The sequence below is a fragment of the Argopecten irradians genome, chromosome 1 (assembly GCF_041381155.1).
Source record: "Argopecten irradians isolate NY chromosome 1, Ai_NY, whole genome shotgun sequence".
NCBI classification, from domain to species: Eukaryota; Metazoa; Mollusca; class Bivalvia; order Pectinida; family Pectinidae; genus Argopecten; species Argopecten irradians.
The window spans coordinates 72,483,606-72,536,390 of record NC_091134.1 but is presented as its reverse complement, the minus strand read 5'-3'; the positions used below and the strand labels follow the sequence as shown (position 1 = coordinate 72,536,390).

The 52,785-nt window shown below is 36.8% G+C and overlaps 3 protein-coding genes across 3 annotated transcripts; 1 reads left to right on the top strand and 2 right to left on the bottom strand.

Moving 5' to 3' along the window:
• Nucleotides 1–5,070: 5,070 nt before the first annotated feature.
• On the bottom strand, nt 5,071–8,383 carry LOC138314125 (uncharacterized). The gene is made up of 4 exons (XM_069254306.1): nt 8,048–8,383; nt 6,813–7,904; nt 5,447–6,557; nt 5,071–5,357 (listed from the first exon to the last, which is right to left on the bottom strand). The coding sequence occupies exons 1-4, from the start codon at nt 8,381–8,383 to the stop codon at nt 5,071–5,073; spliced, it is 2,826 nt and encodes a 941-aa protein (XP_069110407.1).
• A 4,324-nt stretch (nt 8,384–12,707) lies between these two features.
• Nucleotides 12,708–14,276, bottom strand: LOC138311127 (nucleolin-like). The gene has a single exon (XM_069252580.1). The coding sequence runs from the start codon at nt 14,255–14,257 to the stop codon at nt 13,361–13,363; it is 897 nt and encodes a 298-aa protein (XP_069108681.1). The 5' UTR covers nt 14,258–14,276; the 3' UTR covers nt 12,708–13,360.
• Nucleotides 14,277–22,411: 8,135 nt separating this feature from the next.
• On the top strand, nt 22,412–37,071 carry LOC138314115 (cysteine and histidine-rich domain-containing protein 1-like). The gene is made up of 9 exons (XM_069254297.1): nt 22,412–22,796; nt 24,311–24,417; nt 25,072–25,143; nt 31,080–31,245; nt 31,547–31,611; nt 31,814–31,884; nt 32,180–32,282; nt 33,502–34,105; nt 36,971–37,071. The coding sequence occupies exons 1-9, from the start codon at nt 22,721–22,723 to the stop codon at nt 37,069–37,071; spliced, it is 1,365 nt and encodes a 454-aa protein (XP_069110398.1). The 5' UTR covers nt 22,412–22,720.
• Nucleotides 37,072–52,785: the final 15,714 nt, after the last annotated feature.

The window sequence follows — 52,785 nt, the reverse complement described above, 5'->3', positions numbered from 1 at the left end:
TCTTACTTAATAAGTTAAAATCTCCCATCAATAGGTAGTGTGAAAACTTTATCTTACTTAATAAGTTAAAATCTCCCATCAATAGGTAGTGTGAAAACTTTATCTTACTTAATAAGTTAAAATCTCCCATCAATAGGTAGTGTGAACACTTTATATTACTTAATAAGTTAATATCCCATCAATAGGTAGTGTGAAAACTTCATATTACTTAATAAGTTAATCTTTAATGAGGTTGCATAGATTTCCATTATTTATGTCTGATCCGCTGTCTACAGGTGCCTTGTATATGAGCCCGATCAGCAGTTCCTCCTTTCCATTTACTTATACCTTCACAAAGATGTATTCCTGTGTTTGGTGTTTGTGTGCACTCATGTTATTAAAGAGGGACTTGTGGACATAAAGTATCATACCTCTGCCTGTGTCATTAACCAGATTGTTTGTAAACATATTGCAGTTTGAACCGTTACCAATATCAAACTCAGCTTGATTCATTTTGTTTCTGGTGTTATTTTTCTTGACTTCTGTTATTCCAATAAAATCTGGTTCTATATATCCCTAGTACGGACTTCAAGCTCTTCCATTTTGTTTTTAAACTGCTAACATGGGCCTTGGGTTCTTCCTTCCATCAGCATGTGACTGTTCTTGTTTATCGTACCGTCCTCACGACTTTCAGAACTTTTTCGTCAGCTTGATTGGTCTTGCATACTACGAGAAATTCTTTAATGAACTGCTGGCTATGATCTTGACGATCAACTCTGCTTTCTGAATTCCTCTACTTGAAACACAACTAAGTTATTTTCACTTTTTTTTCTTTATTGATTTCTGTAATAATGGTGGTAACTGTTTTTGGGATATCCTGAGATTTTTTTCTAAACTGTCACTGGTTGTATTTACCTGACTGGTCTTTGCTTCACTATTTCCCCTACTTTGGTTTTACTTTGGTTTCACTGTAATCCTTTCTCGTACCCCTGCCTGATATCGTGACACCTGTTTTCAATCTTCATATCGGTGATTATGTTCCTTTCCACTAATTTTCTATATGGCATATAAAATCACATCGAGTCAGACTTATATACACACTGTAGCATGTTAAAATAATCAAAATAAAAGAAAAGTTATGTATACGTAAATCAACGAGCGATTTCAGCCAATCAGATCAACTCGTCAGTAATAACTGCCCAAGTTACAGATTGTCTAGCAGACAGCATACATCGGAAAATAAGATCGGCTATCTACAATAATCATTGAACCAAATTTAACAGTTTTGAATTATGCACTATCTGTAATTTCGACCATTTAACATCATGTGAACCTCTGTTGTCCTTACTTAGGATGCAGGAATAGTTTGGGTTTTTTTTCTTGTTTTTGTTTTTTGTATAATTGAGGGAATAAAACCGGTACGATTCACACATCTTGGAGTTTGTGTATTTCTTCAATGTTACCCTTGCATCGTTGACATTCCAGAAGTTTGTCGTTTGGGTCAGTGAAATTTACATAACATGTTGTGCATATCCATGCATCATTTTCCTCCCCACTGTTTGATAGTGCCGAGACGTTGGCTTCGTAGGGTGACTGGGCCCTAGCTGGAGCTACTTCTGGACGCTATAGTAGGCCTACAATGTAGAGTATGATATTTAGCGATGTATTTATTTTTTAATCTAAATGTACACCCCTAAAACGTCTAAAACTGATCTATGGCCAGGACACTCTGGTTGGGTTCATATTATATACCCCTGTAGAAAGTATATATATATTAGTCTGCTAAACTTATATGTGACACATCATAAAACCCGCAGAACGATTTTTGTTATTTTGTTGAAGAAGAGATTTGTTACTCTATATCAGTGTGAAAGTGAATAGTCGGGCAAAGGAAACCAGTCTAAATACATTCATTAGCCTTCTAAAAGTCCTCACATATCAAAACGACGGTCAACTTCTGCTTACTTTGCCCAGTTCTGACCATTAAAATAATGGAAAAGTTCTAAAAATAAATTCGCCTAACCCTTTGAAAGCGAGGCTGCGTTAAAATGTTACAACGGACATAGCTAGCCGGGAGGACGCTTTAGGATCCATATTTAAATTAATTTCTTTGCATGCAGAGCGATTTTGACGGGAGAATTTATTTTTCTGTTTCATAAGAAATTATACTGGATACATTCACATCATTTTTACCGACTTAAGCCTTTCTTTGCCCGCTTGTTCACTTTGATTTTATTTTCCATTACTATTAGTACCAATTAGTTACAAGCTGTAATAAGCCTAGCTGAAGCATTCCGGATAAACACACTTGAAACATCTTCTTCGCAGGATGCGCAACATGTATTCAGACACAAAATACAAATGATAGATGGAGAAGATCATTTAGACACTCTGAAAGATTTATCCATGTTACACAATAGGTCCGTAAACAATATGAAGATACGTGTAGGAATATGTGAATAGACTTCAGCGTAGTCTTCACTTATTAACGAGCTACGCTCAGATTACAAAACTTTGCCTTAATTCATATTATTTTATGCTTAAATATAACATATTATTAGTTATATAGTCAGTTACTGACCACCTATAAAGGCATAGAGGGTCAGTAAGATTTATAGGGGGCGAGGGCGTATAACGAATTTATCGCATCGAGGAACATTTATTTGTTTTATTAATTCTTGTTTCCTATTTGCTTGGTGAAGAATCTGAAATCAAACTTAAATCATACTGGCGCGAATGATAACAAACAATCGCCACTTTTAAAATAATTGGCCTAGGCTACATATTTATCTGTGTATTTCTTTCAAGAATTTGCAAATATACTGTATAAGGAACCTGCAGAATGATAATGAATAATTCATTAATCAACAATAATTTCGACATTCCTATGTACACAGTAGGCCTACCTCAATACGACACCAGACCGTCTGTATATTGAAAGCATCACAAACAAGAATGACACAAACATCCATCTAACATTTTAAGCACAATCTCCTGTCATCTGTGCATTCTCGCTGAGATAATCACTTAAAAGTTATGCCGATAAATTGATTGTAGAGTGAAGATTGATCTGTAGGTACGAACACCTCCATTTGTTTATAATCACAGTATAGAAAACGCTTGAATTGTTACGTTTGACTTTCGCCGCGTCATCAACTTTCAGACTGGCGCACAGGTGTCTGGGGTTAGGAATTAATTATTATGCAATAGTATTATATAATGGGCCGAATTATATCTGTGTGTAATTCGGCCCATTATATAATACTATTGCATAATAATTAATTCCTAACCCCAGACACCTGTGGACTGGCGTAGAGGAAGCAACTCGTATTTAAAAAAATGCATTTCATGTAATTTGAAGTATTAAAACGATTAAAGTTATTTTTACACAAAAATTAACAATTAATATATAGTTTTACGGTAATGAAGTGGTATAGGCCTAATTAAGATAATGTGTTTAAATTTTGAAGCGAGGGCGAAAGCCGCCATATTGCACAATAATAAAATTTACTGACCCCCTATTATTAGTTATATTAGTCAGTTACTGACCCCCTATAAAGGCATAGAGGGTCAGTAAGATTTATAGGGGGCGGGGGCGTAGCCCGAGCCTCCTATACTTCTTACTGACCCTCTCTGCCTTTATAGGGGGTCAGTAACTGACTATATAACGAATTTATCGCATCGAGGACCATTTATTTAATTCATTAATTCTTTTTTTTCTATTCGTTTGGTCAAGAATCTGAAATCAAACTTAAATCATACTGGCGCGAATGATAACAAACAATCGCCACTTTTAAAATAATTGGCATAGGCTACATATTTATCTGTGTATTTCTTTCAAGAATTTTCAAATATACTGTATAATTCATAAATCAACAATAATTTCGACATTCCTACAGTAGGCCTACCTCAATACGACACCAGACCGTCTGTATATTGAAAGCATCGCCAGTATAAAAGATGACATACGCCAGACAATCTTCGGTAAAAAACTTTATCCAAAAGCACATGGTTAGGTAGCAGTGTACAGTAAGACCGAATGGCCATGGGTGAGATTTTTATTAAGCAGAAAGCCCCTGTTTTATTATATGCATAAAAAAATAAAAAATGTATATATCCTAAAATTGGTGAATTCATTCTAGAGAATTATATGCAGGCTTCACATTTGCATAAATAAATTCCCCAAAATGGGTTCGAGATTAATGGTTTAGAGGGTATCCGAATGTGCGTCTAAGATGGAAAAACTCAATACTGTAGCAGCAGAAATTGATAGCTGGGGTACGAGGTAAGATTGCTCAAAAGTTTAATGATATACCTATGTCGAAATAGGCTCAGTTCCGCTATCACGGCAGTGATGCTTGGTTTTAAACTGTGTTCAAGAAAAAAAAATCTCCTAGAGGGGGTGTAATTTTGGGTTGAAAATCCCAATTTTTTGCATTTTTTCAAAAAAACAAATTTGGTTACCATGGTTTTTACAGGCTCACAAAACCACAAAAAGCGGACCTGTCCAAACTTGAACTCTGCATAACTATTGCAAATGTTGTGTAGATTAAAAATATATATACTTTTATATAGATGTTATTTAAGGTTAAAAAGCTGTGTGTACATAATTAAAGCCTGCACTTTATTTTGCTGAATTTTTCAAATCTACTGTACACTGCCAGCTTAATATACAACGAGAGCGAGACTTCCGCCAAGGGCGATAACTCTACTTGTACTAAATTAACTAAGGTCACACACCGCCACTATTATACAATAATGCTACTAACACTACAACTATATGTCATGTGATATAATATAGTGGCGTGGCTTCTTCCTTCTCCTTGAAGACATAACTCTTAAGAACATCATTAAACTTCGAAACGTTAACTTGCTAGGAACACTGCATTGGACATTAGATTTAGACATTTAAATTTTCCAACCTTCAGTAACGCTAAATTTGAAACAGTTCTAGTTACTCTGTAATCTCAAAGTCAAACTGTCTTGTGCAACACTTTTGCATCCTAAACGAAACTTTCTAATTGACACTAAATCAATGGCTATTAGTACAGGAAAAAAACGCAAATAACTAATTATAAACTCCAGCTGTTTTTACGAAAGATCATAATCGTTCAGATATTTTGGTGGTCGGGAATGTCGTCGTGGCCGTGTTGTAGGTTCGGGTAGAGTGAGAGGGGGTACATCATTATCGGATTTGACACAAGTACTCTCGTCAGACGGAGTGTTAACGACAGGTGGAATGTCTTCACATGTACTACTGTCCGATTCACCGACAAGAATAGGGATGTCTGGAGAGTCACGAGTTGGTGGCACAGTCGTTGCAGGGGTTGACAAAAGAGGTGGTATGTCCACTGGAGTCGGTGGCTTGGATGCAGTACCTGGTGTGTCATCATATTCCTCCTCGTACTCCGGACTATGTTTATTGTAGACCGGCTCAGGAATGGTATATAGAACACCAAACACTCACTGAGTTTAACTTTGTACGATGAAGAGCGTAGTTGGTTACCAGTAAATTTCTTTATGAAACACCACTCCGATCCTTCTGGGATGGACACAACTAGGTAACGATTACGAGCTTTAGTTTTGTCCCTATCTGTATACAGATACACTAAGTCACCAACTTTAATTTCGGCCATGTATGGTGTCTGACTATCGCGATGTTTGGGATATTTAGATTTTTCGCTAGACCGGTGGTTGGTCTCGCGGCGCTTGTTCTGTTCGATGATGTTGTCTCTGTCCGAAATTGGTAATTGGTCGTGTGTAAATTGACTCCGTTGTGTCCAACACTCGCGTGCAGATAGACCGGATCCGCGAATACGAGAATTTAACCGAGCAACTGCGGTTGCCAGAGCAAGCTCAGTAACAGGTCCCCCACCAGGTTCTTGGCGTAGAAGTTCATCTTCTAGTTCGGCGATTGCCCTTTCAGCAACTGGGTTTTTGTTGATGTTCTTTATTCGGCCGACTTCAATTTCTATACGAAACCTGTGAAGAATCGTATCGTCCCGTAGAGACATAAAACCTGGAGCAGGGTCTACTCGGATAATGGCGTGAGGACCGTCGAGAGGGTGTAATTCAAGGGCGAGACGCAAGAGTCCGTCACGAAGCGTCTCACGCTTTTCGTCAAGGATCAAGCAGGCTGATGTGTAAGAAGTTGTTGTTTCGCGAAGTAGTAATATCAATTGGCGGTTGCGTCTGAGAACATCTGCAGCAAATGAAACCCCGACAGCATCTGGGGGTTGTTCTGAAGACTGGTGGATTAATGTCCGCGGTAACTTTTTCAGTGAAGCACACATGTGGCATGAGTCACAAGCACGAGCGATAACCGAGTTCATGTCTAGTCCATAGAAGTGTCTTTTCATGACAAGCTGCATTTGATGTCTGCTTGGGTGATCCAGTTTAATATGTAACGCTGTCACCAGACCATCTAGAACTGAGCGTGGAACGACTATGAGCTCTGTGGATGGTTGTAATGGGTCATTCCGTCGAACTACTACGAGGCCATCCTTGGCGATGGATGTGACTGTTAAATAGCGCTTCACGTCCTTAATGTTCGTAAGCTTCTTTGACGGCCGCGTGCCCTGTTTAAGATGGGCATGAGCTCTGCGCAGATCCGGACAGTCAGATTGGATAGCTGTCTATGCAGATCTTGTTGTGAAAGGTAATGAAGATTTGTTGTCGATGATATCTTGAACATTAACTGATCGAACAACGGAATCCTCAGTGATGGCAATAAAGTTGCATATTTGGCAGCTCATTTCCTCGCATGTAGGCGCATTTCGGCTGGCAAAATCAGAAGGTATGTTAGCAGAACCCGACAGGTGTCTAACACTGACCTGATATCTGCTAACGGTTGTGAGGAAGGAGGTTACACGGGGGCTAGCTGAAAACTCTCCACGTGCAAGCTTATTGATAGCTTGGACACACGGCTGGCTATCAGTCAGGACACAGGTTTGATGCTTTGATTGTATGATGTATGGGCTATAATGCTTGACTGCTGCCGCAATACACAGCGCTTCTATCTCGCATGGGAGCCAAGTAACTTGGTGTTTTCTCAGTTTGGCACTGAAAAATCCGGCGAGGCTGAGTTGGTTGGCGCGCATGATATACAATGTGGCCCCGATACCATGTTTACTGACGGAACCATCAGTCACGATCCAAAGGACATCAGATGGAGTAGGTAGGGCGATGGCTTTGTTGGAGGATAACGACTCCTGGGCATAGGAAAAACGTTCTTCTAGCTGGTCAGTCCAATTAATTTTGTCTTTGGATTGTAGTCCTGCAACTGCTTCCTCAAGTGGTGCTAGAATTTGTGAACAGTGAGGTACGACGCGTCCTAACATCTTGTAGGCACCGAGGAACGAACGAAGGCTAAACGCTGTCTCTGGTCGCTTACAGGTTGCTAACACGGCAACCCTGTGGGGACTAGCCGAAATGTGTCCTTGTGACCATATCCATCCCAGTATGGTGGTGGACCGAGGACAAACAACGGTTTTCGAGGAGGATAAGCGAAGGTCACAGCGTTGTAGGCATTCCATGACTTTGGACCAGTTTCCCAGTAGCTGTTCTGGTGTGTCTCCACCGCAGTATAGATCGTCCGCTAATTTTGCTACGATACCATCTTGTAGACAGTCACCGAGAACGCGGCACATCATTTCTTCGAGGGCAGTCTCCGATCCTGGCATTCCCATAGCGCAACGTCTATACACACAAACACCTCGAAATGGTGTCACTACACCGCAATACTTCATGGATGCCTTTGAGAGAGGAATTTGATAAAATGCACTTGTGAGGTCAGTTACGATAATATACTTCCACTGAGCAATAGTGCGTAGTGTAGAGTCCACGTCTGGCATCAATGACGGTTGTGGTTTGCTGTAACGTCCCACGTCCTCAAATGCTGTCACTAGTCGGAATCCACCGTTGGGCTTTTAGACAAGAAAAGAAGGGTTTAGGTATTCTACAGTGACACCAATGTCCTTTGGTTTACTAAACACTCCTTGTTTCTCTAACTCATCAAACTTTTGTTGCAAGGTGACAAGCTTATCGCGCGAGTATTGGGGGATTCTGCCTTTTCTTTGAGGAGGTTGGCAGGGCCCATGTTGATATGTGCCTCAAACTTCCCTGCAGCACCGTTATATCCTCTGAAGTTAGGGTCAAAGAGATTGTCAAAAAGATGAAGCTTGTCGCGGAAGGCTTGTCTAGTATAATCTGGTAAGATATTGTCGGGATCAAGTTGTACGGAGTCTGTGTTGTACGCGCTGGCTACGACTTTGTCGCGATGAACGTCTATAGGAGGATCAGAATTGGTGCTGGTGTGTTTGATCACTGTAGAGCTGACTTGACAGAAATGTTCATGTTTTCGGAGCATTTGTGGTTCTAACGTGTTGTTGGGTATACGAATCATACCGCCGACTGCCTCGACGATAGCAGGGCGTGGCCAATCCCGAGGGGGGGATGGTGTTGTCAGTACGTGGTTCTAAGGCTAATGTACTTTCAGGCGGCAAATCTTCAGGGATGCCAATTTCTAAGTATGACCCTGGCCAAACGACGGTTGAAGCTGTTTCAACTCTCAAAACCTGAGCTCTGACTCGATGATTGGTGCCTTGGGTCTTTTCAACAGGCAGTGGCCCATAACGAACAACGACTGACTCACCTATTGTGATTTCGCGGTGTTTTTATCATGTTAACTTCGGCACCGGTGTCTAAAATGATTTGAATGGAACTATGTTGGTGGAATACTTTCATGTGGGATGACTGCTCAGTACTCACGCGGCGGGCTACTGTTATTGCACGTTGATTATAGGCGAGGCCTGTGTCGCTCTTAGTGCTAATCTCATACTCATTATCCTCATCCTCAACACAGTCACGATCATATTCGTATGTGTCTTCAGCGTACGCTTGACGAGCTCTTGTCATAAAACGGCGATCCTCTTCGGGGAGGAACTTGCACGCACTCAGGAAATGGTTAGTGTTGGCGCGTCCTGCTTGTTTACAAAGAGCGCACACTTTGTTTGGGCGTTTCGGGGGGAATGACGTGGTACGGTGCTCTGTGCTTGGAGGTCTAGGATTTGGTTTGTTTCTAAAAACTGTCCGTAGTAACTTGGATTCTGCTGTTGTATGAATTTCATCTAACAGGCTATCGAGGGCTTGCGATATTTCAGGTTTCAGGGTTGCGAGTGTTTGCGAACGTAAAACTGTGCCATAGCGCTGTTTAACAAGGGCTGGTAGGTCTTTGTGGATTAGTCTGAGCCAGGTGAGAACAATTATGTTTTCTACAGTAGGCGACATTTCTTCATCTGCCTCCGGAATTTCCCCATTATGCCAAATGTTTCCATCAGAACGCAACAGGTTGTCCTCTATAAAACTATTCAATCGTTGAAAAAGGTCCTCTGGTCGCTCGCCAGGCTCAAGGTAGATGATATTGAAGTCCAAAAAGTGTGACCCTGTTGACTGAAACCCATAGTGCATTCGGATAGATTGCCAAATTGTCATCATTGATATGGATTTTGAAACTATAGTGTTTCTTGATATAACCGGGCAAAAATTAGCTATCTGTCCGAGCATAAGCTCAAGGTGAGTTACCTTTTGTGCTGCTGATAGGCGATTTGCTTCAGGGATAGGCTCGGCGTCGTCAACCATACCCCGCAAAGGATTGTCCTTACTTTTCCTTCCCCACGTGACACCGTCAACGAGAAAAGGAGCAAAGCTCCTGTCAAGGGACAATGTGTACTGGAGATTCTGTCTCCATGCTTCAAATGATGTAATTGTTTCCTGTTTTGTGAGGGGCCATTGTTTTGGGGCCCTATTTACGGCCATGACTATGTGAATGGTGTGTTATTCACGCGTATATACAATGTTTATGTTACCGATTACAACAGTTTTAGCACGAACTGTGACTATCTTTGCAGCTTTTAGCGTGGCGAAATTGTCATTTAATACTTTCCTTTGTTCATTAATAATGTCCTTGAGACGTAGGTAGGATAACCGCTGCCACCACGCCAGTATACAAGATGACATACGCCAGACAATCTTCGGTAAACAACTTTATCCAAAAGCACATGGTTAATATACAACGAGAGCGAGACTTCCGCCAAGGGCGATAACTCTACTTGTACTAAATTAACTAAGGTCACACACCGCCACTATTATACAATAATGCTACTAACACTACAACTATATGTCATGTGATATAATATGGTGGCGCATCACAAACAAGAGTGACACAATAATCCATCTAACATTTTAAGCACAATCTCCTTGATCATCTGTGCATTTTCGCTGAGATAATCACTTAAAAGTTATGCCGATAAATTGATTGTAGAGTGAAGATTGATCTGTAGGTACGAACACCTTCATTTGTTTATAATCACAGTCTAGAAAACGCTTGAATTGTTACGTTTGACTTTCGCCGCGTCATCAACTTTCAAACTGGTGTAGGGGAAGCAACTCGTATTTAAAAAATGTATTTCATGTAATTTGAAGTATTCAAACGATTAAAGTTATTTTTACACAAAAATAAACCATTAATATATAGTTTTACGGTAATGAAGTGATATATTTAGTTGAAGATAATGTGTTTAAATTTTGAAGCGAGGGCGAGAGCCGCCATATTGCACCATAATAAAATTTACTGCCCCCCTATAAAGTGATAGGGGTCACCACGTGACGGCTCTCCGCCAATCATTTGGGGACATTTCTGTCCGAGGTGCAATAAATATAGATATAGACGTGTGAGTCTGTTTTCATAAACTGACTGTCCAAATCTACTGTGTATTGCCACCTTAGGGCGATATCTCATTTTCACTAAGCTTCTGTTAGATAAAGATTTTAATCGTTCGTTAATATAATGAACTTCCGTCAAAGCATCATACATATATATAGTCGCATTGGTATCCAGATGTTTCGCCCCGAAGTTGGTTGGCCCCAGACGTTTCGCCCCAACTACCGGGGGTTAGCCCCAAGTGGTGAAATAAAAATCGACGGTTCGCCCTCAACATGAAATTGTTAAAAATAAACTATTTATTTCATATGATTTGTCCAGTTTTATCTTCTGTATATAATGTATGGAGTATCTGAGTATTGTTGCATTTTTTAAAACTGTATCAACAAGGAAGTAAATCCTTGGTATCAATAAGGGTACATGAAAGTTTATTTACCAGTCTGGCGTGACTAAAAAAAGTCGTCGGAGCTACAATTCCGTCACATTGACCGTAGTGTTCCAGCGGTGAAAATGTAACATTTCCTGTGTGCCATGTAATTTTATAATTAAATTCAACTATATCAAACATTTTTAACATAAAATTATTATTTATTTACCCACCTCCATGTCAGAAGATTGCAAAAAATGTTTCGGAACAGGCTCCATACAAAATCTATAAGAAATTAGTCGCAAGCGATGGTTTCGAAAACCATGCAACAGATTTTCCACGGAATGTACGTCAGATACAGAACATCAAGGCGGCAGTGACGGCAAAAGTAGGTTAACAAAGGACTCAATAATGAACCTACATGAAATGGCCTATGAAGACAACGAGTTCATTTGGCATGTCCAGACTTTCCCTGATTTGATTGTTGTACATTTGTATGTGGAATGAAAGTCATGCTGGATATTTTGTCTGAAACTATGTCCTGGAAGAGACCAGAAAACTACTTTCTTATGATGTTGCTGGGTTGGGTTAGGTCCCAGATGGTACAGATGATATATGTGCTTATTGACAAATGACACACTCCATCTTTTAGGTCATGATTCTTTATTCTCTATATATCGTAATCGAAGAAGCGTATAAACGTATAAACGTAGAAGCGTAGAAGCGTAGAGTCTGTAACAGGATAAAATAAGACTCATTAAGTATAAGTTCACATTTCAATAATACATAATAACATAACATTCATATTAATTATACATACATACAAGATCCCTATGTAGCCTACAGTATATCAACATCAGATTCACAATATATATAAATAATATCAGAGTTAATCTATTTATAAACTCCAGAACAACTATTATAAATTAGACTTATAATAAATACAAGGGGAGACAATCTGTTCCCTCTATAATCTAAAATAAGGGGAGACAATCTGTCTCCTCTATGATATCAGGGGGAGACAATTCGCCCCTTTACAACTATACAATAAATTACTCTCGTCTAAGGGGAGATAATCTACCCACTTAGACACTATAACATATAACACTATCAATGCATTACTTACATCATATTCTAATACAAATACAAAGATATACACATTATATAAATACACACCTGGCTATGGGCCGACTCAATTAGGATTCGATCTTTGTTACATTTTGATCTTTCGACCCAGGGTCCTATACATGAATAAAATATATAATATCACAAAAAGGTCTAAACTAATAAAATATCTCCATATAAAACACTAATTTCCCATCTCTATGATGGTTATAATAGAGATCAATATATACATATCACTTTATATCAAATTGTCTATATAAATAGACAATTACTCTTAAATTCAAATACATACTTATGCTTTCACAACTTTCAAGTCAATTCAACTTATTCAAAAAATAGTTTAACACATTCTGATAATTTTACCAAAATAAAGCAAATAAATATAAATAATTTACTTTATGAACATTGCACAGGATATACAATATTAGTAAGAAATAGAAAAAGAAGACTTACAGAAGTAGAAGAATTTCCTCATAGACAAATCCAGATTTCACAAAATGTCTGATCGACCAAAACACAACTGTTCTCATGAAACTCTCTCTGTGAACTGCCCACAGACAAAGAAAGTTCTCCAAAGATAGAATTTTGGAGGGAAAGTTTGACCAATAAAAACACACATTATTATATCTATAAACCAATAAAATCAATAAAAACAATCAGCTGACCAGCCAGGTAAGTCACCTGACTGGTACCTACCCACACCTATAGACAAAGAATGTGCTCATCCATCCATGCACTCTCTCATTCCAGGTAATATACAGGTATACAGGTATACAGGTAAACAAGACAGTGACATATAGACAGTACTGGGACAACACATACATGTAGTGCAGGGGTGCAGCTTAACTTATTACTATACATCAATACACTAATACTAATTACATAAACTAATTAGTTACTTAATTAATTACATAATTAATTACCCTGCCACATTCTCCCCCTGCTTAAGGATGTCGTCCCCGGCATCTGCAACTTTTAAAACAAATAATAAAGAACGATTAATCTGAAATTAATAATACATCTTAATTCTTCTGCATACCTGAAGAGAAATAAATTCAGTTAATAGCAGAAATATGATAATATTATTTCTGGACTTCTCAAATAAAAGACATTTGAAACATTAGGCAATATTTCTATATAATCATAATTAAAACAATGATAAAACAAATTTAATCTGCATCATTATCTGTGATAACCTTCAGAAGTGCTCGAGTGAGGTCACTCTGAGCATTCTGGAATTCTCCAGACCTGGCGAGGCTTCTGATGTAGTTAGCTCTACTGACCCAATCTGGCTGCTGACTTAGGACATACTGCCCACTCTGCATCCACTTTGGTTGCATCCGTGTCCGTCTGGGTCGAGAGGTCGCTTCATCAAGGTCGAGGTCACCTTCTGGTTCCTCCTCTGACGGAGGATGTTGGACTTCTGCGTCCTCATTAGTCTCCTCTTGAACATCACTCTCCTGATCTTGCTCCTCCTCTGTTGGTGGATGCTGACTCTGTCCATCCTCCTCATCCTCCAATAACTGGTCGTCACCAGTACTCGTGGGAGCATCATCATCGTCTTGGTGGTCCTCATACTCCTCCAAGGTCACTTGGGGGTCAACCACACTCTTAGGAGTTACTTCTAATGTGACCTCTTCATCACTGTCGTCCTGATAGGGGTCATTATCCTCCATCACAGTGATGTTGCGGTGTTTTCGCCTCGGTGCAGGTTTCGGCCGTTTGACACTGGTGTCCGGTTCCTTAGTTGGTTGGTTTAATTCCAGTCCTACTGGCAGTAGGAGATTTCTGTGCAGTGTTCTCTTTCTCCCCGTACCATCCTGTCTCTGTACTTCGTACACTGGTACTTCATCATTTGGTTGCCTCAGAACTGTATAGAGTTCTTCCTCCCATCTGTCTGCTATCTTATGCTTTCCATCGAAAGCAACCACCTTAACCAGTACCCCGTCGCCTGGTTGTAGCACCGCACCTCTCGCTTTAAGGTCATAACCAGACTTCTGTTTCCTCTGTGCCTTGTTGACATGTTTCTTGGCAAGGTCGTAAGCCTCCTTCAGGCGGTTCTTCATCTGTTTGATGTAGACTGATGTCGGCTCTGTCCTTCCTGAAGTTTTGGTTAGACCAAAGGCAAGGTCTACTGGCAAAAGTGGTTCTCTCCCAAACATAAGGAAGTAAGGTGAAAATCCAGTACTCTCCTGTTTTGTACAGTTATATGTGTGTACCAATGTCGGAACGTGAGACTTCCAGTCCTGTTTTAATGGGTTTTCCAGAGTTCTTAACATTCCAAGGAGTGTCCTGTTGAATCTTTCGCAGATTCCATTTCCCATGGGGTGATATGGAGTCGTGCGTGACTTGCTCATCCCTGTTAGTTGACATAGCTCCTTGATAAGCTTCCCTTCAAAATTAGGACCTTGATCACTGTGTATCCGCTGTGGGAGGCCGTAGTGAGTCACGAAGTGATTAAAGAAAACTTCGGCCGTGGTTTTGGCGGTGGTGTTCCTCGTTGGTATGGCAACCGCATATCTGGTAAAGTGGTCCACAATGACCAAGATGTTCTGAAATCCTCCTTTAGAAGTTTCCAAGGAGAGAAAGTCCATCGTGACCAGCTCCAGAGGCTGTGAAGTGGTGATGTTGGTCAATGGTGCCCTATCCGTAGTCGTTCTCTTATGGCGACACCTACTACAGAAACTTATCCATGTTTCGGCATCTTTTACCATCCCTGGCCAGAAGAATCTGTTCCTCAGAAGTGAAATGGTACGTTCTCTCCCTTGGTGTCCCATATCATTGTGTAAATATTGCAGAACAGTTTTCTGATGGATTTGTGGCAGGACCAACTGTTTAACCTCTTCAGTCTCCATAAGTACTTTTCGGTACAGTAATCCGTCCTCTATGGTTAGCTTATCATAGTTGTCGAGGAGTTTCTGGTGAGTCCTTATGCAGTTTGGTGGAAGATCCTGTTTCCTTGGTTTCCTGGACTCTCTAACCTTAGGTAGCCACCATCCTATTATTGGATCATTGGCTTGATCTTTACGGAGACTTCTTACAAGATAAGTCTTAGGCTCCGCTCCATTGGCATCTATAAGATTGCTGTCGGTTGTCAAGCATTCAACGTATGGTGGTGTCGCCACATTGCAGCAAACTGCTTGTACAGATTCCATTTCGATGACTTTGTTGCCCTCATCTGTTGTAGTGGTAAGTCCTGGTAGTCTGGACATTCCATCAGCATCAGCGTTGCTGGAACCCGGTCTATATGTGATGGAAAAGTCATATGCTGCTAATGCTGCAACCCAACGCTGAGATGTGGCATCTAGCTTGGCAGAGGTCAAGACGTATGTCAGTGGGTTGTTGTCTGTAAAGACGGAAAACTTGGAAGCAACCAGGTAGTCGTGGAACTTCTCACAGACAGACCACTTAAGGGCAAGGAATTCCTGCTTGTGGGCGGGGTATCGCTTCTCCGTCTTACTAAGTCCGCGACTGGCATAGGCTATAACCCTCTTCTGATTGTCCTGTTGTTGGTAGAGGACTGCCCCTAACCCTAAGATACAGGCATCAGTGTGGAGTATGAAGGGCTTGCTAAAATCTGGATAGCCGAGGATGGGTGGCGACTGTAGTTGCTCCTTCAGGCTTTTATAAGCTTCCTCCTGGGCTCCTTCCCATATCCATCTAGGCTTGTCTTTATCAGCTTTGTTGCCCTTCCCTTTCCTAGGTGCTGGTATAACATCTGTTAAAGGTCTAGCAATCTTGGCGAAGTCCTTTATAAATCGGCGGTAGTATCCGACAAAGCCCAAGAATTGGCGTACCTGCTCTGGTGTTGTAGGGGTCGGCCATGTCCGCACCTTCTCCAGCTTTTCTGGGTCGGGTTCCACACCGTCCTCTGATACAATGTGTCCTACGAACTTGACCTTCTTCATGAACAGGGAGCACTTATCCGGGGAAAGTTTAAGACCCTCATCCTCAAATCTTTTAAAGATGGCATTGAGTCGCTCCATGTGTTCCTCGTACGACTTGGCGAAGATTATGACGTCGTCCATGTAAACGTAGCATATTTTCAGGTTCATATCCCAGAGAATATACTCCATAAGGCGTTGGTAAGTCGCAGGGGAGTTAGCGAGTCCAAAAGGCATCCTAACATACTCGTAGAATCCTAGTGGTCCTACCGTGAATGCTGTCCTTTCCTTATGACTCTCCTCTAATTCCACCTGGTGGTACCCTGCTTTCATGTCGACGGTGCTGTAGTAGCGGTTTCCTCCTAAGGCATCTAGTATCTCCTCTATACGTGGGAGGGCATGGGCATCCTTAATGGTCCGCTGATTCAGTTGCCGGTAATCCACGCACATACGGAGCTTGCCATTCTTCTTTCTGCATAGCACGACATTCGATGCCCAAGGTGAGTGCGACCTTCGTATTACTCCGCTCGCTAATAGTTGCTGGAGGTGATTCCTAACTTCTTCAAACATGGCTGGAGGTATCCGGCGATGTCTCTGTTTGAAGGGCACCTCATCTGTCAGTTCGATCCTGTGTTTTATGGTACTTGACAGGCCAAGGTCCGTATCTGAAGTGGAGAATATGTTGCGGTATCGGCTCAGCATCTCCTTAACTTCTGCTACCTTAGTCTGATCAAGGTCTTCTTTACATATGGTCACTTGGTCCAATATGTCGGTTGGTGTTTCATCTTCACCTGTGTCATCCATTCTCCCCTCGACTGACACTGGCTGGATTTCGCAGAGTATGGCTCTCGGTGATATGGTGACCGTCCTAGTGCTGACATTAGCTATATGTATGTCCAGTGATCTCTTCTCCTGTGGTCCATATGAAACAAGTGTGGGTGTGATATCTAAATCATCAGGTATAGCCGATTCCTTGGTAGGGTGGACCATTGCACAAACCTGCTGATATCCAAGGCATTTGTCAAGGTATCCACTTAAAGTGATGTCGGTATTCGGCGAAATGGTAATTCTTTTATTGCCAGCTAGTTTCACAAGGGCGAGTCTATGGTGGTTCCTCTCTAGCTCCTTGTCTCTAAGATGCATACATCTGAAGGCGAGGTAATAAGGTGTTATAATATCCGTGTCTTGGAGGAATCTCGCTCCATGAATTTCTCTCATGCGAGTCATCAAAATATTCAGGATGTTGGTTCCAATCAACAGTGGGACATTGCTGTTGTAGTTACTGTCTGGAACAACGAGCAGGACACAAGACTCCACACGCTGGGTGCCGTTAATCCCATTTACCTCAAGATCAACTTCTATAATGCTGTCGTATGGAAGTTGCTGTCCATCAGCACACTCAATGTTGAGGACGGTTGAGAGTGGCTGTATATGAATGTTGCTCAAATAAGTCTTATGAAAGTGCCGGCTGATGGTGGAGACTGTTGATCCAGTGTCAAGTAATGCCTTGGTATCCTGTCCTCTCACCTTCATGCTTACTTCATTTGCCGTTCCTAGTAAATCTGGTGTCTGGGGGCGAGTCATCTCACTGCCGTTCATCTGCCCCCCGATGAAGGCTTCTTGGCGTTTAAATGATGTTTAGAGTGATCCATCCTCACCTTACAACCAATGCGTAGGTGTCCGGGCTGGTTACATCTCCAACAAATTGGCTCATCTTTTTGATCGACATCTTTCCTTACGGTCTTCTCTGTACACCTGTTGGTTCTGTCGTGACCTTGGGCAGGGGCTTGTACCTTGGTGTCTCTAAGTCTCTCGACCTCTCCTGCCAGCTGATTGATCATTCCCTTCAGTTCCTCAAAGTGGCATTTCTGATCAATGGCCGCCTTAGCTGGGGTGGTTTTCGCAGTCTCTGCTCGCCTCTTCTCTTGGTCTTTCTCTACTCTGCGAACAGCTACCCTCAATCTGTCGAAGTCCTTTATCGTCTCATAGAGATAGCCAGTAGTATCCTTTAAGGCTCCCTTGAGGCCACTCCAGAACATCTCCCTCAACATGTTGTTCTGCTCCATGGTGGGGAAAGGGTGTGTCTGGCATGCCTTTGAGATGAGATCCTCTAACCTACAGCCCCAGGTTGTGACATCTTCCTCTTTCCCTTGCCGGGCACTGTAGAAGGCAGCTAGGACTGACTCTGGCTTGTCAACAATTCCGTAAATACTCTCCATCTTCTGAAGAAGGTCCTCTATGGCAGTTCCAGATCCTAGTCTCATGGCTATCCTGCTAGCCTCACCTCTCAGTGACCGTCTGACTGCTGCCGATATCTGGTCTGGTGTAAACTCTTCCTTCTGTAGAGACTCCACCTCATATCTCCAGAGGTCATAGGTGACATCTCCCTTTCCATCGCCAGAGAAGATAGGAAGTCTTGGAGGCTGGGTTACCAGGAAACGGGAATGGGATTCCTTCTTCGTGGTCTTCCTACAAGTGTCAGCTTCCGAAACCCCAGGCTGGGACGTCATATGGCTACGGAACCAGGATACAGTCTGCTCCACTGAAGAGGCTTCTGGTCTAACCCTCATCTGCTTAAAAGCTGCGACAATGTTCATAACCTCCTGTGGGGTTAGCTCGCTGGGAGATGTAGCCTGGTGTGGTATGTCCATGGTAATCTTGGAGTCCTTTACAGTGGAATTCTCATCTAAAGACTGGCTGTCATCGCTGTCCAAAAGCTCTATTTCCGTATCCGACATAATTCCGGAATAATGTGTAGATGGTATAACAAAATACTTACCACCTGAAAGAAAATATTTACCACCTGAAAGAAAATATCTATCGCCTGAAAGAAAATACTTACCAGCCAACACAGAAAATCCTTTGCTCAGCTTAAGTAACGCTACGTGACAAGTAACAAAATCAGCTCCGTGTGTAGGTCGGCTATAAAAACTATAAGTGTTGTAATGGAAGATATGGTAATAATCAAAAGAAATAACTCTATAATTAAAGTTATTGCTGTAAACAGTAGAGTTCCTGAAATCAGAAATATTACTTATTACTAAGAACACAAGTAATACAACAACAATGTAAATGTGCATGTGAAGGGATGGGAATGACATACAATCACTCAAACACAAATACAATCTCACAGACTCTTACCAAATACAACGAAGCAGATAAGAAAAATACAAACGACTGAAAACTGAACTCCATAGGTCTAGAAGCCACACAGTAGAACAGAATAGAGCATAGTAGAACAATAGGATTAGCATGTATTCCTGTATAAATAACCCTATCAAATTTTGAAAAAAAAATCAGAAAAAAATTAAATGAATGGTAAATAGTGATAGAAAAATGAATAAATGAATAAACAAATATATAAATGAATGAAAAAATAATAATAATACCCAAGCAGACAACGCTATAATACAATTATTACATAAATAAATAGACTAATTAAGACAAGGTAATTGTTACTGTGTACAAATACTGATAAAGTCTACAAGTACATAAAAAGTTATCAAACAAGAGTTGTGAAAATATTTAGTAAGTAATTCTAAATACAGAATATTTCCTATAATCCAATATCAACACAAAATAAAGAATAAATAAATGTCAGTTTCTAGGCAATAATGTCAATAGAATGCACACGGTTCACCATCACATCTGCAGCCTCACATAAATAAAGTGTCAGTAGTATCATGTGATCCTCTTCTGGCGTAGCGATTACGGAAAAGTCTGGACAGGTACATGATGTAACACCAAAGTCATCTCCACAGAACAAGTTTCCAATGAGTCACGATAGACAAGCATATATATATATAGTTCACAGGTTCACAGTACCTTAGTACACATCAGTAGTTGTGGTTCAGCATAATCCGGTATATCTGGTATATGTCTCTACTTCTGCCATCCTGGGTCCCTACATGGGCGCCATTGTTGCTGGGTTGGGTTAGGTCCCAGATGATACAGATGATATATGTGGTTATTGACAAATGACACACGATCCATCTTCTAGGTCATGATTCTTTATTCTCCATATATGTACAAGTGTACATGCGTATAATCGAAGAAGCGTATAACTGTATAGACGTATAAACGTAGAAGTGTAGAAACGTAGAGTCTGGCTATGGGCCGACTCGATTAGGCTTCGATCTTTGTTACATTTTTATCTTTCGACCCAGGGTCAGAAGTAGAAGAAATTCCTCATAGACAAATCCAAATTTAACTAAATATCTGGGAGACCAAAAACACAACTGTTCTCATGAAACTCTCTCTGTGAACTGCCCCCAGACAAAGAAAGTTCTCCAAAGATAGAATTTTGGAGGGAAAGTTTGACCAATAAAAACACACATTATCATATCTATAAACCAATAAAATCAATAAAAACAATCAGCTGACCAGCCAGGTAAGTCACCTGACTGGTACCTACCCACACCTATAGACAAAGAATGTGCTCATCCATCCATGCACTCTCTTATTCCAGGTAATATACAGGTATACAGGTATACAGGTAAACAAGACAGTGACATATAGACAGTACTGGGACAACACATACATGTAGTGCAGGGGTGCAGCTTAACTTATTACTATACATCAATACACTAATACTAATTACATAAACTAATTAGTTACTTAATTAATTACATAATTAATTACCCTGCCACATTGATATCACGTTTTGCTTGGGAGAGTTCTATGTGTCCCCTCTTCTGTTCCGTGTTCCGCTATTTGAGAAAAATCCCGTCGGTCCGGCTTTGTTCATGTAAAATGAACGGAAAACTCAATATTGTACACGGAAACCTATTTCAAGTGTTTACAACTCAAGTTAAGCGTACAGCTGGGCTGCCTATCGTCGTTGATATGGAACAAGGGGTTGTAAATGCCATTAAAGGCAAGACCAGTCTCATCATTGCTTGCTGTTGGCGTCATCTACGCGAGGATATGACGGATGATAACAGACGGAATTCCATTAGAGAAGAGAGTCCGTTACACCAACGACTTCTATTCTTTGTTGAGATCCAAGAGTCAAGAAGAATACGACAAACAAATGGCAAGTTTGTCACCAGAATGGCTATGGAATATAAACAGCATTTTATAAAGAATGTTGAACCAAAGCTCGAACATTTTGGATTTTGGAACATTAGGTCCAAATTCTCACACTAATATACGGAGAATGGCCTCACAACCAATCAAAGTGAAGGGTTCAACAGGCTTTTGCATGATATGCAGAACTGAAAGGAGGCTCTTATTGATTGTGTAATTCAATCATTCAAAATGCCCCAATCATATTTCATAAATGAAATAAAAAGAGGAAAGGCTGGACAACTTCAGGCTAGCACGATTGTAAAGAGACAATGCTAAAAATAAATGCCATCAACGATCATGATTTCCACCCACAATGCATTGGGATTAGCGAAGCAAACGCTGAAAAAAGAAAGAAGGTTCTATGCGGAAATTGCCAAGCTAAAAAAAATAAGATATAAATAAAATATTGATCTTTATCTCATATGTTCCGTTTTCATTCCGCAATTTAGTATGTGCTGTCATTCCGTATTCCTTATTTAAATATGTTCCGGTGTTCCGTCATTCCGTCGTTCCGTGTTTTAGTAAAAGATGTTCTGTATTATTCTGAATTAGAGTCTGCAAAAGCTTTGTCATGTTTACGCTTTTTCATTTATTTATCATCAGACTATGTTTATGACACTTTGTCTTTATATAATATGGTCTTAATATTGCTTTTTACGATCTCATATTAAAATGCTTCCTTTTAACTCTTAACTTTTAACTTTTAATATTAGTGTATAATCTGTCAATTTTTACTTTTTGCTATGTTAGCATATATGTACATTACACTTATCTGATAGTGTTTTAATCCCTACCTTTAGTAACACAGTGTTTGTACAAATTCTAGTGTTCATGTTTAACTAACGTTTTTGTTTTACCCTTTAATTTCTGTGATATGGCCTAATATTAGTCCGCTAAACCTGCCTATATTATTAGGCTTTTTTTATTTTATTTTTTTTTTGCCTAATATATAGTCTATATATTAGGCAAAAAAAAATTAAAAAGCCTAATAATATAGGCAGGTTTAGCGGACTAGCCTAATATATACAAACCTATATCTTTTGATTTTCCACATTTTGATATAACAAGAGCTAATGTTATTTGTAGGAAATATGCGACTTTGAATAAAATTTATTGTATTGTATCATATGTTGAAGCAGAAACGTATATGTTTCTGGTTGAAGCGAAACGTCATCATGTATGGTGCGAAACGTCTGGGGGCGAACCGACTTCGGGGCTTACCGTCTGGGCTAACCAACTTCGGGGCGAAACGTCTCAGCATTAATCCAATATGGCGAAAACTGTGCTTGTTAGTGTGTAGGCCTGAATGTGAAAGATTGGGATTTTTTATGTATTCAGTATTTGTTACATCAGAAGTGCTTCGTGCCCTAAAGGGATGTGTACACCTGTATAATATTTTCGATCTAATATTGTCTCTGCTTGTACCTTAGCCGGATTTTTAATGCCGCGTCGGAGAAATTTTTACACTTCAACACTTGACTTCCGTAATGAGCTCTTCATTTGTTAAGGTAGAAACGGTGGTGTTGTCAGAAATAATTTCTGGAAATTTCCTGTGAAGATACATGTGGAGTAAACATGACAACAGACGCATTAGTTTTGTGCTACAATAAAGGATGTGGGAAACGATTTAATCTACAAGAAAATACAGATGGTAATATATTGTTTTTCTGAAACGATTTCCCGTGAATTTAGGGTACAGTAGAAAATCGCATCATCTTCTAGTGGCCTAAGACAGGTTGGGCACAACCCTGCATATGCTAACAGTTACCCATTTCCATTTGAGTAACAGTTACCTGTTTGAGTAATCAGTAAGTTACCCAAATGAGGAATTCTTTGTAAGAAAAATGCATGAAGTTGTTTTAAACTTTTTTATCAAAAAAGGGCGTAATAATTTTGACATGGCACCATTACTAACATAACTTTGTAGCGGGATTGGACTGGGTCGATCATCGGTGAACAGTAGCTCAGTCGGTAGAGCACTCGGCTAGTGTTCGGAGGGTCCCGGGTTCGAATCCCGGTCTGGTCGCTATACATTTTCTCCTCTTTTGTTACAAAATTGGCGCCCAACCAAATAACCCAAGGTGGTGGTGTTTGGAAGGGTCTCGTATGTCTTCAAGGGCGAAGACTTTGAGAAAGGAGGGAGGAGTGTAGCGGGATTGGACTGGGTCGATCATCGGTGAACAGGTAGCTCAGTCGGTAGAGCACTCGGCTAGTGTTCGGAGGGTCCCGGGTTCGAATCCCGGTCTGGCCGCTACATTGCTCCTCTCCTGTTATAACTTAGTACATTAATATAATTTTGGATCAGTTGTACGACATTCTAAAAATTATGACACCTTTTTTTGATAATGATTTTTAAAACAACATTATCTTTTTTCTTTTCACAGAATTCCCCAATTGGGTAATTTATTGATTACTAATATTAGGTAACTGTTACTCAAATGGGTAACTGTTACCAATATGCAGGGTTGTGCCCAACCTGTTAAAGGGCGCAGCCAGATGTTTTAATATGAATCGTGCACGGCATAGGAAGAGCGAAGCTCTACTTGTTTATTTTATTTTCTATTTCATGTAGAAGACATAATTCAGAAATAAAAGGACACACTTTAAACTATAGAAGTATCTGAGTGATGTTAGAATTGTCTAGCATAAACTCAAAGAAATGAACTCAAAGATTCGGATTTCTCTGTGTCCATCCAAGGCCTGGAGTGCAGCTTATGCAAATCCTATGATTTCGCGCCATTTGTTGACGTTATGTGACGTCATAATTCCTTGTGCTCATCTTCGCCTTGGTGGATATTTTGACTGCATTCTATAGCTTTGAAGTTTTAAGTGTTATTATTATTATTTAAAAAAATAATAAAAAATGTTTAATTACCCCTGGTATGCATTTGCATTAGTTAAATATATATTTACTGAGGAGAGCAGTACCGCAGCAATGCACAACCTCCCTAAAATGGCGTCCGCAAACTGAAGCTGTCAGTGTGTAGGATTGAATTTTGAAGATAGTGTTTTTTCTTATGTTTTCGTGTATCCGTTACCTTAGAAGTGCTTCGCAGTTCGTGCCCGAAGGGCTGCGCCCTTATAATAAGAATGTGAAAAAAACAACATACCAATTAATTATTATGTAATAACCTGTAATTGAAACTATTTCTTATTATATTACAGCAGACTGCCAGTATCATCCGGGAGGGCCAGTGTTCCATGATGCCTTGAAGGGGTGGTCCTGTTGTAAGAAGCGCAGCACGGATTTCTCTGAATTTCTGAGTATTCCTGTATGTTCAATTTGCATGAATATACAATATAATATGACTGAAAGACAAGGCCTTAATTCATTCACCCAGTTTCACGAACATTCCTTATATTTAAGGAATTCCATAACTTAAAATTCTCCATAGGAAAGCATTGCAGAAGTTAAAGAAAACATCATAAGAAAGGAACCTTCCTTTAAACCTGTAATGTGGACGTATTGATATAGAATTAATGGAATCTGGTAACAATTTGAACATTTATGTAGATAACAGATTCAATTTTTTCAGTTTCTTTCATTTTGGAATTGTTGGTTTATTCATGTATTAATTGGCTTTCACGTGATATCTTGGCACAATGCATCTGTTATTGAAACAATAATAACTATTTGCCTATTTATTAGTGAAAATAAAATATTTTGTGTTAACTAGACATATATATACAAGATTAAACACCAATTATTGTTTAAATTATGAATATCATTTATGATCTGTCGGCGGTGGAGCATCTTTAAAAGATTTTTCACTGCACTATTCTTTCATAGATATATATGATAATAGTTGGGGGAAAAATGATTGATATAATAAACAACTCAGGTCTGGTTCATTTACTTCTGATTTTTCATTTTGATCTTTTTCTTTTTGTTTGTTTTGTTTTGTGATTCGGATTCTTCTTTGCAGGGCTGTACAAAGGGAAAACACAATGAAGTTAAACCTCCAGAGGCAGAAAAGCCACCGAAACCTGACAATGAGGTACCAACAAATCTATTATATCTTATACACCCAAACCTGACAATGAGGTACCAACAAATCTATTATATCTTTATACACCCAAACCTGACAATGAGGTACCAACAAATCTATTATATCTTATACACCCAAACCTGACAATGAGGTACCAACATATCTATTATATCTTATACACCGAAACCTGACAATGAGGTACCAACAAATCTATTATATCTTATACACCCAAACCTGACAATGAGGTACCAACAAATCTATTATATCTTAAAAGCCACCCAAACCTGACAATGAGGTATACGTACCAACATATCTATTATCTCTTATACACCAAAACCTGACAATGAGGTACCAACAAATCTATTATATCTTATACACCCAAGCCTGACAATGAGGTACCAACAAATCTATTATATCTTATACACCCAAACCTGACAATGAGGTACCAACAAATCTATTATATCTTATACACCCAAACCTGACAATGAGGTACCAACAAATCTATTATATCTTATACACCCAAACCTGACAATGAGGTACCAACAAATCTATTATATCTTATACACCCAAACCTGACAATGAGGTACCAACAAATCTATTATATCTTATACACCCAAACCTGACAATGAGGTACCAACAAATCTATTATATCTTATACACCCAAACCTGACAATGAGGTACCAACACAGGGGTGTAAAAATCCACTAGCCCGATGCCCGGGGCTACCGAATTTTCAGCTTGGGCTAGTGGAAATTTTAGTCATCTTTTTTCAAAGATAATTCAAAACGAAAAACATCAAAATTAAGTCATAATAACATTTCAAAACATTGCAATTCTATGTAATATTCGTATCTAACTTTAAATCTTAATATGGAATCATGTTGTCTAATTTATTGACGACTGTAGACAGGTACAGTAGGCCTCCCGATCACCACAGTGAATAGTGATGCATAGCATTTCATGTGAAAGTGACGTAATTTGCAACACAGGTTCAAGAAAAACAATATACAAACCATCAAATAAGTCATCTCAGCTATCAGATCAGTAAATTTTAATAGTTACAAAAACAATGTTAAAGAACTGAAATCTATTCCTCAAAAAGTCGGCAGCAAATTACAGCCATGCCTGCAGCAGGCAGCCATATTTGTTGTGGTTATTCTAATATCCGGGTCAAAGGTCGGGAATCCAGAATCCGGATTCAGGATTAAAAAAAAAATCTAAAAATTGATTGTGTTCTAAAAATGTCATAGATTAAAGATTTTCTTAATGTTTATTTGAATTTGAATAAAAAAAGTAGATGCAAATAATAATAAAAAAACTAACTCAATTAAAAAAATTTGAATTTCTACAGTATAAAAAATACTGGTATTATAATTTTTCCATTTTTTTTTTTTTTTTGCTGGGCTAGTAGATATTTAGGCCGGGCTAGTGAAATTTTGGTGTCTACTAGCCCTGGGCTAGTAGTTTGAAATAAATTTTTACACCCCTGCAACAAATCTATTATATCTTATACACCCAAACCTGACAATGAGGTACCAACAAATCTATTATATCTTCTACACCCAAACCTGACAATGAGGTACCAACAAATCTATTATATCTTAAAAGCCACCCAAACCTGACAATGAGGTACCAACAAATCTATTATATCTTAAAAGCCACCCAAACCTGACAATGAGGTACCAACAAACCTATTATATCTTAAAAGCCAACCAAACCTGACAATGAGGTACCAACAAATCTATTATATCTATATATTACGATGGTCGAAAACGGACTGACAGAATTGTGTTACTAGTAACACGTTTTCGTCAGCAAAATATGTACGTACAAATTTTGTGTCAAAAACCTATTGTTATAAGCATGCTATAGTAGTACGTTTTCGTCAACAAAATTTGTACGTACATATTTTGTTGACGAAAACCTGTTGTTATGATAGTAGTAGATTTGGCTGTACACGAAATGTGTACATGACAAAAACGTGTAGTTTAGAAATCTACTGAATCCGTATACCAATTAACATTCCTTTGTTCTGTGATTGATCGTTACACGGTCATATGCTGGCTTTACCCGATAAAGGCTTTGAAAGGCCAAAACAGTTTTAAGTTTCCTTTCATTATATTGTTGTTTTCAAATGCATCAGGTTTAATACATATTTAAACCTAATTCTGAAGGTAACCCGGATGGCTATAGTTACCACATTATCAAATACATATTCATTCAAAGTTAATTACCTGCAACTGCGAAACCGCCATATTCGTATGGGAAAAACTAGACATACTTCTCGTAGTAGTAAACCTGCCCATATTATTAGGCTTTTTTGCCTGTAAATCAGGGAGGAAAAAAGGGGGCTCGAATTAATCTTGACCCATATAGTTATAAGAATAGAACTATAATACGTCTAAATGGGTTATTACTGAGAACGTCTTAAACGTTGTATATCATGACTCATTGCAGTAAATGTATACATCGTGTTTTGCTTTGATGCCATGCCCTTATCAGGTAAAGTCACTATATGACCGTGTAAGAATCAATCACAGAGGAAAAGGAATGTTAATTGGTATACGGATCCAGTAGATTTCCAAACTACACGTTTTTGTCATGTACACATTTCGTGTACAGCCAAATCTACTACTATCATAACAACAGGTTTTCGTCAACAAAATATGTACGTACATATTTTGCTGACGGAAACGTGTTACTAGTAACACAATTCTGTCAGTCCGTTTTCGGCCATCGTAATATATGTATCTTTCCCTAACAATATGCAGCTGACAATTTCCAATGTTCTATAGCTGGAAAAAACAACAAACAAACAAAAAAAGCCAAATCAAATATGTCTTCAAATATTGATGTTATTATGACACATTTACATAATGTAGTTATAAAAATCAGAGTGAGACTTGCAGTGTATATCTGACACAAATCAAATTCAATACTCACTTTCTTTGTAACACTTCGACATGACATTGAAATATTATTTATTTGATCTTTCATATGTGAATATGTCAAAGGATACAGGGATATTCAAGCCTCGGGTTTTACTACATATTGTGATCCTGAGGGAAGAATATTCCTTATATCCCTCATATCCACATATGAAAGAGTATTTTTCTATAAGATATATATACTGGTAATAAAAGAAGACGGTATGTTATTGTCCCATAAGATATACTGGTAATAAAAGAAGATGGTATGTTATTGTCCCATAAGATATACTTGTAATAAAAGAAGACGGTATGTTATTGTCCTAATATAACGTCATTGTACCCAAATTGATACCAATACACACAGATTTCTCTTATATGACATGTGTTGCTTGGTGTGTTTCAGTTTTTTCTGTTTTGTTTTGAAGAAGAGCATGCAAACTTTATTTTGATGCTTTGTTTTTGTTATAACAGTGCTTATATTTACTGTTAAAACGATTAATAGCATGTGTCGAAATTTCTAGTTTTGTCACATGATGTGTACCCAAATTGATACCCAGCAAGAAAAAATGTATAAAAGTAAGAAAAATCAGTATATATGCATTTTTATGATTTTACTATATAAAGGGGGTGTAGTTGCGCTTATTATACTGAGTTATACTTAATACAGTTATACATTTTACTGTAAAAATTGTACAAGTGTTTTCACAACAGTACCTGCGCTAATTCAGTACCCCCGTAAGACTACATAATGATTTATGTGATATTTCAATGATTTAAATTCAGTTTTCTGTGGCGTTCACCTAAACCTATATTGTTCCAATATGGTGTATATGTCATAAGAACACTATCAATTGTTTTAAATGATTGTAAAAAAATTCAATGTAAAAATACTACCAACATAATTATTGATCAATCAAGTTACAAGGTACTAGGATCTAGTAACAGTTTTAGTAAAAATCAAGATGGAGAAATAACGCTATACAAAGAGCAATTTGCACTTTATTAAATAAAAAAATAATGTGAGGCAACTATATTTTTTCTATTTCTGTTGAGTGTTTATATATTAAATTTCATTATTTAATAAAATTTTCTTTTAGGAGACCTTACGCTTTGAAAAAAACACCATTATAGTACAAATAGTAATTGTCGCATGGCCACATTTCTAGGGATTAACACGATTCAGACCCAGTTATCAATTTCAAAGTTATGTTTCAGAGAAATTAACAGAATTAGTTGCATAAAACGAAGCGTAATTATCAATAAATGATGCATCTTTGGTATCACCACTGAGAAATGAGGTAGACTTTATCAAAACAAATGTTTCAGTTATTTTCTCAATTTGGGTATCAATTTGGGTACAGTATCAATTTGGGTACAATGACGTTACACATATACTGGTAATAATAGAAGACAATATGTTATTGTCCTATAAGATATACTGGTAATAAAAGAAGATGGTATGTTATACTGGTAATAAAAGAAGACGGTATATTATTGTCCTATAAGATATACTGGTAATAAAAGAAGATGGTATGTTATACTGGTAATAAAAGAAGACGGTATATTATTGTCCTATAAGATATACTGGTAATAAAAGAAGACGGTATGTTATTGTCCTATAAGATATACTGGTAATAAAAGAAGACTGTATGTTATTGTCCTATAAGATATACTGGTAATAAAAGAAGACTGTATGTTATTGTCCTATAAGATATATTGGTAATAAAAGAAGACTGTATGTAATTGTCCTATAAGATATACTGGTAATAAAAGTAGACGGTATGGTATTGTCCTATAAGATATACTGGTAATAAAAGAAGACGATATGTTATTGTCCTATAAGATATACTGGTAATAAAAGAAGATGGTATGTTATTGTCCTATAAGATATATTGGTAATAATATAGAAGACGGTATGTTATTGTCCTATAAGATATACTGGTAATAAAAGAAGACGGTATGTTATTGTCCTATAAGATATACTGGTAATAAAAGAAGACTGTATGTTATTGTCCTATAAGATATATTGGTAATAAAAGAAGACTGTATGTAATTGTCCTATAAGATATACTGGTAATAAAAGTAGACGGTATGGTATTGTCCTATGAGATATACTGGTAATAAAAGAAGACAATATGTTATTGTCCTATAAGGTATACTTGTAATAAAAGAAGACGGTATGTTATTGTCCTATAAGATATACTGGTAATAAAAGAAGACGGTATGTTATTGTCCTATAAGATATACTGGTAATAAAAGAAGACAGTATGTTATTGTCCTATAAGATATACTGGTAATAAAAGAAGACGGTATGTTATTGTCCTATAAGATATACTGGTAATAAAAGAAGACAGTATGTTATTGTCCTATAAGATATACTGGTAATAAAAGAAGATGGTATGTTATTGTCCTATAAGATATACTGGTAATAAAAGAAGATTGTATGTTATTGTCCCATAAGACATACTGGTAATAAAAGAAGACGGTATGTTATTGTCCTATAAGATATACTGGTAATAAAAGAAGACGGTATGTTATTGTCCTATAAGATATACTGGTAATAAAAGAAGACGGTATGTTATTGTCCTATAAGATATACTGGTAATAAAAGAAGACGGTATGTTATTGTCCTATAAGATATACTTGTAATAAAAGAAGACGGTATGTTATTGTCCTATAAGATATATTGGTAATAAAAGTAGACGGTATGTTATTGTCCTATAAGATATACTGGTAATAAAAGTAGATGGTATGCTATTGTCCTATAAGATATACTGGTAATAAAAGTAGACGGTATGTTATTGTCCTATAAGATATACTGGTAATAAAAGTAGACGGTATGTTATTGTCCTATAAGATATACTGGTAATAAAAGTAGACGGTATGTTATTGTCCTATAAGATATACTGGTAATAAAAGAAGACGGTATGTTATTGTCCTATAAGATATACTGGTAATGAAAGAAGACGCTTTGTTATATACTGGTAATAAAAGAAGTTGGTATATTATTTGTAGGTGATTGTGCGTGAAGCACCACGTCAGCCAGTGAAACCTAAAGATCCCAATGACAGACCATCTATATCAGAACAAAAACAGAAACTCAAATGTGTGGTTGGAGCGTCCCTGAAGACAGCACTGGAAAAGAAACTTCAACAACTCTCTCTGATTGAACAAAATATGGGTATGTAATGTTTAAGTGATGGTGCGTTTGGAATTTTCTTATCACAATTTTTATATAAAGATAATACTATTAACATTTATTTATATTTATTTATATAATTTGTGAAGAAGAAGAAGATCAATATGAAATTTTCTGTAAATACTTTGCCAACTATCCATTTTGATACTCATATACTCATATGGTATTATTAGAAGAAATTTTTCAGTTTTTTTTTTAATCTTTGAGACCTTTCTGACCTATCTATTTCAATGTAGACCTAATTTGCCACATTCTGTTAGTTATATTCATTGGCTCATTTCAGGCACAGAAGGAAAATCTGATCAAGTTAAAGTAGGAACGTCGTGTAAAAGAAATGCTTGTAAAGCTGTAAGTCTGTTTGTATTTTTTCTGTAATTAGTCAAAACAAGCTTCAATATTTCATAAGTAATGCCAAGTACAAATAAATTTGATAATGATTAATGGTTTAGTTTCAACTAGTATTGCATGTATAAATGTATTGTTTAATGCTTAATGGCCGTAAGGCACCATTAAAAGAAGAAACTGTTTGATTTTGAGTTTTATTTTCTAGTGTTACAATGGAGAAGACAGTAATAAAGAACAATGCTGTTACCATCCAGGAACACCTGTATTCCATGAAGGGTGGGTATAAGTAACTACAAATACTCAAAACAAAAGTCACAGGATGAAATAACTTGGTTTTTAATAAGTATTTACAATGTTTTCAGATCAGGAGATGAAACGTCAACATTGCACAAGTAGCTTCTAGAATGGAATGAATTTATTTAGTACTTTCAAAGAAGTTGAAAAAAGTGATATAAAGCATTCTTTTGTTATTCTGATCTTAATAAATTAATTCTTATCCTTAAGTATGGATATAAGATATGATCTTTTTCTATGCAGGGATTCATTTAAATCATATTTTATTTGAATAAAGGATGAAGTTTTGGTCCTGTTGCCAGAGAAAAACATCAGATTTTGACAATTTCCTAGATCAAGAAGGATGCGAGGTTGGAACACATCTGTGGGTTACACCAGAGGTAGCTTTAACTGATCCAGATAATATATAGAACACTGTATCTTATGCTCGCAATCATTGAAGCTTTCAGAACTTTTGGATCTCATTAAATAATAACTGCAATTAAATACCTGATATGTATTATAAATTTTCTGATGCAGGTAAGCAGTTTTTAGGAACATGAAGCTAAATAAACCTTGAAAGTTTAGTAAAATACATATTTATGGTGTGCCAGGTACCGTACTACATAATATACTGTATTATTGTACAAAAATGTCAAATAAAACAATTAGAAAGAAAATTATATATATCTATTATTTTGGAGTGACTCGGTCGTGAAACTCTGCTGAGTGAGATAAAAATAGAAGCATTGAATTTTAGTGACCTTCCACAATGGATTACACAAATTAAGTGAATGTAAACAAAATGGCGGGTCAAAAATGTGGTTGAAGCGAACAGAAGCCAGTTCTGATAAAAAAGTATTACGACAAAGGTCAGTAGTGTGCACAATTGGGAAAGGAATTAAATATAAATGGATGACAGCAATAGAAGACACTGTAGTAACTTCCCACTTTATACTTGCTTGATGTACATGTACTATTAAGAAAAGAATCTTCCTTCGCTGTGCCCGTTGAATAAAAACTTTATTTTAATTTTTGATTTATATTATTCTAATGCTAAAACAAATTGTTTTATAACAAATATTTACAAATATGGCCAACACTTCATATGTCAACAATCGTAAATTTAAAAAGCTCCTAAGAATATTGAACAAGAAAGTCCCTTGCCGTGTCAGCAACTTTGTTGTTCATAATAGCCTCGTTTTTGACAGAGGGGCCGCACTGGTTAAGATGTCTTGACATATTACCGCAAGCTCTCCACCTCTGGGTCGCAAGTTCAAATCCCATGTGGGGCAGTTGTCAGGTACTGACCGCAGGTCGGTGGTTTTTCTCCTGGTACTCTGGCTTTCCTCCACCAACGAATCTGGCACGTCCTTACATGACCATGGCTGTTAATAGGACGTTAAACTAACAAAACCCAAACCATTTTGTGTTCCAAAAATAGAATATGACGGTCTATTTTTAAAACAATTAGGGTTGGTCTTCCTCACTTTTTCTTGGTGTTTTAGATAATCAATCATTGTGATGAAACCATCAATAAATATATGAAAATCATATCAAAACTTACAAAACAATTTATTTTGGGTGCATGTTCCTTAACACATGTTTTTTCTTTTACAGTCTGACAAACAGAATGTATCGTGTCGAGTAGACTGGCATCAGACTCCCTCTACCGTCACTATCTCCATCTTCGCTAAAGTCTCTGTACCAGATAAATGTCTCATTGAGGCCAACCAAGTCTCATGCAATATATTCATCACATTTGACGGAGGAAAAAGTGAATATGAAAAACAGATAGAATTACGAGAGGTAAGCATTTCTTTGATGATCTGCTTTTACATCTGGTCAGGAGGCTTTGTCTATTTACATCTGGTGGTCAGGAGGCTTTGTCTATTTACATCTGGTGGTCAGGAGGCTTTGTCTATTTACATCTGGTGGTCAGGAGGCTTTGTCTATTTACATCTGGTCAGGAGGCTTTGTCTATTTACATCTGGTCAGGAGGCTTTGTCTATTTACATCTGGTCAGGAGGCTTTGTCTATTTACATCTGGTGGTCAGGAGGCTTTGTCTATTTACATCTGGTCAGGAGGCTTTGTCTATTTACATCTGGTGGTCAGGAGGCTTTGTCTATTTACATCTGGTGGTCAGGAGGCTTTGTCTATTTACATCTGGTGGTCAGGAGGCTTTGTCTATTTACATTTGGTCAGGTGGCTTTGTCTATTTACATCTGGTGGTCAGGAGGCTTTGTCTATTTACATCTGGTGGTCAGGAGGCTTTGTCTATTTACATTTGGTGGTCAGGAGGCTTTGTCTATTTACATCTGGTGGTCAGGAGGCTTTGTCTATTTACATCTGGTGGTCAGGAGGCTTTGTCTATTTACATCTGGTGGTCAGGAGGCTTTGTCTATTTACATCTGGTGGTCAGGAGGCTTTGTCTATTTACATCTGGTGGTCAGGAGGCTTTGTCTATTTACATCTGGTGGTCAGGAGGCTTTGTCTATTTACATCTGGTGGTCAGGAGGCTTTGTCTATTTACATCTGGTGGTCAGGAGGCTTTGTCTATTTACATCTGGTGGTCAGGAGGCTTTGTCTATTTACATCTGGTGGTCAGGAGGCTTTGTCTATTTACATCTGGTGGTCAGGAGGCTTTGTCTATTTACATCTGGTGGTCAGGAGGCTTTGTCTATTTACATCTGGTGGTCAGGAGGCTTTGTCTATTTACATCTGGTGGTCAGGAGGCTTTGTCTAGAGCTTTGTCATTGGTGGTCAGGAGGCTTTGTCTATTTACATCTGGTGGTCAGGAGGCTTTGTCTATTTACATCTGGTGGTCAGGAGGCTTTGTCTATTTACATCTGGTGGTCAGGAGGCTTTGTCTATTTACATCTGGTGGTCAGGAGGCTTTGTCTATTTACATCTGGTGGTCAGGAGGCTTTGTCTATTTACATCTGGTGGTCAGGAGGCTTTGTCTATTTACATCTGGGGTCAGGAGGCTTTGTCTATTTACATCTGGTGGTCAGGAGGCTTTGTCTATTTACATCTGGTGGTCAGGAGGCTTTGTCTATTTACATCTGGTCAGGAGGCTTTGTCTATTTACATCTGGTCAGGAGGCTTTGTCTATTTACATCTGGTCAGGAGGCTTTGTCTATTTACATCTGGTCAGGAGGCTTTGTCTATTTACATCTGGTCAGGAGGCTTTGTCTATTTACATCTGGTCAGGAGGCTTTGTCTATTTACATCTGGTGGTCAGGAGGCTTTGTCTATTTACATCTGGTGGTCAGGAGGCTTTGTCTATTTACATCTGGTCAGGAGGCTTTGTCTATTTACATCTGGTGGTCAGGAGGCTTTGTCTATTTACATCTGGTGGTCAGGAGGCTTTGTCTATTTACATCTGGTGGTCAGGAGGCTTTGTCTATTTACATCTGGTGGTCAGGAGGCTTTGTCTAGTTACATCTGGTGGTCAGGAGGCTTTGTCTATTTACATCTGGTGGTCAGGAGGCTTTGTCTATTTACATCTGGTCAGGAGGCTTTGTCTAGTTACATCTGGTGGTCAGGAGGCTTTGTCTATTTACATCTGGTGGTCAGGAGGCTTTGTCTATTTACATCTGGTGGTCAGGAGGCTTTGTTCTAGTTACATCTGGTGGTCAGGAGGCTTTGTCTATTTACATCTGGTGGTCAGGAGGCTTTGTCTATTTACATCTGGTGGTCAGGAGGCTTTGTCTATTTACATCTGGTGGTCAGGAGGCTTTGTCTATTTACATCTGGTGGTCAGGAGGCTTTGTCTATTTACATCTGGTGGTCAGGAGGCTTTGTCTATTTACATCTGGTGGTCAGGAGGCTTTGTCTATTTACATCTGGTGGTCAGGAGGCTTTGTCTATTTACATCTGGTGGTCAGGAGGCTTTGTCTATTTACATCTGGTGGTCAGGAGGCTTTGTCTATTTACATCTGGTGGTCAGGAGGCTTTGTCTATTTACATCTGGTGGTCAGGAGGCTTTGTCTATTTACATCTGGTGGTCAGGAGGCTTTGTCTATTTACATCCTGGTGGTCAGGAGGCTTTGTCTAGTTACATCTGGTGGTCAGGAGGCTTTGTCTATTCACATCTGGTGGTCAGGAGGCTTTGTCTATTTGTCTAGTTACATCTAGTGGTCAGGAGGCTTTGTCTATTTACATCTGGTGGTCAGGAGGCTTTGTCTAGTTACATCATTTATTTGAACAAAACTTGGTAGCCCTTAATCCCAGCATCCTACCAGGGCAAATTATCAGGTCTCTACCTGGGCCTTCTGTTCTATTGAGAAGAAAGTTGTTTAAAATTTTAGCATTTTTGACCCATATGTGACTTGAATGGAAGGTCAAGGTCATTTCATTTGAACAAACTTGTGGAGCCTTCCATCCCATGCAACCTACCACGCTCAATATACAGGTTGTACCCTGGGCCTTCGGTTCTTGAGAAGAAGTCGTTTTTGAATAAAAAGTTTACGCAGGCGCACGGCCGGACGGCGCACGGCGGACCGGCGGACGGGCGGACGGCGCACGGCGCACGGAGCACGACGCCGGACGGTTGCTGATGTGACAACTAGGTCTATCCTGAGCCCTTTCGGGTCAGATGACATAAAATAACTACACAACATCACCATTGGAGATATAAAAAACTATCACAACTTCTGGGCCATTGGAGAATAAAAACTCACTAACACAACATCAAACCATTACTGGAGAATTGATAAAGCACTAACACAACATCAACCATTGGAGAATAAAAAATACACAATCATGCAACATTCAATTTCCTTATTACAAAATAATGAGAGACTTACATCAATATATGTGTATCATAAATACTTTTCTGTCTTTCAACCACTAAATACAAATATAAGCATCCTCTTTCATTCCAAATTGTAAATATGTACTTTGTATCCCAATAACTTTAAGTTCCACTTGAAAAATCCAAATTCCATGTACCACATGTACTTATACAGGTAATATAAAGACACTGATGATATACTACGCGCAACGACGAGACTATTGCCCAATCTGGAAATAACCTTACACTCCATTTTTGTATTAATCCTTGGTCTCAACCCGTGGTTAAAGGAAAGATGGACTCGATTGATCAGTCCGTCCGTGTTAAACGGAAAATGGACCTTCGATGTATCAGGTCCAACCCGTATTACAACGGAAAACGGACTCGATGATCAGGTCCAACCCGTGTTGAATCAGAAAACGGACTCAATGATCCAAAGTCTACAGGCCTCTATCAATAAAATTCATAGAGTGATTTGCATGTTTCTGTCATTTCAATTATCACAAATGTAAAAAAAAAACTTATCTTCATTCTCTAATCGGTCACTAAACAATTGTAGCTGATTTCAAAGATAATATTATAAATTGTCACTATACATTAAGAATAGGCTTTTCTTTTACACATTACAAATCACACAATGAATGTTATGGAATCTGACTTAACATTCACGGTTTTAAATTTGATGCGCGCTACATTTTTAGAGATTTGTTATTTCACACAGTAATTTCCACAATTACAATGTTCTAAATCTTACAATACATAATCATGCTCCTCACACGGAATAATGGTCCAACATATATGCAAGAAGCATACCTAACCATATCTGACCCAATACGAGCGCTTAACAATTTGACACACAGAAACAAGTGGTACGATGATAAAAATTTTGTACCAGACCATTCATAAAGTTAATGGCACAAAGTAAGCACCATCAATCAATTTGAAAAAAAGAAATCAAATAAAGAACCTTACCTGCTGTTTTTCACTCATATTTAAGCTCCTGCATATAAATTTACAGCAAAGTGAAATTGGAGCAGAACTAACCACCAATAGAACCAGAACTAAGTGTCCTTATTGATAAACCCCTTAAACAACATCCATACAACGAACTATCACCCTCATCCAGACATCATCTTGAACCTCCGTTTCTCATAACAACTAAAACAAGGCCCCTTGGACTTCAATTAACCAATCATGATTCGATATCCATGCAGTAAAGTGATTGAGCAAATAACTCTAATAAAGCGTAAATAAATGTGATTGAACTTATGTACGAGATTTAATATGCATCTTTGGTAGCGAAAAAGCTGAATTGAAGAGCAGAATATTCAAATGGGGGATACAAAACACTGTAGCGAAAAGCTTTAAGTCATAAAGAAATTTGCACCATTCATACCCTATTAGCACAGCGATGGCGCTTGCCAGATGTTGACCGAGATTAAGGCGAGATTATGGGCTAACATATGTATGCCTCTTTATAATCTCTTTTTAACACTTTTCTCATTCCAGTATAATAGTATTATACAAAGACTCTACTATTATAGTCAAGATTAACTAACTAGGTAAGATATACATCGGTCTACAATAGCAAAATAGTTTGTCTACATTCTGTTTAGTTTTGGTAGACAGTTTATATTAAAAACGTCCTTATACTAAACATCGTAGGGTGGGAGGGGGGTTGGGGGGGGGGCTGGGGGGGGGGGGGGAGGGGGGGGGGGGGGTGGGGGTGGGGGGGGGGGGGGGGGGGGGTGGGGGGGGGGGTGGGGGTGGGGGTGGGGGGGTATGGGGGGGGAGGGTCACTTACTTATCCTGGCTCAAAGGATAGTAAGTGGTCTCATGAATAATCATAAGTTCACTCAGAAGTGATAAGATTAAGACCCAAAACCGTATAATAATTCTGACATCTATTGCACATCAACTCATCATGATTACTTCCTTGTAAAATCGAAGGGGGGGGGGGGGGGGGGGGGGGGGGGGGGGGGGGTTAATCATAGCAACATGACAATGTTATCTTCATTCTCGGTATAGTTCCTAATTTCGGTACATCAATACAAACCAGATTCAATTTAAGATCAGAATTGGTTAATTTTTACATTAAAAATTAAAATTACTAAATATTCTAGTACTATCGTGACATTTCTTCAATCCATAAACAATTTGCGAGGTTTCCATGTAAAATCTTTGATATTTCTGTTAAAAAACATATTCTGTTTTGCTCTTTGAATTGTACACCTTGCTATTAAAAGCATGATCTAATACACGGCAAACAACTAATACGTAATATGTACAACTAGTCTAATTTCGTCATGTAAAAAATAAACAATACATTTCATTCCAACATAATTCACTGTCTTAATCACTTTATACACATACACTATGAAGTTACTGACTCTAGGGGATTTAAGAAGCAATGCTTGTCATGATTCCTAACATGTATACATGGCAATGATGATGTGATGATTCCTCGTCTACAGGGTCCAGCTCGCACATTTCTTCCTACTTCAGCCAAAGCTTTGGTTGATTCTAATAAAGCTTCTGTAGGACCGAGATATAGGACTTATACTTGAATAACATGAATGATGAAGGAATGGATCTGGAAATTAAAGTAAAATGGGAATCAAGTATTGTGCAGCACTTAGTTATATTTAGCTTAATTTTGAGATTATCAAAATAAGTGCTATAATACAATGAATTTTAACGCATTCCTGCTAGATCTATTTAGAATATGCGCATAGTGCAGGTGTAGATCATTTCGCGACGAGAAGATTGCCAGGGTTCCTCAACTACTTTACCAGATAGTGGTATTTATAATCAGGTACTACCAAAATTTCATGCAAGACCTACCTCATCTGCCAGGGTGTCGTGTAACGCGCGCGCGCAGCATTGAATCTTCTCACAGACAAGGCGCGAGAGGCTCTAGCTTGCACCAGGTCAGGTCCCAGGGTAACTTATGAATATCTGAAGCAGAATCAACGACACGTCAGTCCAAAACCATCCACTCTGACATGTTTTATCTTGATAACGATAAATCACTACAATGCTGATAAATAATTACAGTACTCTGGGTACCACAACAGAAGGTAATCGATTCATGCTTTAACCTGAATATAAATTCTGAAGACTGGGAGCTAGGATAGATTAATGAGAGGGCTGAATCAGTGTAAGCTGTACATCAGGATTTTAGATCACATAATGTGATTTGATTTCATCAACCAAAACACAATTAAGCCAAACCTATAACGACTGATTTAAATATTTCTTAAATTTTAACTACATGTACATCAATTTCCTTTTCTTTTTTTTTTTACTCTTCACATTTGCTTTTCTTATAAGTTCATAAACAAGATGACATTAGCCTGTATCAGAATGTTTCTGTTTTTAATGGACTATTTCTGCTTTTGACAACAACAGAGAAAAGGATTATAGTTGTTTTGAATCAGTCATCATTATTTTGTATTAATTCGGTAAGATTTGTATTGAGTGTGTATATTTTTCCTTCTTTAAATTATCACAGGTAATACAACATTGCACTTTCTTAACAAGACTTATTTTACATGTGGTTTCCTGTTTTATTACCTTGCGTAAATAAATTATCAATGTTTTGTTTACCTGTCCATTTTTGCTTATTACCTTGTAATAACATTTATCTATGTTTTGTTTATCTGTCATTTTGTGTTTCTACCTTGTAATAAATTATCTTTGTTTTGTTTTACCTATCATTTTTGTTTATTACCTTATAATAAATTATCACTGTTTTGTTTACCTGTCATTTTTGCTTATTACCTGGTAATAAATTATCAATGTTTTGTTTACCTGTCATTTTTGCTTATTACCTTGTAATAAATTTATCATGTTTTGTTTACCTGTCATTTTTGTTTATTACCTTGTAATAAATTATCAATGTTTTGTTTACCTGTCATTTTTGGCTTATTACCTTGTAATAAATTATCATTCAATGTTTTGTTTTACCTATCATTTTTGTTTATTACCTTGTAACTAACATTATCAATGATTTGTTTACCTATCATTTTTGGTTTATTACCTTTGCAGCTATGATACTAGATTATCTCCAATGGTTTAGTGAGAGAACCTATCATTTTGAGTGTTTATTACCTTGTAATAAATTATCTTTGTTTTGTTTACCGGTCATTTTGGTTTATTACCTTGTAAATAAATTATCTATGTTTTGTTTACCGGTCATTTTTGTTTATTACCTTGTAATAAATTATCTATGTTTTGTTTACATTTTGGTTTTATTACCTTGTAATAATTATCATTTTTTGCTTATTACCTTTTGAAAAAAAATTATCAATGTTTTGTTTACCTGTCATTTTTGTTTTATTACCTTGTAATAATCGATTATCAATGTTTTGTTTACCTATCACTTTTGTTTATTACCTCGTAATAAATTATCTATGTTAATGTTTACCAGCCATCATTTTTGTTTATTACCTTGTAATAAATTATCAATATATCATTTACTGGTTTACGTTATCAGTTTTGCTTATTAGAGCTTGTAATAAATTATAATTTGGTTTGTTTAATGTTTTTGATTTACCTATCATTTTTGTTTAGGTTACAACTTGTAATAAATTTATCAATTTTTTGTTTACCTATCATTTTTGACCCTTATTACCTTGTAATTAAATTATCAATGTTTTGTTTACCTATCATTTTTTGCTTTTTACCTCTTGTAATTAATTATCTATGTTTTGTTTACCTAACATTTTTGTTTATTTACCTTGTAATAAATTAATCTATGTTTTGTTTACCTGTCAGTCATTTTTTGTTTATTACCTTGTAATAAATTATCTGGGTGTTTTGTTTACCTGTCATTTTTGCCCTTATTACCTTGTAATAAATTATCTATGTTTTGTTTTACCTGTCATTTTTGTTTATTACCTTGTAATAAATTATCAATGTTTTATTTACCTGTCATTTTAGAAGATCGATGCTTATAACCTGTAATTAATAAATGATATCTATGTTTTGTTTATTTATCTGAATTTTTGTTTATTACCTTATATAAATTTCTATGTTTTGTTTACCTGTCATTTTTGCTTATTACCTTTTGTAAATAAATTATCTATGTTTTGTTTACCTGTCATTTTTGTTTATTACCTTGTAATAAATTATCAATTTGTTTTGTTTACCTATCATTTTTGTTTATTTACCTTGTAATAAATTATCAATGTTTTGTTTACCTGTCATTTTTGCTTATTACCTTGTAATAAATTATCTATGTTTTTGAGGTGATATATCCTCTATTCTTCGTCTTTTCTCCTTCACCTCATCACAAAGCTCTCTGGCTGTGTGTACCAAATCCTGCCGACCATCTTCTGTACTCAGTAACTGTATAGGGTGAACAAACTGTTGTTACTGTAGCAGCCTGTGTAAAATAAAGAGCTCGCTAGTACTGTAATTCAAAGGTTTTTCTCTACATAGAAACTAAAAATAATGTTTTATGTAATATTTTGATTATCTCCTAAAATATGACAAGGAAAAAATATGAAAATTTTAAATTTTTTTGCCATTGTCGTTTTTGTTCTATTGAAATTCCCTCCTTTGAAGGAGCATCGTGTAGTATATCTTGGTGATTCCAACAGCTCAAATTCTTATCTAACACACATACATTGTTGAAAATTTTTGTTTATTAGCTTTTTTATTGAAAGAACTTACCCATTTTGTTGACTATTTCGCCAGTGTCAATAAAGTAAAACAAAGAATGTATATGTATATTGTGTTTTAGTATTTTCTGTGTCTGATATCAGCTGTTGACTTTTTCTTATTTCTTCTCTTTAATAATCCATGTTTTCTTTTAAATTCCCCTGTAACAAAAAATGACAGAAATGTTATATTTATATTTATACTCAAATAGGTACAATTTCCTTTATTATTATAATTAAAAGTCTAGCCACTAACATATGAATCTATCACTGTTATTTAATACATGTAGAAACTTAGTCCGGGTGATTATCCAATTGAATGGTGTACAAGAATTGTGAAAGTTGATATAGCCTTTAGGGTTATGTAACAGTAATCTGTCAGACACTAGTAGAGATCCAAGTACATGTCATTAATGACAGATAATCAAGATTGGCCTTAATAAGGTCATAACGTATTATGTCGTTTTTGTGGTGAAAACAATTTAACCTGTAATAGAAATTGGAAAAGAACTGTATAACACTTATATTCATGAGGTGCATATTTTGCAGTTAACAGTAATATATTTGTAGGGTTTTTTTAATTTCCCAAAATACATTATACTGATTCCTATCTAATAATAAATTAGTAATAATGCCTATATTATAATATATCAATAGAACAAATAATCTGAGTACTTTAAAAAAAAAACAAGACTTGGCTATTACATATTGTATTTAAAAGCTTGCTCCACCGCCGGACAGAGCATAAATTGATGTTCATTATTGGAACAGTAATTGGTGTTTAATCGTGTATATATATGTCTAATTAAACACAAAAAATTATTCATAAAATATTTTATTTTGCCTTTGGTGCAAGCGCAATCAGTACTTCATTCCCATATAGGATATAATGGCACGGAAATTTTTTCGGGGATGCAATTAATTATTTTTCATATTTTGAACTTGAAGTAAAAATTAGAAGCTCAAAATGTTGAATGGTGGTAATGGTGTAAAGTAAGTAACTTTTGTAACTGAAGAAAAAAATACTAAATCGTCTGCTCCTGTTTTTAATAGTGAAAAATTACTATTTGTCAGCGGTGGAGCATCTTTAAGTGTTTTCTGCTCATAATTTTTACCTAAATACTTATTACTAGATAATATTAACAGGACAAATTTGTTGTTGCTGATTACAATGCAGGCTACAAACTACTCTATTTTATTTATTGATTGTCTCCTTCTAACTGTATCCAAATCAATTATTGTCAATTACAAGCTTATATACTATTCATAGCTACTTAATTTTATTTTACATTTGTTGTCTCCCTTTGACTGTATTTCCAAAAACTGCCTGTTTGTATATTATAGTTATATTTATTATTCTTGTATGTAACCACAGATCTATATATTTAGACCAAATATTACTTAATTAATTACCTTTTGTGATTTCGCAACTAAATACTCAATGAAAAACTTGTCTATGTTACATAAATACTATTCATTCAGAGTAATTCTTATATTAATTGAAATTGCAAACTACCTACTTCAGTCATAGCATTATATTCGATTAAAATGTACATTAATCTCTACTTTTGGTATTGATTAAGCACCTAACGGTTCCTTAAATGTTATATGTATATGTTATAAAATACTTTATAATCTTTTAATCTTCTATTTGTCAACTTTATTAATACTTCTTAGTGGTGATTTTCATCCCCAATCCTGGTCAACCCCCCGAGAGACATTACCTATCTAACTTGTTCATTTACTCAATTATTCATTCTAAATGTGAGATTTCATTTAGAAACAAATCAGATATTATTGAAACTGTATTTTCGGAATTGATATAGTCTGCTTAACTGAAACACACTTAAACAACACTATAACTGATGATAGCTTGGCACTAGATTCACACCCAGTTATGTTCAGACGAGATAGAGAAATAGATTAATGGAGGTGGTATACTGATTTTTACCAAAGAAAACTTGATATCTACCAGACGAACTGATCTGGAAAACCCCAATATTGAAAATTTAGTTGTAGAAGTGCAAAACTCTATAAAAAAAATTCTTTTTGTTTGCATTTATCGTCCTTGTTCCTAATTCCAGAGTTAACTATTGGCAACATTTTGATGATCTTATCTAAAAACTTGATTGACTTGAAACTACTAATTGTAATCATTACTGGTGACATCAATCAGGGACATGATGAGACTCCCCAACACTTCACATCTTCTCACTATATTAACAAAAATACCCAACTAAACAGCCTAATCCTAAACACCAACACGCCATAACTGACACATCTGCTAAAAGTATTGATATATTTTTTACAAACAATCCTAACATTTGTTAGTAACACTGAGGTACTACCTCCAACTTGTAGTGACACATTGTACTATTCTTTTAAATCTTGTTTTCAAAACACTGTGTGAAAAAACTTACAAAAAAACTTTTTATCAATTTGAAAGTGCCAACTGGGATTTCATTAATAATGCATTACAATCAATACACTGGGACACTCTAATTGGCCATTCAAATGTTGTTAATGACATAGGAGATAGTTAAGTCTGAAATTACTACGTTTTATCTGAAATTATTCAGACTTTCCTTGTGGAATCAGACTAGTTTTATACCTCAAAATATATACACTATATTCAGACAAAATTAGTAAAGTCTGAAGAAGGACAATTCAGACACGTTTTTTTTAAATTCAGATAAGTCGGCGCCTAAAATTCAGACAAATGTAATCTAAAATTCAGACAAATGTCATCTAAAATTCAGAGTTGTCGCTGAAGATATTGGCTCCCTGCCAGCAGTCACCGTCGATTAGGTACTGGCCCCCTGCCAGGGTCGGTCACGGCTGAGCGCACGGCGCTTACCTGTGTTTCAGCTAGCCAGAACTGGCCAAGTGCCAGGTCCCAGCATGAGCTACCGGTTACCGAGACATCAATCTGTCATGGTAGTATGTCAGGTGAATGGAGTGAAGCTTGTTAAATTAATCTCAAATTAAATCATTCTGAAACAGATATGTTGTCTTGCTATTGTTTTTTTTTTCCATTACAATTGCAAAATTCCAGTGTGACCTACCGGTTGCAGGGTATAAGTAATGGTACTGTATTTAATCAGGTAAGAGAAGTGAAGTTTTTGTAACGTTAATCTGAATAAAATTCATTCCGAAAACTGAAGCATTGTCTTGTTGTTGTTGTTTGTAAATAAATAAAACTGCCAAATCCCAGTGTGAACTACCGATATCCGGGGCATAAATCATGGAAATATATCAGGTAAAAGGAGTGAAGTTTTTGTAAAAGGATCTGAATAAAATTCATTCCGTAATTAAACAGAAGTATTGTCTTGTTGTTGTTTGTAACTAAATAAAACTGTCAAATCCCAGCTTGAACTACCGATTGCCGGGGTATAACTAATGGTAGTATATCAGGTAAGAGAAGTGAAGTTTTTGTAAACGGATCTGAATAAAATTCTTTCCGGAATTAAACGGATTGTATTGTGTTGTTGTTTGTAAATAAACTGCCAAATCCCAGCGTGAACTACCGATTGCCGGGGTATAATTAATGGTAGTATATCAGGTAAGAGAAGTGAAGTTTTTGTGAAAGGATCTGAATAAAATTCATTCCGTATTTAAACAGAAGTATTGTCTTGCTGTTGTTTGTAACTAAATAAAACTGCCAAATCCGAGTGTGAACTACCGATTGTCGGGGTATAAGATCATGGTAATATATCAGGTAAGAGAAGTGAAGTTTTTGGAAAAGAATCTGAATAAAATTAATTCCGGAATGTAATATAAAAATTGTCTTGTTGTTGTTTGTAACTAAACAAAACTGTCAAATCCCAGCGTGAACTACCGATTGCCGGGGTATAATTAATGGTAGTATATCAGGTAAGAGAAGTGAAGTTTTTGTGAAAGGATCTGAATAAAATTCATTCCGTATTTAAACAGAAGTATTGTCTTGTTGTTGTTTGTAACTAAATAAAAATGCCAAATCCCAGCGTGAAACTACCGATTGCCGGGGTATAATTAATGGTAGTATATCAGGTAAGAGAAGTGAAGTTTTTGTGAAAGGATCTGAATAAAATTCATTCCGGAATTTAAACAGAAGTATTGTCTTGTTGTTGTTTGTAACTAAATAAAAAATGTCAAATCCCAGCGTGAACTACCGATTGCCGGGTATAATTAATGGTAGTATATCAGGTAAGAGAAGTGAAGTTTTTGTAAACGGATCTGAATAAAATTCTTCCGGAATTAAACGGAAAATTGTGTTGTTGTTGTTTGTAAAAATAAAAACTGCCAAATCCAGCGTGAACTACCGATTGCGGGGTATAATTAATGGTAGTATATCAGGTAAGAGAAGTGAAGTTTTTGTGAAAGGATCTGAATAAAATTCATTCCGTATTTAAACAGAAGTATTGTCTTGCTGTTGTTTGTAACTAAATAAAAATGCCAAATCCCAGCTTGAACTACCGATTGTCGGGATATAAGAAATGGTAGTATATCAGGTAAGAGAAAAGAAGTTTTTGTGAAAGGATCTGAATAAAATTCATTCCGTATTTAAACAGAAGTATTGTCTTGTTGTTGGTAACTAAATAAAAATGCCAAATCCCAGCGTGAACTACTGATTGTCGGGTTATAAGAAATGGTAGTATATCGGGTAAAAGGAGTGAAGTTTTTGTAAAAGGATTTGAATAAAATTCATTCCGTAATTAAACTGAAGTATTGTCTTGTTGTTGTTGTTTGTAACTAAATAAAAATGCCAAATCCCAGCGAGAACTACCGATTGCCGGGGTGTAATTAATGGTAGTATGTCAGGTAAGAGAAGTGAAGTTATTGTAAAAGAATCAGATTAAAATTCATTCCGGAATTAAAGTATTGTCTTGTTGTTGTTAGTAACTAAACAAAACTGTCAAATCCCAGCGTGAACTACCGATTATCGGGGTATAATTAATGGTAGTATATCAGGTAAGAGAAAAGAAGTTTTTGTGAAAGAATCTGAATAAAATTAATTCCGGAATTAAACAGAAGTATTGCCTTGTTGTTGTTTGTAACTAAATAAAACTGCCAAATCCCAGCGTGAACTACCGATTGCAGGGTATATAAGTAATGGTAATGTATCAGACCTTATTACTGTTCAGATATAGACTTGCTGATCATAGATGTGATAAAAGTGAACATCTGATGGTCCGTGCAAGATTTAGACTATTAGGGTTGATGCATGTCGATCATCATAGAATCATGATGCAGAGTACGTGTTTAAGCATTTTAGCTTCACCTTGTTAAATGAATTCAATATCTGTATACAATACCTGTGACCACCTTGTACCCCCTGCAGAGAGGTGTCCGACTGGTATACACACGTGCCAGGCGACAGGCTTTACCTGACAAAACACAGCGGGTGTTCACAGTCCTCGTGGAGCCTGCGTTATAAAATGAAGTATTACGCCTGCAAAATGCTAACTAACTTTTCAGTACGATAGACCAAATACTAAAAAAGACAACATGGATTGTACAGGAATATACCTGGTAATAGAGTTTAGAACTTGACTGCGTTTTTATTCCATTCCAAAAGATTTTATTGTCAACAACAAAAGTATTATATTTATTCATACAAGATGGTATATACACTGGGTTGGACATTAGGCTAAGCCTATATTTGTCTTCATTTTTGCTGAGTTATGACGACCCTTCATGCTTATGCAAGTGTATGTTATGTTTCGTCTGATATAACTTTCTACAATACAAACATTTTGATATTACTTTCTACAATACAAGCATTTTGATATTACTTTCTACAATACAAGAATTTTTAAGATATTTTTATAATATGAATCTGCTATAAAAAAATGCTTCTCTTCCGAGATTGGGAGGAATTTTCAGTCGATAAAGCGCCGTTTCAAACCAGACCTACAACGAAGACAAAGCCTGCAGATACCTTTAGCAGATAATTCATTGGATACTCAGTATGTGTGATGTTTTTCTAATATACACAACCTGTCACACCTACCGGTCTGAGGTAATCGGTACATATTTAGGGTTAGGGTTTGATTGATTGATTGATCATATTTAGGGTGAGATGTGATCTAATTATTACTCAGGAGAGGGGTAATTACCGTTGGTAACCATGACAACCTGCAATAGAATGTAAAGGTAATTATATAATTATGGTGATCCGTGTGACCTGACAGAGAAAGCAGTCTATATACACACAGAATATTGTTTCAAAAGTAATCTTACATCGCCGACTATATAAAAAATCAATCAACCCTCCATTCGTCTTGTATTTATCTTGCCACATTCTCCTCTTTTTTGACTAGGTCAATGTTAATAATGACCAATTGAATTGCGTTATATACAATAATATAAATAACCGTTGTAATCTATTCTTCTATCCATCAGTAGCCATTCTCGGCCCCGGCGTCATCGCTATACCACGGGACCTCTACACTCTGGAAATAAAAAGAAAACAATAGATGTAAACAAACATGTAGACGAACACGTTGGTGGTAGTGTTATTTCGGACTGAAGAAGGCCCTATAGTGGCAGAATATATATTCCATAGAAATGATTTTGATTTTACTTTGAATTTATTTTGGCCTTTTATTTCGGATTATTAATATACTAGCTTTATACCGTTTTTCCTCATTATGAAAAAAGAAAACAAAATAATATGAAATGTAAAATTAACATGACTGGTTAATTTCTTATCGTAAAGCCAGCAATACATTATGTATTCTGTTAAGTATCCAACGATAAAGCAGCTTGGTAAAATCACATAGTATTTTCTTATCATATTCGTAAAAATTACGGTTATATTACAAATAGTAAAGTTATGTTACGAGTTGTAAAGTAAATTACGACTTTTTCTCAAGCCTGGCCCGGAGGCTATATTCTTCACCGGGAGGTGTGAAGACTCCTGCTGTGCGACCATGCCTCGCTGGCACAGCTACTTTACCTGTGTCCGGCCGGCTAACTGGTCGGTCAACGTCCCAATATTCTTACTGTGGGCATTTCTTGTTTATTTGTTTATATTCAATAAAGGCATTTTTTCAGAAATATCGAGAAGTTCAAGTCGCATAATATATATTTCGTCTTCATGTCCAGCAAGTTTTCGTTTCAACAAACTTAACGTAAATATGATTGATTTTCAGTAAAACGTTCATATGTTTCATTTAAAATATTAATTTCAACACAAGACGATACATACATCATGAGAATATAGTACCAAACAGGTAGCGAGTTGTCCTAATTTTAAAAAAAAAGTGTGTATAACCAGACACATACATTATTTATTTTATCTACGTCTCTGTTATATTATGTCTACGTCTCTGGAATAACTCACGGGGAAAATCACAACCATTGTAAACTAAATCACAACCAGTGTTAACTAAGCAAAGTACCTTGCCGCGGGCAAAACGTTACGAAGACAATGAGGGATCACACATACTGATAGCAGGGAAAGCCCACCTGTGGTTTGATTGACAGCCACAGGTACGCTAATTAGTAATTGATCCATGTCACTGCAACTCACAGGTAAGTGCCCGAGCAATTTTATTCTGATTCTTTTGCAAAAACCTCTTTTCTCTAACCTGATATACTACCATTAATTATACCCCGGCAAACGGTAGTTCACGCTGGGATTTGGCAGTTTTACTTATTTACAAACAACAACAAGACAATACTTCAGTTTAATTTCGAAATGAATTTTATTCAGATTCTTTTACAAAAACTTCACTTCTCTTACATGATATACTACTATTTCTTATACCCCGGTAATCGGTAGTTCACGCATGGATTTGGCAGTTTTATTTAGTTACAAACAACAACAACAAGACAATACTTCAGTTTAATTACGGAATGAATTTTATTCAAATCCTTTTACAAAAACTTCACCCCTTTTACCCGATATACTACCATTTCTTATAACCCGACAATCAGTAGTTCACGCTGGGATTTGGCATTTTTATTTAGTTACCAACAACAAGACAATACTTCTGTTTAAATACGGAATGAATATTATTCAGATCCTTTCACAAAAACTTCTTTTCTCTTTCCTGATATACTACCATTAATTATACCCCGGCAATCGGTAGTTCACGCTGGGATTTAGTAGTTTTACTTATTTACAAACAACAACACAATACTTCTGTTTAATTCCGGAATTAATTTTATTCAGATTCTTTTCCAAAAACTTCACTTCTCTTACCTGATATACTACCATTAATTATACCCCGGCAATCGGTAGTTCACGCTGGGATTTGGTAGTTTTACTTATTTACAAACAACAACACAATACTTCTGTTTAATTCCGGAAAGAATTTTATTCAGATCCTTTTACAAAAACTTCACTTCTCTTACCTGATATACTACCATTTCTTATACCACGACAATCGGTAGTTCTCGCTGGGATTTGGCAGTTTTATTTAGTTACAACAACAACAAGACAATACTTCTGTTTAAATACGGAATGAATTTTATTCAGATCCTTTCACAAAAACTTCTTTTCTCTTACCTGATATACTACCATTAATTATACCCCGGCAATCGGTAGTTCACGCTGGGAATTGACAGTTTTGTTTAGTTACAAACAACAACACAATACTTCTGTATTAAATTACGGAATGAATTTTATTCAGATTCTTTTCCAAAAACTTCACTTCTCTTACCTGATATACTACCATTTCTTATATCCCGACAATCGGTAGTTCAAGCTGGGATTTGGCATTTTTATTTAGTTACAAACAACAGCAAGACAATACTTCTGTTTAAATACGGAATGAATTTTATTCAGATCCTTTCACAAAAACTTCACTTCTCTTACCTGATATACTACCATTAATTATACTCCGGCAATCGGTAGTTCACGCTGGGATTTGGCAGTTTTATTTAGTTACCAACAACAAGACAATACTTCTGTTTAAATACGGAATGAATTTTATTCAGATCCTTTCACAAAAACTTCACTTCTCTTACCTGATATACTACCATTAATTATACCCCGGCAATCGGTAGTTCACGCTGGGATTTGACAGTTTTGTTTAGTTACAAACAACAACAAGACAATTTTTATATTACATTCCGGAATTAATTTTATTCAGATTCTTTTCCAAAAACTTCACTTCTCTTACCTGATATACTACCATTTCTTATATCCCGACAATCGGTAGTTCACGTTCGGATTTGGCATTTTTATTTAGTTACAAACAACAGCAAGACAATACTTCTGTTTAAATACGGAATGAATTTTATTCAGATCCTTTCACAAAAACTTCACTTCTCTTACCTAATATACTACCATTAATTATACCCCGGCAATCGGTAGTTCACGCTGGGATTTGGCAGTTTATTTACAAACAACAACACAACACATCCGTTTAATTCCGGAAAGAATTTTATTCAGATCCGTTTACAAAAACTTCACTTCTCTTACCTGATATACTACCATTAGTTATACCCCGGCAATCGGTAGTTCAAGCTGGGATTTGACAGTTTTATTTAGTTACAAACAACAACAAGACAATACTTCTGTTTAATTACGGAATGAATTTTATTCAGATCCTTTTACAAAAACTTCACTCCTTTTACCTGATATATTTCCATGATTTATGCCCCGGATATCGGTAGTTCACACTGGGATTTGGCAGTTTTATTTATTTACAAACAACAACAACAACAAGACAATGCTTCAGTTTTCGGAATGAATTTTATTCAGATTAAGTTACAAAAACTTCACTTCTCTTACCTGATTAAATACAGTACCATTACTTATACCCTGCAACCGGTAGGTCACACTGGAATTTTGCAATTGTAATGGGGAAAAAAAAAACAATAGCAAGACAACATATCTGTTTCAGAATGATTTAATTTGAGATTAATTTAACAAGCTTCACTCCATTCACCTGACATACTACCATGACAGATTGATGTCTCGGTAACCGGTAGCTCATGCTGGGACCTGGCACTTGGCCAGTTCTGGCTAGCTGAAACACAGGTAAGCCGTGCGCTCAGCCGTGACCGACCCTGGCAGGGGGCCAGTACCTAATCGACGGTGACTGCTGGCAGGGAGCCAATATCTTCAGCGACAACTCTGAATTTTAGATGACATTTGTCTGAATTTTAGATTACATTTGTCTGAATTTTAGGCGACTTATCTGAATTTAAAAAAACGTGTCTGAATCTTCAGAATTTGTCTGAATATAATAAAACTAGTCTGATTCCACAAGGAAAGTCTGAATAATTCAGATAAAACGTAGTAATTTCAGACTTTACTATCTCCTAGTGAATTAGTCATGTAAAACTGTCTGATATTACAATTACTGACACTGACAATAAAGACCAGATTCAAATCATTAATAAAAATAAACCAGCTGGTCCAGATGGAATAGCCCCCAAATTTATAAAAATATATATGCCCTTCTATAATCAGACCCTTTAATATTCTTTTTAATAAAAAC

Excerpts from the sequence above, each read along its gene's own strand:
- LOC138314115 (XM_069254297.1), top strand. The coding sequence starts at position 22,721 with ATGACAACAGACGCATTAGTTTTGTGCTACAATAAAGGATGTGGGAAA. Across the intron at positions 31,246-31,546 it reads TCTGATTGAACAAAATATGG|GCACAGAAGGAAAATCTGAT; the intron begins GTATGTAATGTT and ends GGCTCATTTCAG. Across the intron at positions 34,106-36,970 it reads AGGTGGCTTTGTCTATTTAC|GAAAGATGGACTCGATTGAT; the intron begins ATCTGGTGGTCA and ends CCGTGGTTAAAG.
- LOC138311127 (XM_069252580.1), bottom strand. The coding sequence starts at position 14,257 with ATGAAGAACCGCCTGAAGGAGGCTTACGACCTTGCCAAGAAACATGTC.
- LOC138314125 (XM_069254306.1), bottom strand. The coding sequence starts at position 8,383 with ATGATTCGTATACCCAACAACACGTTAGAACCACAAATGCTCCGAAAA. Across the intron at positions 7,905-8,047 it reads CCAACCTCCTCAAAGAAAAG|CCCAACGGTGGATTCCGACT; the intron begins GCAGAATCCCCC and ends CTTGTCTAAAAG. Across the intron at positions 5,358-5,446 it reads ATCGTACAAAGTTAAACTCA|GTACTGCATCCAAGCCACCG; the intron begins GTGAGTGTTTGG and ends ATGACACACCAG.